The following is a 60948-nucleotide window of genomic DNA, read 5'->3' on the forward strand; positions in this document are numbered from 1 at the left end:
GACACTCTTTAGACTGGGCAGCACTCTCTCCAGCCTCCCCAACCCAGCAGTACCCTCCATGCTCACAAAAAAAAAAAACCAACACACAAATCCGGGCACACCCCAACACCTGCCCACATAACCCAAGTCAAATAGCCCCCTCAGCCGCGGAAGCACGCCTCTCCAAACCGTACCACACTCCCGTGTACAGGCGGCAACCCCGAGCCCCCCCTATCCGACCATCAACAACGCGGAAGCAGAAACGACCCCCAGGCTGGGTCCAGCAGGGGTCCCACACTGCCGGGGCCAGGTACGAAGGAGCCCAGGACGGCCCAGGCCCGGCAGCCGCAGAACTCACCAGCAGCCCCGCCACACCGCCGCCACCACCGCGCTACGGCGAGCCGGGAGGGCCATCCCGGGCCGGCGGGCGCGGCCTGCGTTGCCTGGAGACAGGTGGAGACGCCGCGCGAACCACGCGGCAGGACCCACTCCGCGCTCAGGACGCGCAGGGACACACCGCGATCCCGGGGCAAGGACAGGGAGTCTCGGTCCGGGTCTGTGTGTGAAATTCGCAGGCTGCGGGGCCAGCGAGGCCTGAAGCACCCGGCCATGGTGCTGGGCAGCCGCCCGAGGGCAGCCGTCAAGGAGAGACGTGTGAGGATGGTTCTCCAGCCTCCTTGGAGAAGAGCACACTCTAGACCAAGCCCCTAATCCTGCCCCCCGTCCCTCGAGAAAGGACGAGGAGGTAGCTGAAAAAATAGGCTCCCACTGCAGAGATAAACAACCGACTTTATTGTACTTGTGGAAGGGTATTGGGGCCATCATTTGGGGATGCCGTACGCTGGTCCTGCAGCATTTTCTGGGCTGGCCATAGGGAGCTTGGGCAGCGATGCTGCAGTCAGGAGGCAGCTTTCACTCACATAGGCCCTGGGGAGCTGGAGTGACTGCTGCCCTGAAGTGCTGGAGAGCCACTTGAGGATGCTGATGCTGCCTGGCTAGCAGTACTGGGGCCAGCAAGCTCTGAGCTGGCACTAGAGGCTGTATAGGGAAGCAGTAGGGTCAAGGGCATGGCCCCACCATAGCCATGGCACGAGAGGCTAGGGTAGTGCCACCAGCCCTTCTGGAGCGGAGAGACTCTGCCAAGCCCAGCTGGGGCACCTGCTGCCATCTCACTGGCCCAGGGGCACCTGGGAGCTTTGCCTCTTACCTCTGATGGGGCCAGCACAGCTGATGCACTCCCAGCTAGCTATGCTGGGCCTCAGGTAGGCACATCGCCTGTGGGTGCCCTCGGCAGCACAGGAGCAACATACGAGCAGTTGCCAGGGCCTGGGGAAGCAAATGCATTCATGGCTGTTGAGGACAAAGTTACCATGGCACAGGACTGTCTGGCAGACCTCTTGTTCCTAGAGCTTTTGCTTCAAGCCCTTCACCAGACAGGGATCGAGTGCAAAGCCCCAGGGTGCAGCTTTGACAAATTACCCTTCTTCCTGTGCCTGCTCCCTGCCTCCTGGACACAGGCACTCTCCAGAGTCACAGCAGCTGTGCCTCCCACTTACTTCTGCATTTGCATGGAGGTTTTCCCATGATAGTGGTCTGATGGAGAAAGGAACATTGATGAGCCCCTGCTGTGCCAGCATAAGGCAGATGCACGGTGTCTTTGCTCTTCCCCCACTACCCTGTTTCCAACTCCTTCATGAAGCTGAAGTCAGCACTCATAGGAGAGCAGGGTGTCAGGACTGCAGGGGCAGTCCCTGGGGTGGCACTCTCTTGGCTTGTAAGCTAGGAAGAGTAAGAACCACCAACCTTCAGGGAACTCAGATCCCCATGGTGAGCATTTCCATTGAAAATTTATATTCATTTTTACAACATGGGCAGCAGAAGCAGCGGGCACCAGTGAAGATAGCCTGATTCTGGATGCAGTCCCTATGGAACCAGGTGTGTTTGCATGCTGGACACATCATGGTCCTATAGGATGTTTGGTTGTCCACAGGCTCCAGGCAGATGAAACAGGTGGTGCCCGCCTTTGGAACAACATCCACTGCCTGCTGTGGGCGGTGCTCCCTGCAGAAGGACCTGGGGGAAACAAGAGTACAGGTGAGATGAAAAGTGTCTGATCTCCTTCTGTACTGGCCACAAGGACGGGAGAGGAGTGGAGGAGATCCAGAGCTTGCTCAGCTGGGACTCTGCCTGTAACTGGCCACTGGGAAGAGTCATAGTGAGTTCCTTTCTTGTTTGCCTGAAGCTGGTAGGGAGGGGACCAAAGGTGGGGAGCCTCCCCTGTGAGGGCCAGCTGCCCTTACCTGTAGAGCCCAAAGTACTGGGTGACACACCCACCCCGTGTGGCACAGGGGAGATGGAAGCTGCGGTCACAGCCCATCCCCGGCAGGTGATGGTGGCCCCACTCTTGTGGCAGACAAAGCAGTCCTGTAAATGGCACAGCAACCTCACTCAGCAGCAGCCTCCACAGCCAGCCTCGTGCCACCAGGCAGGGCACATGGCCACTGCTGGGTCACACCCTGAAGATCTACCTGGCAGGTGAGGCTCCTGTGCTGAAGCCTCTGTGGAGCTGCTGGGAGCAAGACTTTTGTCCCAGTGCTGGAAAGGCGGGAGGCTTCTTTCTTGGTTCTGGGCTGCAAACCTTTCCTGGCACAAGTATCCCTGATCTTCTCATGTTCTCACTTTCTGCACTGCCTCCTCAATCACTTGTCTGAAAAGCCCAAGGTGAACATTTCTTGTCCTCTTCTGGAAACGGCTGTCAGCAAAAAAACGCAGAATAGAAAAGACGGGGAGCTGATGAGGAGGCTGTGGCAGGGACTGCCTGTGGGAAAGCAAAAGGGAGCTCCAAGGAACTCACCAGGCAAAACACATGAGCACAGACCCCATGCTGCTCCACTTTGATCCCACAGGTATCTAGGTCCACCTCTACCTGGTGGCACAACGTGCATGCTGGAGGGGAGGGGGCATGAATGAGGGAAGTGTCCTCAGGAGATTGCACCCAATGGCCTGCTCTGTCCCTGCCTGACTGGCTAGTGAGCAGGGCTGGAGGCCTTGGTGTGGAAGCGGGGCATGGCAGGCATAGGGATGTCCCAGCAGGTGCTCCCCTGCCCAGCCTGAACTGTGCTTGATGCAGAAGGGAGGGGCCCTGCCCTGGGGCAGTTGGAGAGCTCCTGCCTCACCCTGTCACCCCTCTCAGCCCCATGTTTGCCACCCATAACCCCCAGGCCAGGCTGTAGGAAGGGATACTTTGCTCTCACCCTGCTCCATCGAGTTGCAAGTCTTTTCTTTCTTCTTGGACATGGTACACGTCAGTGGTGAATTTTTGGAGGACTTCCTGTCCCAGCAGTGCTGGGCTGTCTCCTCCCAGTGCTCCTCTGCTGACTCTGAGAGAGAAGCAAAACATGTGGGTTGGCTTGCAGCACCAGAGTCCCAATGTGTGGGACTCTCTTCCTCCCTTGGCAGCACCATCCCTCCCCTGCCCTTACCTCACTTAGTCACACTGATTCACCAACTGAGTCCATCCTCTCTCTGTTAGGCTTGTCCTGGCAGGTCACAACAACATCTGCACCACTGACCTGCAGGCACCCAAAATATAGTCAAGGATGGTCTCAGCTACCTGCCACCCTCTATGACATGATCACCACCTCACAGGGGATGGTGTGAAGTTCTGAAGCAGGGGCCCAAGCCCTCGTCACCCACATAAGTGGGGCAGCTTCTCCTGCAGCAAGCAGAGTTGAATGCCGAGAGGTGATGCTTAGGCAGCACCACTCCAGGACTCCAGCCCTGGCCAAGGCAACTCTCTGCTGCTGCCCCTGGCACAGGAAGCTCTGCTAGCAGTTCAGAGAAGGTGAACCTTCCTCTCTGCACTGCACCAGCAAGGCTGTACCTGCAGCACTGGCTCTGGGATGCCCACTACAGGGGACACAAGCAACCTTTGAACCTCCCAGACCCCAAAGCCCCTCAATCAACCACAAGGGGCAAAGTGCCAAGCTCTCCACATCCCAAACAATTCTTCCGACAATGTTGAGCCATATATATAATGATTTCTGGTCCCTTACAACATCCCATCCACTCAAACACACTGGATGGCTGGGTCACAGCACAGGACCTCAGGATGGCACCTAAATGTGGCAGGTGGCCCAACATCTGTGTCCTGAACTCCATAGCACTTTGGTGATGTGCTGCCTCCACCACAAAAAGCAGTGGGAGTGCAAGCTGAGGAGTCACAATGGAAATGGCCTTTCTGCATGGCAATGAACTGCCTTTCAGAGGCCATCGTGAGCATTTCTTTGCTGGGGTAAGAAGCTGCAAGTGGCTGTGGGGCAGCTTCAGAGGCACTGGGTGGGAGCACTGCCCTATTTTGAGAGTAGAAAGGCTCCAGAGAGGCACCTACACAGGATGGATCTATGGGCTGAGGGTGTCAAGCACTTGGAACAGGCTTCCCAAAGCACAATGATGGAGTCATCATCCCTGGAGGTATTGAAAAGAGTTTACAGTGCTTAGAAACATGGTTTAGGAGGTGGACTTGGCAGTGTTCATTGGGCTCAATGATCTTTCCTGAAAGCTCTCTTCCAACCAAAACAATTCTATGAGTCTTGCTACCATCTAATTGTTGCTTGATCACTATTTCATTGCCATTGAACTTTCATTCAATTTTGATTACCATCTGACCATCTCTTAATCACGAATAAACCCATTGAGTTAACCACATAAGGATAACTTATCCTAGAATCATAGAATCACACAGGTTGGAAGGGACCTCTAACAGTCATCTAGTCCAGCTCTCTTGCAGAGAGCAGGGACATCCTCAACTATACCAGGTTGCCCAGAGCCCTGTCAAGCCTCTCCTTGAATATCTCCAGGGATGGGGCCTCAACCACCTCTCTGGGAAACCTGTTCCAGTGCTCAGCCACTCTCCATGTAAAGAATTTTTTCCTAACATCCAATCTAAATCTACTCTTCTCTAATTTAAAACCACTGCCCCTTGTCCTATCACCACAGGCCTTCGTAAACAGTCCCTCTGCAGCCTTCTTGCAGGCTCCCTTCAGGTACTGGAAGGTGGTGATTAGGTCTCCCTGGAGCTTTCTCTTCTCCAGGCTGAACAACCCCAGCTCCCTCAGCCTGTCCTTGTAGCAGAGGTGTTCCAAGCCCCTGATCATTTTCATGGCTCTCCCCTGGACCTGCTTTATCAGGTCCATGTCCTTCCTGTATTGAGGACTCCAGATCTGGACAGAGTACTCCGTATGAGAAAAGTGGCAGAATTACATCTCTCCATCACTGGCAATGCCTCTTTTGATGCAGCCTGGGAAGCGACTGGCCTTCTGTTCTGCAAGTACACACTGTCTGCTCATGTCCAGTTTGTCTCCACTGGCACCCTCAAGTCCTTTTTCTCAGCACTGCTTTCTATCACCTCCTCCCTCAGCCTGTATTGATAGCGAGGGTTGTGATACCAGGATAAAAACCAGATGGTGTCTCAGGCACAACCAGAGTAGTAGATGAGGAATGCAAAATCCCATATTGGAGAATCCAGGCCTGAAATGCAATTCAGGACCACGAGAGAAACCTGAAACCCCCAGAAGCCCTTCTACAAGTCCAGCTGGCTGACGCCGAGAGTGACTAGAGGTTTTTCAGAGGCTGCCTCCTGCAGCTCCTGCTGTTGAGAGTGTTCTCAGCCATTCTCTTCTAGCAGCCACCTTCCACCTGGCCTTCAAAAGATTCGCTGCGTCCCAAAACCAGGGCATGGCAGAGGTCCGTTAGATGGCGGCAGCGGTGAAGGGAGCCAGGGCACAAGCACCTCGGTTCAGAGCACAGCGCTTTGGGCAGCTCCGCCTCTCGGGAGCACCTCGAAGCTCGCGTCGCAAGCGCTGTGAAAAGCGGGACCTGTTCTGACCGTGGCTAGACCTCGCACCTTTCCAGTCACAGTAGTCGAGAAGGACAAGGAACGCCACCTGCCTCACCGCTTCCCACTCCTTTCTGTGCCTCGGTCGCCACCCCGCCCGCGGCTGTTCACGCGGCTCTGCCCGCCGCGCGGCGGCGCCCGGGGGTGCCGGAGCAGTGCCGATCGCCCGGCCCTTGCCCGTCGGAATCGGAGAAGCGGCAGGGCGCAAGGGATGTGGCGCGGCGCTCTCGGCCTCCTCTGGCTGCTGGCGGCGGTCGGTGAGTGCGGGGCGGCAGCTGAGTGCGGCGAGGTGCCGGGTACTGCGAGTTGAGAGGAGGCGGTCTGTGCCCTCCTGGAGGGCTGGTGGGCTCCAGCGTCTCTTTCTGAGGCAGACTCTAAAGGCTTCTGCCGGCCTCCTTCGCGGGTGGGGCTGCGTTCCCAGAGGAGGCCCTCCCGAAGCCCCCAGCTTGGGGGAGCCCCCGGCTTCGAACAGAGGCTTGTCAGCTGAGCTGCCCAAGCGGTGGCGGACAGGTCCTGCCCACGTCGCAGCCGAGGTCCCCCAAAACCACAAGCTCCGACCGCCACCACTGGCCCCGTGGTGGAGGGGATACCCACACCTCAGTGGTTGTGGTGCAAACTGGGGTCACCGAGAAAGAGAGAAGTTATGCTGAAAGTGAGCTAAGTTTGTGTCGAATTCGGAGTGTGTTGTTATCAGCAATTAGTGCCCTAGTAACGGCTGCATAGACCCACTTAATGAGTACTGTCCGTAAACCTAAGGTAGGACTGCTGGGGGAGTAGCGACGTGCCACGAAGCGGCTGCTGGTCGCTCTTGAATCCCATTCCACCTTTTCACCCCTGTTACGGTAGGGGATGAAAATATAAGTACTTAGGTGTTGGGTGATGATATAAACAGCAGTGCTAATGTAAATAATTTGATAACTGCGTTGATACATAGCTATCAGATGCTTACATTGATAATTTTTCAACAGCACTGTTTGTAGCTATCATATTAGTGTGCTTAAAGGGTGGAGTATGTGGCCTTCTCCAACTTTGTCATGTGATGAAAAAAGCAGATGTGATCATAGGCCTTATCAGATGAAGTCTCAGAAAAAGAGAACTGCTCTTGATACTGTATGCATCAGTGGCATCACTGTGATAGATCAAATTCTGCACAGACATGTGCAAGAAAGGTGATCATGATCTTCAAGGCATATGCAAGAGGTCATTTACCTTGGTCAGAGTGCTGAGCATGGCTGAAATGGTCAGTTTTATCTGTAAGTACTTTGAAGAATGCACACCAGAAAAATGGTTATTTAAGCTGAGTCATAGTGCCACAGCAGCAGCTGTACTAGCTAGCCTTGAATAAATGGGGTTGGAAGTTAGAAGTTTTCTTCTTGGAATGGCGTGGGACTTTCATTGGGAATAGTATAGCAGACCAGCTCTTAAAGTGGAACTTGATCAGGTCAAAATGGTTTTGTTTTACTGGTTGTCTGAAATTGTGAGGGTGCTGTCCTGTAGGATAGGATAAACACCTCAGCAGCAGGTGTACCAAAACAGAAGGGTATTTCACAAGATCACAGGATGTTAGGGGTTGGAAGGGACCTCTGAAGATCTTCGAGTCCACCCCCCCCTGCCAGAGCAGGACCACATAACTGTATAATCTAGTGCAAGTCACACAGGAATGCATCCAGACAGGTCTTGAAAGTCCAGAGAGACTTTCTTAGCCGTAGCCCTTGATTTGTGGTGCCTTGGGTATACTCTGGACCTCTTCTGAAGTGGTTCAAATCATTAACCTGTTGGAAAACCGTCTGAGGAAAAAGTCTCACAAGACCTACTTGATTTACCGATCAGTTGGTGAATTGAATCAGTTGAGGAAGAGTGTCATGGGTGCCACAGGTAATGGAATAAGACAGGAGCAAAGTAGAAGAGCCAGATTCTTCCCCTTTGATGTACTTAGCCCTTGTTGGCTCAACTCAGCCATAGGAGAACTTGTCTAAGCCTTTAGTTTCGATTCATACTGTGCTGCAGCAGTGAGATTGCAAGACACAGGAAGTAATTCTGTGGTTGCCTTGTTTTGCTAGTAATTTCACAAGGTATTTTGGAATTGTTTTAGCTACCTATCATTTCCATATTGGTGATACAGGAAGGAGAGACTTCTTAGGTGATGTTAATGTGTCTGCAGGGGAAAATCTTTAACCAGGCATAAGTATGCATAAACACATTAGTAGAAGTACTTTGGTATTGGTACAGGAGTTCCTTGTTTCGCTTGTGTATAATGAACTTATACATTTAACCTTTTAGAACATTTATTTAGTTTTTATTAATGTTGGCTGAAGTATTTGTGTGTGTCTTGGTGTCAGAGAGTCAAGACTGAGTTCTCAAATGTTGAAATCAATTTAAATACTCCAGGAAATACCTCTTACTGAAAGAACATTTTTTGTTGTCTTTGCCTCTTGTTTGCTTTCTCTGAACAACTACACTTGAAGTAATTTGAGCTTCTTGGATGGTGTGTGGTGTTGGAGCAAAGTATCAGGGTGTGTCTTCATAGTGTGATATGTGATAAGGTGATAGAAAGGAAAATGAGGAATAGAAACTATCTGACTGCAGCATTTATCACTGAAAACAGTCTTGCTAAAGATTCTTCTTGGGAAATGCTTTTTGCTTAAGCTTTGAGAAGTGTTTTTATTTTGGAGGCTTTTAATGTGACATTCTTAAAATGCAGTCATTCAGGCTTCAGAGGGCAAAGAGTTGAGAATACAGCCAGTACATTAAGAAACGTATCAGCCCAATGCAGTGCTGAAAAGCATCGAGTGAGTGTCCCCCAAGAAATCCATCCTAGGGCATGAACATCTCCATTATCTTACCATTGTAGCTACACCAGTTGATTCTTGGAGTGGAAAGATACCACTTAACCAAGGAATCTCTGGTTTATGACATCTCTTTTTTTTGTGCCATAGACTAATAGGGTAAGGATTTTCCATGAAGTAAAGCAACAGGGAGAAGCAACCAGGTCCCATGGAAATCCAAATCTATGACAAATGTGGTTGTGTTGCATCTTTTGCATCAAGTCAAATATCCAGGAAAATTTTAACATTTTATTCTAACTGATTTTAGGGCTTCTGTGGGATTTGTAACTCATTTGGCTAGTGATGTTGCTCCTTGAGCCTTTGCAGTAATTTGGTATCCTCTAGCAGACATAGTGAAGAGCATTCAGTTTAATCCTTTATGTACGTATAAGAGTTGGAAAGAGCTACTGGATGAAGCCAAGATACTTTGTGTGTGAGGAGTAAGTATTTGCTATACTCTAAAGGAAATAATCCATTTGTTGGACCTAAACAAAATACCTGAAGCATGCTTAAATGTTAGTGGAGTGAGCTGGTCAGTATGAGAAAGAAACTTGATATAATTGCTTCTGTAGTTGCTAAAAATTGGATTTTATCTTCTTTCCAGTTTGGGGTGAAGACTGTGAGGCGTACACTGATTTGCATGGCAATGCATATCCTGCACAATCCTGTCCCTACTTCTGCTGTGGATATTGCATGGTTCGATATTGTTGCTCTAATCCTGTCTTAAGATACGACTCCTGGAAATCTTCTTGTGATCTGCTGAAGGCAGGGTACGTGGTAAACTGAATGTATACAGCTGGTCATAGTTCTATCATCAAATGACAAAACGCACAGTTTAATGGTTAAGACTTGCAAAGGGACCTTTTAGCTCTCTGTCTGCCTCTGTCAGGGATCCATGTTAACGCATAGCTGTAAAATGGAAATTAGGAGGTGGACAGATTGAGGCATGAACTCCTGGGCAACCTGCTCAAGTATGTCTGCTTGAGCATTTTCAAATACTCTTACCCTTTGATGATGGCAAAATAAATCTCTCTCTAGTATATGTTACCTTTCATAAGCATCTGATACTTAGCCAGGTGCTTGAATAAGTGTAAATTCCATTTCTGAAATTAATTCTCTTACTGCAGGGCCCTTGGCTCGAGCAGTTTCAGTGACATGCAGTTGTTCTCAGACCCTGATATTTACATTTCCTCTGACCCCAGGTAAGCCATGCCAAGTCTGAGCTTTTAAAATATTTCCTTAAGTGTTCTTCATTGTGTAATCAGTGCATGCTAGTAGAATATGAAAATAGAAATGTTTATTTCTGTGTTAAGAATGTGGAAAACTCAAACCCCATGCACATATTGGAATATCTGAAGAAGTGGAGACAAAAAGAAGAGGAGAGATCATGATATTTAGACCATAACAACCACTGGTCCATACTCTTATTACTGAATGGGAGGGTGTCCTCTAAAGCATTGACAACCTTTCTCTGTGCTCTTAAATGCTGACAGATTACATTTATAGTGGCTCAGTTAGATAAACTGCTTTTGTTTGAGCTATCTTCTTGATTTTTAGCATCTTTTGCATTTATTTTAAAGCAATATTTGGCACTGCTGACCTTTAGAAGTCCCTTCCAACTCAAACCATTTTGTAATATTTCTTGTCCTATTTTGGTGTCAGGCAAAATAAATCTTTGGACTATATTGGTGATTACAAGAGTCCAGACAGTTCTATTTTATATAGCATGGGAGGCTACAAAGAGAGATGGGAAACTACTGGAGAGTCTAGGGAAAGCTACAAAGATGCTGAGGGGACTGGAACATCTCTGAGAGACGTGGGGCTGCTTAGCCTGGAGAAGTGCAGGCTGAGAGAGGATGTCATCAGTGATTATTACCGTCTAAAGGACAATGGCAAGAGGATGGAGTCAGACTCTTTTTTCGGTGGTGCCCAGTGACAGAACAAGGGGCACCAACTGGAACCCAGGAGGTTCCATCGGAACAGGAGAAACTTCTTTACTGTGAGGGTGCTGGAGCCGTGGAGCAGGCTGCCCAGAGAGGTTGTGGAGTTTCCTTTCTTGAAGATTCCAAACCCACCTTGGACGTGATCCTGGGCAACCTGTTCTGGGTGCGGAAGTTGAACTGGTTGATCTCCAGAGGTCCCTTCCAACCCCTACCGTGCTGGGGTTGTGTGAGAGACCAGGGCTGAGCTCTGCGCGGTGAGTTCCGGTGTCCCTGGCGCTCGGGCGGGAGGCAGAAGAGGGGCACTGGGCGCCGCTCGTCACGCCCCGGCAGGAGGCGCGCGGAGGGTCCCAGAGCCTTTAAGGGGCGGGGCGTGCCATGTGACGCATGTAGGCGTGGCCGGGCGCGGTGGCGGCAGCGGCAGCGACAAGCGGTAGCGTTATCGGCATCGGCGAGCATGGGGTAAGCGGGCGCGGTGGGGCGGCAACCAGCCGGGGCGGCAGTCTGCCTTCTGCCCGGCAGTCGCGGCGGGGCAGTCCGTGTGCCGGGCGTGACCGGAGACGCGCAGGCGGCATCCCCCCGCCGCCGGGGAACGGCGCGGCGGGTGCGTGGGGCCGTGCTTGTCCTCCGGCAGCCACGTCGTGTCACCTATCGATGCGGCTTTCTGCACGCCGTAGGAAGGCAGGCTGGGGGCACCTCATGGTAGCGCTGCTCTGGTGTACGCCGGGGCACCAGTATGAAGAGAGTAAGTGGTAGAATCTGTTCGGTGGGAAGAGACCTTTAAGATCATCGAGTCCAACCGTTAACCCAGCACTGCCAAGAGCACCGCCAAAGCGTGTTCCTCAGCACCACGTATACACGGCTTTTAAATATCTCCAGGAATGGGGACCCTACCCCTGCCTTGGGCGACCTCTTCCAGGGCTTGACAGTCCTTTAAGGAAAGAAACTGTGCCTTGTATCCAATTTAAACCTCGCCCCAGGCACAACCTGAGGCCATTTCCCCTTGTCCTATGGCATGTTACTTGAGAGAAGACACCAAGCCCCATCTCGATTCAGCCTCCCATGAGGTAGGTGTAGAGAGTGATAAGGTCACCGCTATTGGGTCCTTGGTCTCTTTTGGTGCAATAGTTTTCCACACAAAAAGGATTGATGTAACATACTTATGAGGAGGGATAGCCTTTCTCCTCTACTAGGCTTGAGGGAGCCGTCTTCTATATTTTCACATGGTTCCCGTGCAGTGTGAGCCTCATCTTGCAATTAGTGTTCACTCTTAATGCATTTTTAGTTAAAAGGCTGGAAAACTTGTGAATCTTGGCAGCTGTAGAGATACTGAATCTGCTCCAATAATAAAGATTAAATATAAAGAATTAATGAATTCTTTCCATGCTGACAGGCGCAGTTAGTAAAAAGCACAGAAAATTAAAGTATGTAGTCTAAAAACAAAAAATGCAAACAAAATGACAAAAACCTGCACAATTTCTAAAGGAACTCAGGCCCGCAGTCCACAAAGGTGTGTTTGTAAATGACAGGAAACATTTAGGAAGTAGCAGCTAAGTGGCTTTAATTAATCTTTGTTTTCAACTATGGAATGTCTAAAAAGAGAATCCTTGGTGTCTCACCTTGAGAAAATGGGTCATTAGTGATTTCCTTTTTTCCTTTGGGTTACATTACAGCATTCAAAAGTGTATGTGTTCTTGAAAAGGCTTAGCAGTAACATCAAACTCTTTCTAGTCAGGCCATTTTAATAGAAAGGTGGCAATTATTCACCAAAATATCACCATTGATAAGCCACATGGACGTAACTCCAGAGTAAGGGGAAAAAAAGGGCACTTTCCAAAGTGACTAATGACTTTGGGTGTCCTATTTACAGTGTTTCAACGTGGAGAATGAAAGTGAGTAGGAATTCCTGTGATTTCAGTCAGTGGCACATGAAGTAGGTTTCTGTTTCACAGACTTAGCCCAGACTTTTGTGTGCTATTACTGGCTTTGGGTTGTTTTTTTGTTTGGGTTTTTTCAAACCAAGCAGTAAGCTGTATTCCTGTAAGAGTTATCCTTTTTTTTTGCCTGCTAGGTGTACTCCACCCTGTCATTCCTTGCTGATTTCTTTTGAAAGAAGTTTTGCATTGTTTCTTGATGACTGTGTTTACTTTGCTGTGTGAGAGGAGCTCTGATGTGAGTGGAGATAACTCTTTGTATCTCCAGCAAGATGAGCATAGTCTTTGAAGAGTTTATAATCCAAGGAGAGGCTCTGTTCTTTCTCAAGATTTGCAAATACTACTTTTGACACTGCCCTTCCAAAGTGGGAGGTATGGTTTCCTGACATTAGTATCAGAACACGTTTAGTTCCTCATTTGTGCATCTGCCTGTTCCTAGATCAAGTTACCACTTTGGCACATGGGTCATAAAAAGCCAAGATTTAAGAGGATTTCTCCTTTCTGAGGACTTGTCACAAAGTGCATGTGGACTTGTGTGGTGGGTTGAAATTTCCCTCCCATATCAAACACACCAGACTAGCTCAGTTCAGAAGCAAATGAAGCTGTATTTACAAAGAGAAACTACAGTCTACAATGGACTGCAATGAATATATACAGAATATACAGTATTTACAATATTTACAGATATGTACAATTAACAAAAACAGCACAAAACCCTCCTGGCCAAAGCCAGGAAAGCTGTCTCTCTGCCTCCCCCTTCCTTGCCTTCCCCAGACTCCCCTGGCCAAAGGAAAGAGAGAGAAGAAGCAGAAATTTATGTTAGACTTAGCTTTCAAGGTCAGCGTGCTATCTTCTTCAGTGAAGAAAGCAAGAAGAGAAACGCAGCAGCACTCTGTTAGACTGCCCAGCAGAAACACACACCAGCCAGACTGAATTTTGTTTTGAGTACTAAATCTTAAAGGGTGCTGTCTCTCCAATGGAATCGTTTAAAATAATCATTATTTTCCTTTTTTACACCCAATAGTGACTTATTTACATTCTTACTACTTTCTGCTCAAGATCTGTGAAAAGTTTTAAAGGCATAGCTCTGAAATTATCACAACTTGCCACTAGGCTGAATGACTTGGAGCATCACTTCTCCCTGCTTGGAAAACTTGCCACAGTTATGCTCTGAATCTGTGGAAGGGTTAGTGGTGGTGTGTGTGTTTTTTCTTGTCTTGTCTAGCTGAGGGGCTTTTAGTTTGTGCTTTTGCCTTTTTTTCTTCTGTTTTGTGTTTTTTTGTGAGGTCTTCTTGCAGAAGTGCAAGCAAAGCAGCAGGTTTTTAGTAGCTTATTTTTATTAGTACCCTTTAATGTTAATACATGTCAGTGCTTGAATACCAAGTGCTGTTGAGGCAGGGGTGCAAGGCACTTTGGGCAACCCTATTAAGTGCAGTTCACAGTTCAAGCAGTTCATGTCTCATAATCTTCTTTTGGACATTTTAAAGACAATAAATTTCATTCATTTGGAATGTCTTCATAATGTCCTTTCAAGTATTTGAGAGAATTCTCTTCTCAAAACACTGTATTTGGAAGTAAATGTTAGGAAACATAAAGTGTTAATTCACATCCAAGCTTTTCCCATTGTTGATCAATCCTTAAAGATCATTTGAAGCTTTTGGGTCAGAGTGTAGCCACTGGTTTTGTGTGTTTAAACTTGCCAACATATTTTCCTTAACATGTGAGGTGACCATGCACGATTTCTACAGTTTCTGCTGCTGGTGTGAATGCACTGTGCCCAGAGCTTTACTACTAGAAGGCATTCCACTGTTTTTTGTTGGTTTGTGTGTGTGTTTGGGTTTTTTTCCTTTAATTACTGAAATTTTCCCTGCTGTGCTCTGGTTTCAAAGATGGATTGGGAATAGTAAAGTTAATTTAGTTGTTTTTCCCATCTCATTTTGCAGTCTCTAGTATTATTGCTTTTTAATGAAGTGTGCAGAAAGCAGAGCACTGATTCACTGGAACCACAGCTGCCATCATCTGCGTTGGTAACGTGGTTATTTAGCCTTGGTGTGCCAGTTTTCCTTCCTTACTGGAAGAGGAAATTAGATGACTCATATCCACAGTTCAACTAATTGTGAAGTATTTGAGTGTTTAAGGAGGTGGAGTGATTCAGAACATCTGTATCAGAGTTAGAGAAGTAAATAATGTAGTTCAGGCAGCTGTCGGTCTTTCTAAATGGAAACAGAACATCAAATAGACTTGGTACACAGTTAATCAGACTCTTTCTGAATTAATTTCTGCCATGAAGTTACAGAAGGTTCCGAACAGATACAGAAATGCTTGAGACAAGGCTGTTTGTCCTTATGTGAGAAGAGGGAGGCAGAATGACAGTCTGTCTGGGGAGCCTCAGCTGGCAGAGACAGAGCAGCCTTGTCAGGCTGGGGAATGTGCTCGTTGAGGTTTTGTCCTGGGCTGATCAATGTGTTGTCTTGGGACTTTGTTCCCCTGTGAAATGGGGAAACCCCATGTGGTTCTGCCTGCCTCTGACAGATGCAGTGGCTGCAATAGTCTGGTATGAGCATAATTGGCAAACTCGGTAAGTTTCTGGCTGTGGCAGATGTGATTATCCTAAGTTGCTGTCTCTCAGTTTAGGTTTTGTTGTTGTTTTGTTGTTTGTTTTTTTAAATACAAGTCTTCTCCATAGACAAGTTAAAAAATCATCTGATACTGAACTATACCCCGTTTCTTCTCCCCTATCCCTACCAGGGACTTAAGTTTACACTTTGTGGTGTGTTTGGATGCTCCAGCATCTGTAATAGGTTACCCATAACAAGAATATAAATTTAAATTATTAATTGGAAAAGAACTTGTAGAAATGTAAGCAGTCTGTTTCCTAAGTGGAGGATTTCTTTCCCAGTACTGATCCTTCATATTTTCTGTAACGAGTTAAATTGCATACAGAGCCTGTTCTGTGAGGCTTATGTTCAGTCATAGGCTAATCTCCCTCAGGAATGTAAGCTTCTTGTCTAGAAACAATTGAGATTTGAGGCTATATTTAAAAAAAAACAAAAACAAAAACCAAACCAACCCAAACATTTCTATGCTTTTTACTAGCCTGAAAAGTAAGTAAAAGCTAGCACAGTTAGTAGTCAGAACTTGCATTACTGAGCATTTGGGTTTGCGTTCTTGTATTCTCAGTGAAGAAGCTACTTAAAGCTGACACAAAACAGTTGTGAGTTGCCTTTAATGGCTTCTCAGCTGCCTGCTTCAGACTTAATGCTTGTGCAGGTTCATTTGCTCTGAAACCAAGATGAAAGAAGTGATTGAAAAATGCTGTTCTGGCTCAAGGGGCAGGTGTGTGTGGTTGGGTTAGCATGCTCTTCTAACTGCAGAAGGCTGTGTCATGGCAAATATCGAAACAACCTGGGCTAAACATGCAAAGACACAGTAAGACTAATCACTTAGATTATATTCAGGGGTTCACTCCTGTAGGTGTGTACTTTGCTGTCTGCATGTACCTACTAGGGTAGAGGGATACCTCTTCTAACTCTGTGGGCTTTGCTGTGCCTCTGCACCTGTAACTCTGAAAACAGATTTTCTTAGCATGCTGGTTAACTCTCTGGAGAGAGCTTGTTAAAGCAGCCACAGGCAGGGTAGGAGAGACCCTGCAGAGAAGAGTCCAGCAGCCCAAGAAACAATCTTTCCTTCACAATGTGGTTAAAAGGCCGTAATTGTTACTTAATAGCATCTCTGAAAGTGGGAACACATGGGTTCCAAAGCTAGCTCCAAATTTGCCATTTCATTTACATCCATAAAATAGCCACGGCCTGAGGTGTAGCCAGATGTGTTTGCCTTAGGTTGTGTTGTAGAAATATAATGGGAGGAGGAGAATGTCTTTAAATTGCCTAGTCGTTTAGAGCTGCAATGGTAAGGTCTTCTGTGAAATGAACAAGTTTGTTTAATTTGAGGAAATTAGCACTCGTGCAATTTGATAACGTTTTTATTTAAAATGTTTTATACCATTTTTAATGTGATATTGCTCTGTTTACTAATATGATCTCTGGCTCTCAGCTCTACTGAGAGGTAAACATGAAAACCTTTTTTGTTTGTTTGCTTTTTTATGCTATGAAAGGACTCAGTTATCAAAGTCACTTCTGTGACTTCTTTTGTGAAGGTCTCATTACTGATGAATCATTTTAAAAGAAGTAGTGGTCAGCCAGATGTGACCTTAACTGCAGAGGTCTGTTCTTACTTTTGCAGTGTTAGATTTTTCCTTGGTGATCCCCATTGTGCTGGGTGAGTAATGCTTTTGAAGAGGAGGAGAGGCAGCATGCCAATTCTCAGTAGTATAGGAGAATTAATCTAATGTAAGCTTTGTTCCTACCTGAACAAAGTGTTTCTAGCTTTTATGTGTGTGATGGTGTATGAGTGGTGTGGGTAAAGAAAAAGGTTTGTGTCATATAAGAGGTGGTTTATATGGTAAGCAAGGCTGGTGGGTGTAACCCAGTCTGAACTTCCTTTGATTGCATTTCAGTGTGTTTCACAACTCCTATGCTGGGTTGCAATTTGCGAGAAAAAGTGTTGTGTTGGGGTTTTTTTGTTGTTTTGTTTTTTTTTTTAATTATTTTTCTGTAACCAAATTCTTCTCTAATTAGTGGCTTTAAATCTGCTTTTAGAATTACTGTGGTATCAGCAATAGCAAATTGTTGGCATTGCAGTTGTTTAGGTGGGGAAAATTTTTGATGGCAGTTAATTTTTTTTTTTTCAGTTAAACTTGTTCTATGAATTCAGTTAACCGTTTTGGAGAAATCCTTCCCATTGCCTTTATGTTGATCCCAAATTTTAATTAGGGTGAGAATAACATCCTACATTGTTGAACTGGCATCCTAGCAGTAGGACTACTTTGTTTGCCTTAAATATCTGTGCCTATAATCACTCTACATTCTTCTTTTGCCACTAAAGGGGCATTGTACATTATTTATTGTCTGTAGAAGCAAATGCCTTATGTTGTTTGAGGACAGGTTTTATGCTCAGGGTCCAGTGGACTTGTCTGAAATGGTCTTGTGACGTGTATGAAGCTGTAGTGTTAATTCTTAATGCTGTTGATGAAGTCTTTTAGTCCATCTGAATGCAGCTCTGACTTTTGCCTTTGTTCTGGGCATATTTGTAATATACCTTTTACCTATAGCAGTTATGCTCAACTGTCTACAAAGTGTACAATAGGAGATTTCCTGGGGAACTTCTTTGGAACACTGTAGTTTTTAGTATGCATTACAAAGGGATTTGTGTAAATAGACACATTTAGTACATGTGAACTGTTTATAGACCAAGGAGAGATGCTTGTACACATCTTCTGTAATAACCTGTTGGATCTGGGTGTTGGATGTCTGGGTAAACCACAGACTACAGGAAGTTCCCTCCCTGCCACTTTCTCTTGTAGGCTGTTTAAGAATTTGTGCTAAACCTGCTACTTGAAAAACTTGAAGCTTGCGTCTTTGGGAGAAGAAAAAAAAAAAGTAGTAATTAGCTTTACTTCCAGTAGGTCTTTATGTGTGAAATTAAAGTTTATTATTTGGGGCTTAAAGTAACCCACATTGGCTTCCTACCTGGACAAACAGAAAAAGTACCCATTCAGCACACACTGAGTAAATTTTCTGTGAAGACACTTGCATTCTTCTATAACACCTCTGCAGCTGCAAGGCTTGTTGGCTTACCATGGCCTTATTGTTGCATTAGTATTGGTTCTCCCACCAGAGCTTGCTTAGCTCATGCTGGGGGTTTCTGGGCTGTGCTCAGCTGCTGACATTGGGGTTGTAGCTCAGGGTTATTCAGGCTGTAGGTAAAGAGGTGTCCCAGGGGTTGTTTTGGAGGCTTCCTACTGTGAACTCTTCTGAGTACCCCCAAAAAAGAACAGCTATGGAAAGTTGTGATAAGTTGTACTGCTTTCCAGTGGTAGTTAATCTGTGTCTATGCTAGAGCAGTTGAGGAGGTGACAATAAGTGGTGACTTGAGCTGATACTATGCTGATGGTTTAGCCAAAATTGGCTAAAACCATTTTCTTCATGTTAAGGAACTGCAATGTGGGCAGGATCCTAGGAGGGATGCTCAGGTGCTGACTTCAGTTAACATTTATCTGATAGCCCAAGGCAGATATCATGGTTCCAGTCCATGCTCCACTGCACTATAGTTTATCAAATGACTTAGCAGTGACTCAAACATGCCAGTGTGATGAACTTACCAAGATTTCACAATTCTTGAAACCACACTATTCACTCTGAGTCTTAAGCTACCTGTTACCTGCCTCTGGAATCACTGAAGCCTCATTTCTTAGACATTTCTTGATCATGTGGCCAGCAGGGCAATGGAGAGGATTCTGCTGCTCCACTCTGCTCTTGTGAGACCTTGCCTGGATTACCTTGTCTAGCTCTGAAGCCCTCAGCACAGGAAGAACATGAACCTGTTGGAGCAAGTCCAGAGGAGCCCACAAAAGTGTTCAGAGGGCTGCAGCTCCTCTGCTTTGAGGAAGGTTAGGCTGAGAGAGCTGGGGTTGTTCAGCTTGGAGAGGAGAAGGCTCTGGGAAAACGTTCTTGTAGCTCTTCAGTTGTTAAAGGGGCACATAAGGTTGGAGACTTTGATCTGCTGTGACAAGACAAGGGATGATGGTCTTAAACTAAAAGAGGGAGATTTATACTATAGAGAAGAAAGGTTTTTTTTTTGTTTTTTTTGTTTTTTTTTTTTTACAATAAGGGTGGTGAGACAATGGCACAGGTTGCTGAGAGGTGGCAAAACTCCATCCCTGGGAACATTGTGGGTCATGTTGGACAGGGCTCTGAGCAACATGATCTAGTTGAAGGTGTCCCTGCTCACTGCAGGGGGAGGTTTGACTAGATGACCCTTGTACCTTCCAACTCAAAGCATTCTGTTATTCTCTATGATTCTATATAGGGATCTTGTTTTGGGGAGGTGGCCCCTGGGTAAAGTGACTGGTGCAGTCAGTGTCATTACACTCAGATCATGAAGCTGAACTCTGTGTTGTCTGTTTTGATTGTCAGCATGTGCTGAAGTTCTTGTGGCCCAAAATCCAGCCATGCTAAAACAGGCTGGTTAGTCTATTCAGTGTTAGAAGTCATACTACTGTTTTCTTGTGAGTGTTAACCTCAGGGGAGTTTGCTTTCTTTGTAATAGTAAATGTCTTCTTTGAGTCTCTAGCAAAGTGGCTCTTATGTTTTGAATCTTCATGCTAAAATATTAAACTGAGGAAGTATGTTGTTTATAAGGCTGAAAAGAAAATAATCCTTCTGAAAGACTCCTGGGAAGTCATACTGCTTTTTCTTTAAGAAAAGTTTATCCTTTGCTTTCTTGCTAAGCTTTAGAGGCAGACTGGGGACTTGTTTGGTCATGTCCTACACCTGAGTCAGGACAAGCGTAGACCATTCTGACACATTTCTGGGAACTGTGTCCTTTTCTGGAGCAGTAAAGAGCAAGATGTGTCTACTCCCATTTATTTAGACTTTTAGGAATAGTCTGTTGTTCTGAGGTCTTTCCAGGCCACCCTGTGTTACAGCCACAACTCACTGTAAATATTTGGTTTTAAAAGCAGCCATGCTTTTGGAAAGGCCCCTGCCAACATGTAGCTTGGAACAAATCTTGGAGCAGGTTGAAACTTGCAAACCAAATAGGCTGCTTAAACTATTTTTTTCAGAACTAAGTGGCCTCCTTGTTGTTCATTTGGATATTTTTTGCTTTTTTTGAAGACAAAGTCTGCAGTGTGTCCTATTGTCATAAGTGCACAGGTAGACAAAACTTCCTTTCCAGCAGGGCTTACAAAATGTCGCCAACTTCAGTGATGCAAACCACTAAGGAGGTTTAAAAATGTGTTGCTGGTATTGAATCTTGGGTATTCTAAAAGGCATTAAATACACTCAAAGCATTTCACACTTTGCTTGACAGTGTTTGAGATTAACTTCTACAAACAGTACTATTTAGATCCTGGGTTTGATTGTGCTGTTTTAATATGACCATCATGCCTCATTTGGTACCAAAAGGGGTAAAACTGGCAGTAATCACTTAACTCCCTTTCTGTGGACACATATTTTTGAATAAGTGGATGATTTTGGAGGTAAAGTGAGTCTCTGAGGTGTGCTCATTTCCATATACAAGTTGGTGCTTTGCAAAGGTGAGAGAAGAGGGGTAGGAGCAGGGCAAGGTAGGAGAAGAAGGGGTGGTTGGAAATGTCAAGGAGTGTCTCTTCATATTTACTTTCCTATGGATTTTTTTAAGTAGCTGTTTATGGTTGCAGCTTGATTTTTGTTTTCTGTTAAATTATTGGCACAAGTCAGCTTTTTTGTGAAAAGGGAGAAGCAGGAAATGGCAGTGAATAAACTCAGGCTGCTTATAGCATTGTGTGCTTTATTTAGGGACTGTCATATATATAATGTGGGAATCTGGAAAGTTGTGTTCAAACTGACGTCAGCAGAGCCTTCTGCTTTGGTGCTGTGGCCACCCTGACTTCTGCACTCTGACATTTGTTTGCAGAATTCAGGGGGTTTGGGTTGGGTTTTGTTTGGTTGGGTTTTTTTTATTGCTTGGTTAACCATTCAGTGGAAAAAAAACTTGAGGCTACATTCTCTCATGTCTGTCCTTTTCCTTTATGTATAAAGCTAATAGTTGGTCATTAAGTTATAATTTAATGTGGAATTATTCAGAAAAAAAAGTATGTTCAGAGTCCCTTTAGACAGATTCATCAAGTGGAAGCAATTAAATGAGGCAATAGTTTTGGTCAAGAAAGGAGGATAGGCTTTCTGGAGTGGCAACTGCAGGAGAGTCTTTATGCAGTATCTAGAACATTTTATTTCTTGAGGCTTAGACAGTTCACTGAATCAAGTGTGCTGAGCACCATTTTGGCCTTGCTTAACATCTAGTACTGGTGGCCTTCCTGCACTTTTTTCAGTAGTTTGACTCGAGAGATTTTTTTTTGTCAGTTTTACTAGTGGGATGTTGCTGAGTGTTCAGGAAGAAGTGCTCAGGGTAGTACTTGTTCAGCAGTAAAAGAAGGTAATGCCTGAGCATTCAGTTATTCCAAAAGAGTATTGCTAGGTTTGCTTATTGACAGAAATTGTTAGAAAACAAATATTTTAAAAACAGAGCTTTTCAAAACAGAGTGTGTTGACGCTGCAAGCTGATAGCACACAGTGCTTTATTTTCACTCAGTGTCAGGCTGCTTTCTGTTGTTGCAAGACGTTAGTCTGCGTGAGCTCAAGCACTGGCAGGAAAATGGTGCTTCTGATGTCAAACAGGTGATAAAAATGCCTACAATAATCTAGTTGTGTACTCTCCATAGCAAACTCTGGGAAGAACTAACTGCTCTCTGGTTTTTTTCACTCCCCTGGGCTATTTCCGAAGGTTTATGGTTGTGGTCTGTATTAACTCAGTATTTCAGCAGGTAGAGCTGAACCACAGTCTTTGCACAGACAAACACAGAACTGTGCTCTAAGGGCTGTACACCTGGCACACCTGTACTTTAAATATGGCTCTCCATTTGGCTCTTAAAAAGATGTACATCAAATGTCACCATGCTGTGGTTGTGGCATTTGAGCAAAGACACAGACACATAATGAGAATGCACAGGCTGTCTGTAACAGCTTGGTGGAAATAAGGATATAGTAGTTTGTTGGGTTTGCTTTTGTCGCTTTCCTAGTTAGAGATAGTAAATATGCACTGAGATACCTGCTTCAGTGAGCAGGAAACTTGCTATTACAAGTAAGCAAATGGAGCCCAAGCTTCTAGCTGCCCAAAGTTTATCTGGTGGTGGTGGTGGCCAGCTTGGCTGCAGATGTGCTCTCTTATCTTTCACAACCAAATTCAATTCTGATAAGGGCTCCCTGCCACTTCCTGCTGTGGTAGTTCATTTATGATGAGTAGGCATTTCTTTACTTTGTTTTCTCTACTTCTTAGGTTGGTTTGATTTTTGCCCAGCCTTGCTGAAGTTCAAAGAGGTTCATTGTAGAAGTGAAGAATTCTAGTTTTTGTCAGGCCTAATCCCTTCCCTTGACACAATTTCTTTCCTTGTTTACTAGCAATTCCACCACCCTACCCCCCAACTTTTTTACTGAGGAAAAAAGCCCAGAAGAAGAACTTAGGCTTTTCCTTTGTTGTCTCTGCTAATGTTGCTTGGTAATAATTGTGTATAATGGAAACATCAACTTCCCTAGTGGGAGCTTTGTGAGCATTGATAGACAAGCAGGAAAAAGAGCAAGGAAAATGCCCTTGGCACTCCAAAAGTAGCAGTAATTGTAGGTAACATTTGGGATCATGCATGTTTTATGTTTCTAGGGGTGTCCATAGTTTGTCACAGGCATTCATGCTGTTTCTTGTAAACACTGTAATCAAGATGGTTGTCTAATGTATGAATCTAGTTCTTTTTCTTTCCCAAGTGCACACTTTCTTGTCTGTGTGTATTTATGAATTTATATGAGTGTAGTAAGAACCCTGTATAATTAATCTGAGTTCTACAAGGCACTCTTGCATCTCATCCGTTTCCACGTACAGAGGGGTTCAGCTTGTGTTGTCATGTTAACATGATCTATGTTTGTTGTTGCTGTCATGGACAGGAGGCAGCCAGTGTTTCAGGATGTGGTATCATTGTGCACATTTATCTCTCTTCCACCACCATCCCCTTCCCCTGAAATTCTGTTTGTGGCTTCCTTTTTATACCAGGCTTGTAAGAAATTGGATTTTTGGATGGAAATTAGTTGCCTTGTGGACTGTGATGAAATGAAATTAATGCTAGTAAGGACAGGGGTAGCACTGGAAAGCAGCATGATTAGGAGTGTGTTTGCTTGTGCAGTCAGCACAACATCCCGCAAAGGTGCAAATAGCAGTGACAAAGCATACATACCTCTTTACATTCTGCAATCATCTGTTGGCTTTCTTAACCATATTTCTCAGATGGCTTCTGTAACTTCAGGAGGCTTCAGCAGTTCCTGCTTCCTGTTTTACATGCAAAGGCTTAGATGCAGTCGCTATAGGCAATTCACAGTATTAGATATAGTAATCAAGGAGTAACTCTGTAGTGTCATGTTAAGTGCACATGTTAGATAAAATGGTTGCTCAGATTCTTGAAAGATTTGACCCAAGATTTTTCTTCTAGGTGTTGCAGAAACAGAATAAAAAATGAGGGAAGCTCTCTTAGAAGGGAAAAAGAAAAAAAGGCATTTTAAATTGAAGATGTTCCATGCTTAGGTTCACGTGTCCAGCTTACTGAGGGTCAAGTTGCTCTAAATGACTGAGGTGAAGTCTTCTGAATTTAGGCTAGGGGTAGAGCATTTTGCAGTGATTTAACCTTTCAGTGTCATTAATACTCAATTTTCACATTCCATGGCAGTTTGGTAGCCAAGTGAGAATTGCTGGAGGTTTTGGAGATGTGTCATTGTTTAAACCTGTTAACAGGAGCTGAGCAGGAGGGGGAGAAAAAAAAGAAAATTCTGTAGTCAAAAATCTTTGAAGAAGCAAAAACAGGATGGATATAAACCCAGCTCTCTTGTTATTTTAGAGCTTGTTACTTATTAAAACTGACTTCCTGCAATTGTTCCCCAAACTGATGCATGGTACATTTTACAAGAAATAAAAATGCTGGAGACTTTGGCTTCTAGGGCAGATGGGCTTCATTGATTTCAGACTGTAAGGAACAAATCAAGGAAAGTAAGGCCTAAAAGGGAATTGTCATTGGGCACTGAATGCTTTACAGAGCAACTTCTTTCCTGTGAGGTAAAGCTGAAGGGGACCTACAAGAAAGCTGGGAAGGGACTGTTTACAAAGGCCTGTAGCACTAGGACAAGGGACAATGGTTTTCAACTAGGGAAAGGTAGATTTCGATTGGATGTTAGAAAGAAACTCTTTAGTATGAGGGTGGTGGAACACTTGGAACAGACTGCCCAAGGAGGTGGTGGAGGCCCCATCCCTGGAGAGACGTTCATGGTCAAGCTTGATGGGGCTCTGAGCAACCTGACTGGGGGATGTCCCTGCAGAGGGTTTGGATTAGATGGCCTCTAGAGATCTCTTCCAACCGAGTGCATTCTATGATTCTACGATGAATTTGTGTGAAAGTGTCTTACTACTTCTGGTGGTGTCTCTTTATCAGCTTTGGAACTCTGATTGCAATTGGAGTGACCGTTTGTGCAGTGATTATCGTCACTATTGTCCTGTGCCTCACCTGCTCCTGCTGCTGCTTGTATAAAGCATGTCGGAGACCACGGCGTAAGTAGCTCTCCAGCTGTTTTATTTTTCACATCTCTTAACAAGACTTCCCCTTCCCAGAAGATGGTGTTCCTATGAAAGGGGAAAAAATAACCTTACCTTACCTTGCCTCTCTGCTGCAGAAGCTGCAATAGTTAAACGTAAAAAGATAATCATTTAAGCTGCTTCAGAATGTGAAGTTGCAGAGGCATGTTTTGGAATGTTTTCTAAGCATTTAGAAGGTTTCTTTCTCTACTCCCTCATTATGTGGATTTGGGGTGAGGGGGTTGGGGGCTATTTGTGTAGCTTAGGGGTAAGCAGGGGATAGGATGACATTTTAAATTTTCCTTAATGTAAATACACCAAGGCCCAGGACTGCAAAAGTGCAGCCTTGAGCAAAGTCTAATGGTAGCATAAAGGGAAGGAGATCTGAAAAACGAAAACGTTGCCATTTATTATAAAGTGTTAATGCTTCCTCATTCAAAAAAAATGTGTTCCAACATCTGCTCCTAGGAAATTCAATGTCTTGATGCGTATTTGCATTTCTGACTGCTGTTCAGAGGGAGACACATGGGTGTACTAGTGTCTGGATTACATACAAAAGGAAAACCATGTGGGCAATCATGGTAGGAAGCTCTGTACCTAATAAAGGTGATCTCTATAACCTTCATCTGTAAAAGAGAATGACATTTTCAGAAGAGCATTTTTTCAGTCTCATACCAAATGACAGATAATGTGGCTGCAGGGTTGAGTTCCTGCTTTCTGAAGAGGCCACGAAAAAAAAATTCCTTTGCTCTTTGTGGTTGAAAGACAGGGAGATGAGTTGGCTGCTGTCCCAGTGTGTGGAGGTTCTCACTGAGATCAATGGGAAGGGTATTTGGAGGCATACATTTCAAAAGCTTTTGTGGAACTTTGAAAGTGAAATGACCCAGAGTTTGAAGAGTGACACTGATCACAAGAGAGAAGGTTTTTTCACAGTACTGCTTTAGGCTCTCCCAGGGGATCTCCTAGAACCACCAGCACTAACCATGTTCCTTTTGCTTGCTTGCAGCTGTTGTGGCCACCACGACTGCCACTACAGTGGTTCACACTCCCTATCCCCAACAGCAGGGGGTGGCACCCACCTACCCAGTAGCTCCATATCAAGGCTATCAGCCTGTGGCTATCCAGCCACAGCCCGGGATGCCAGTAGCACCATACCCTGCACAGTACCCTCCCCCTTACCCCATGCAGCCATCAGGACCTCCAGCTTACCATGAAACCGTGGCAGGTAAGGCAGCCCTGAGTGTTCCTTCATCTCTTAAATAGCTAGAGGCAGTAGCTTTGGAGGCAGTCTTGTGAAATTTCCATGTATTTTCTCTGACGTTTATCAAGTTACAGTGGATGCTGTAATTCACCCTTGCTGAAATTTCTCTATCACCGTTTCTAAGTTGTGTTGCCAAAGGAGAGGTAGCTGGAGCTGTGTAGCAAAGTTTGGTGGTAAGTGGGACTGTCAGCGGATCCAGTAGAATGTTCTACTAATTCAGTTGGAATTTCATGTTAAAATGAGAATCCAGTTAACATCTGGTATAGTAGTTGGGTGTTTCTGCATGCTCCTTCTAATCTAGTATTCACTAATTTTTTTCAATCTGTATACTGGTGGCATTTTCTAGTGTTTCTTGTCTGGAATGTTTCTAGAATTCAGTCTGATCAACCTCAGACAAATTTTCCTAATGACTAGCAGTTAAAATTAGCAGAATCTTTTTTTTCCTTCTGCCATGACACTGTTTTCATTCAGCTTCGTTGTTGTCACTAACATCTGCTTCTGCTGGTGATAGCCATTCTCTGAACAGTTGCTCCCTGGCTTTCCAGAGAGCCCAAAACTAGGCTGTTACCTTGTCCTAAGATCTTGAAGCCCTCTTATAAAGCACTCTGTTTATCCTTTTAACTAAAAAGCAAAGCATAGTCATGAATAGTAGATAATGCCTGTAGAAAATAACTCTTCTGTGACAACTGTTATATGAATATAAAGTGGCTGTTCATGGTCTCAGGCATTTGTAAACCAGTCAGAAATTGTATGTTAACTGTGCAAACCAGCCTGTGTGTAAAGACACAGACTTGGCTGGCCTGTTGACTTTTATGTTGCTGTTGCAAACTCTAAAGAAGCTCTGAAGAGTTGTATGGGATTAGCCTAGAGTGCTTTGGTTTTATTATCATGTGGTGGAGCCAATAAACTGATCCTTCTGCTTCTCTTGCTCTCTGGTTTCTCAAACTGTTGCTGGTTTATGAGTTCTTAAAATATTTTTATTTCTTCTTGGGAAATGGTAAAACACTTAATCACATTGCCAGCTGAGAATGCCTCAACGTGAGAGCTCTTTACTTCATTGCTCTTGGCTATTGACCAAAGGGCAGCCTCTTAAGTAGGTCACAGGCAAGGGAACGAATACTTGCTGGTCACACAGGAGCTAAAGCCACTCCCTTCAACAGATCAGCCAGGGATAACCACACACACCCTCCAGGCATCTGATCAGGTGCTGCATTATATGAACTAACCTGTGCTGTTTTACACTCCTGAAAACTAAGATGCCCTTTGAGAGCAGTTTATCTCAGACTACTAGAAAATAAGGCTATCTTCTGAGTGATGCACATCTAGTCTATAAGTCAAACTCTTGGATGTGCTCAGGAGTGATGAGATACTTATTTTTTTTTTCCTTTAACTTTTTTAATGAACTCTCTGACATTTACCAAGAAAATGTTTCTCCTGGAGGAATCCTAAGATGCTTTCTCCAGTCCTCTTTCTTTTGTCTGGTGCTTTATTTTCACTTTTCTGCATACTGTCAGATATATCCTAGCTTTGTACATCTCTGACTTCCACTGACTGGTTTTTTGGATCCAAGCTGTTCCTTTTTGGTTGTATTATTTTAGACTATGTTATCCCCTGAATGCTAACCATGTGCCTGTGGCTGCCATAGTAGACACGCACACTTAAGCATCAAAAAAACCACCCCAAACACAAGAACAAAGGTTTTTGTGATCTTTGGAAATGCAGATACTTTCTGGGTTAGCACAAACTATTCTCAGGTCCAGCTAAGGTGCATAGTAAGTTGAACCTCTTAACCGTGTGCTCAAAATGGAAGTTGCCATTCTAGCTACAGAATTCATTTAGAGTGTAGATTTTACCAACCTGTGTTTTCTTGTTTTGCTTTTGCAGCTGGTGCTGGAGCACCTTACCCAGTCAGCCAGCCCCCTTACAACCCTGCTTACATGGATCCTCAGAAGCCCACCTATTGAAAAGATCCACTGTGCTTCTCCATGTTTTAAGTATAATTTGTGCTGTTTACACTGTGCAACTCTAGTAGACTTCTCTGGAAGACAGCAAACTTTTGTCTAAATTGAAGTTAATCCAGTATCTTTTCTTCTGTAATGCTTTGAGTATGAGGAAGGAGTCTTTTTCTTGCAGAAGTTGTTAAATTTATACCTCAAGCAAATACAAAGAGAGATTTTGCTCTATATAGAATGAGAAAAGCATGCAGAAAGAGTATTCCAGAAAAAAAAAGAACCACAAGAACATTTGCTGTGCAATAATTTTGAGCATTCTCAAACACCCAAAGCTGCAGCAATCTTTTGCACAGTATTTAAACATAACTTAGTCTCTATAAAATCTACCTGATCGATGTTATGTGTGTTCTGCCTGTTACTGTGGTTAGGTAAGAGACTATGTAATACATTGCATTTACCATTCAAAGGGAATTTTCCTTTTTTGAAACACGTTTGCCTTCAGTAAGGGGTACAGCAAACCATATTTAGCTGTCTTTGGAGTAGTTGCATTTTTCTGTGCTGAGTAGCATGAGTTGATAATTTCCTTGTGTTCTTCCCTGGGGTTTTAGGGTTTGGGATTTTTTAAAATTTTGGTGATTTGTTTGTTTTGGTTGATTAGTCATTTTGGTTTGTTTTTCTTTTTTAATAATTGTGCCTTCATTGAGTGTTTTCTCAGGCCATTTTAATTTATAACCAGAAATTAACAACAAACCAAACTCTCTGCCACTTAGCAGAACAAATAAATCAAAAGGTGAAAACCTGTGAGTTCTTTATAAAATGGTTGGACAAGTATTTGTTGACCAAGTAGTTCTGGACAAGCTTACAGAATTCATGTGTTGTTGGTGAGTTTGGAAATAAAACCAGCACCTTAATCTTATGTTGAACAGAAGTACCTGCCAGTGTTTAGTCCTGCCTCATCACGGGGAAGGAATTAGTTTTGCAGGAGAGATGGGATGTCAGAAATAGATGGTGTTATTTAAATGTTTGGAGTTTGTTGTTGCCTGTGTCTAGAGGAAAGTGTAGGTGGCAGGAACCTACGAGTGAGATGTACATAAAATCAATCTGCTTTTGAATAATAGTATTCAGGGGGGGATAAGAAATCCAAGCCCAACAGGCAGTAGAGCTGAAACCTCCTTTTTGTCTTCAGCGTTCCCATAGAGCTGAGCAGAGAAGGAGAAGGCAGGGAAAGGCAGGATTTGGACACATGGAGGCAATGTGTTCTCAGGAAGGTAGTGCTTGCAGTCATGAAACACCTTGAGACTACTACCAGTGTTAGCAAAGCTTTTGGCTCTGTACACCTTGTAATTTTACTTATTTTAATTCCCTCTACAATTCTGTCTTTTCTACCATTGAAATACAGCTCTGCTGAGGAGCACCAAATTGTGCAGTCTGTTGTAGGTATCACTGAGGCATCACTGGTGAAATAATTTTGACATATTGCATACACTGACTTGACTTTTTTTTTTTTTTCAGAGAAGCCATTAAGCCATTTGTGCTCCTGTTCCACCTTTGGGGTGTACTAACTGTTTGAAAACATTAGTGGTGGAATTGTTTTACCTCATAATGATGGATAGAAACTGCAGCTGTCAAAGGCAGCCTTATTTATCTTCCTGAGTTTTGAGTTTAGTTCTGGGTTATTCCAGTTGCTTTTTCAAGAAAGTCTTCAGGGCATTTCAGAAGAAACTTGCAGGAAGTTTTTTATCATTCTGATTCATGCCAACCTGTGCCACTCTGTGTTACACCTTTGTGTCAAAATCAGTAGCATGAAACGGTGCCAGGAGGCACTCAGAGCATGCACACCCTGTATCTGTGTGTTCCTCCTCCTTCCTGCCTTGTCAGCTCAGAAACTGGGCAATGCTTCATTACACTGCTAGCAGTTATGTGAGAGAATCAAAAATAGACCTCCTCCTGTACAGAGGATGAGGTGGTTTTCTAGAAATGTGGAATTTTTGGGTGGGAGGGCAGTGAGTAACTGCAGAAATAATGCCCTTGCTATAGATCCTACCCCTATACATTTATTGACAGAAATAATCCAGCAGCTGCCCGGGTGGAGCCTGGCCAGTGCTCCATCTCAGAGCACAGGTAACATGTTCTGGTGTTGATGAAGTTTTTACTCTGTACCACTCTTCCTTTCCTCCATCTGATGTGACAATGAGTACAGGTCATGGCAGCGTTAGCAGTGTTGTTTGGCTTATGAAAGGAAAATCTGCACTTTCCTGAGATGTTGGCTCAGTCATCTGCCATCATCCTAAGAAAAAGATAGTAGGAAAGTGAAGTGGTAACAATAACAGAGGCGCTTAAATGTCTGAAGTTTTGGTGTAGATGTTCTACAGACCAAATAAATTGCCCTGAACACCACTGTGTGTGGAGTGGTGAGGGGAGATGAGGGATAGGGTTAAAGAGCTTGGAAATTTAAACCTTTCCTTCAGTCAACAGATGGTTATAATAAATATATAAAGTGAAGAGATGAATCATTAATCTAGAACAACTTGAGTAGCAGTTCAGCTACTTCAGTGACAAAACTCATTGAAAGAAAATGGTCCACTTACCTCACATCATAATTGGAGCAGTTAATCAGATCTTTTCTTATTGTTAGTGTATCAATCATCATTAACAATAAGGTGCAGGACCAAATTTTGCTTTTGTTGTTGCCATGCAACCCATTGATACTTGGTTTTTGTATAGTTCATTATAGAAAAGCTATATAGTGTTAGAAAAGATGGAGAAGCTTCAAACTTTTAGTTGATGGAGTGCTTCAACAGCATTGCTGTTGTGTCAGCCCAAGTAATCACTTTGCCTTCACATCAAACCAGTTACCCACAGTGCTCTAGGGGAGGGGGGATGGAATTAAAACTTCAATGTTGAAAGAGTATGTTATTTTTTTGTTTTGTTTAATTCTGTAAGTGCCTTTGTTTCAGAAATGTTTTGTGAAATTAAAGATAGTAGAATATTCTGTTGTACTGATTTTACTAGATAACCATTGTTGATTTTTATTACATACTGTAACCTAGCTTTGTGTGTTGTTTGTAGTTTAAACCTACATATCCAAAAGAAATGGCATAAACTCTATGCACCTTTGTAATAAATGCTGTGTTTGAAGTACATTCTATCGATTTGTTTCCCTTAGCCCTTAATCTGAGCGTTATTTAAGGGAGTATCTGCAAAAGCACATTTTACTTCAACGTGTTTGACAGCCAGTGCTACCAAGTGTACTTTTAAGTCATCCTGTGGCATGAATATCACTTTTGGTAATGGAGACTGAAGCCTAATCAAATATAGGTCACAGCATAAAGCAAGGACAACACAAGCTCTTGCATGATATTCTGATGATTCAAAGCTAATCTAAAAGGATTGCTTCTGAGGCCTTGTCAAGCCTAAGGAGTAAAAGATGCATGAAGTTTGAATGCATTAGCTAACAAATCCCAAGACATTTCAAAAGTCTAGTGCAAAGTGGTAGACTTCAAAGAAGTCGGTAGTTTGATTCAAGTTTAATATCTTCTCAATATGTATTTTGACTTTGAGTAGCATACTTCATTTATCAGCTTGACAATTCACTTGTCAGCTTGACCATTTCACAGGATCACAGGATGTTAGGGGTTGGAAGGGACCTCAGGAGATCAAGTCCAACCCCCCTGCCAGAGCAAGACCATAGAATCTAGCACAGGTTGCACAGGAATGCATCCAGATGGGTCTTGAAAGTCTCCACAGAAGGAGACTCCACAACCTCTCTGGGCAAGTCTGTTCCAGTGCTCTGTGACCCTCACGGTGAAGAAGTTCCTCCTCATGTTGAGGTGGAACCTCTTGTGCTATAGTTGATATGCATTATCCCTTGTCCTATCACTGGACTGAGAAGAGTCTGTCCCCTCCCTCTTGAGACCCAGCCCTCAGATATTTATAAACATTTATTAAATCCCTTCTCAGTCTTCTCCAGACTAAACAGCCCCAGGGCTCTCATCCTCTCCTCAGGAGCTCAACAAGTGGTAAGTGATGCTTTCCACTCCATGTAAAAACATTTATGCTGATGGTTTAGTTTACTTTCCATAGCTTTCAGGAAAAAAACAACAAAACTTTCAAAAGGTTGTGTTCATATCCTTGTCTCATTAGTCTTTCACCTGAAAATATTTTCTTTGAGCATGTCAAGAATGCTTTTTTTATGATACCAAGTAGTGTTGAATTGGTTGAGGGTGCTCAGTGTATAGTAATGACCTTGAATTGCCAGTTAAGTTTCCAATGTAGGATTTAAAGGAAAAGGAGGAACACAAGAGTTGTTTATCACAGAATAATCAGGTAGTTTTGTAATGTTCCTTGTTGAACTGAATGCAATTGCAAGGCATTTCAGTTGCAGGCTGACAGTGTGTTGCAGGTGAAACATAGGTTGTTTCCCTTCCATTTTTCTCTCATTTTCTCAGAGTTTCTACTAGAAAACTTGGGGCAGCAGACAATGTATGCTCCTGGAAAACAAACAATTAGTACTTGGGCTAGAAATTACACTAGGAAATTGCAGTTACTTCTGAAGTTTTTGTTGTCACTACTACTTAGTTCATCTGTTTTTCTTTTCCCATGACTTTTTAGCAGGCACATTTGTGCTGAATTTGAGAAGTGGTACACAGAGAAGCCTCTTTCTGTTCAAAGAAGAGCTGTGTGCCTTCCCTTCTCTCTGCATATAGATCTGAGGAACAGGAGCTAGTGTTCTGTTTGAAACCTTCAGATTTCCTTCAGCAAGTGCTCAGTGTTTCAAAGGTACCTTGGTTCTCTAAAACTGCAGCAAAATGTATAATAGAGAAACCTACTTAACTAAAAAGTTAAGAGCCTGGGTTAGCTGAGTAATACTGCTGGTTATATGTTCACGAAGTTAATCAGCTGTTCATGATATTGTGAATTTTTCCAGAACAAAACTTGGCAGGTACCTTAAAACCCGTGGCAGGGCTCCATGGAGGAGCTGGACACAAAGGAGGGAAAAAATTTAGTAATTACTCCCAGACAAACAATTCTCTCCGATTTTATTTTCAAGCACAGAAACTTAGTATCCTATCTAGGCATGTAGAATAACTTGCCAGGTTTGCTTTAGCCAGTGGTTTGGGTCTTGTTTTTCCCCTCTGGTTACCATTTGACCTCTTGTTGGTATGGCCTGCATCACAGGAGCCTGGTCAGATTTGCAGCTTTTATTTAAGGTGTGTATGCAGGGTGCGGGTGGTGGGAAGTAACTATGTTAAACTTGAAAGAGGTGAGATAAAGCTGAAGAAAATTAGTAACTTTATGCTTTCAAGAGCTCAGGCATCTGTATTGAAAGTCTCCTCTGCTTCACCTTTTTGATGACAGTCTCCACTAAGGGTGAATTAGCCATGTGACAAAAGATATCCTTCTGTTGTAAAGTGATTTGTTTAGGCTTGAGACACAGCTCAAGTACTCTTGTCAGTAACGGATAACAAGGAGGCTCTGGCTGGCATGGTGAGGCACAGGTCCTCCCTGGCTTCCCCAGGGCTGCATTGGGAGCAGTGGCATTTCCATTTCAGTGCTGTCTCTCCGCTCCTGCAAGCCCACAAGTCCTGTGGCTGTTTCACTGGAGTGAAGAACAGTTCAAGGTATGCATAAATTAACCTCTGATATCCCATTTTCCTTACTGCAGTCAAAACAACTTTTAAGCCTGTTACTGGAGACTTCACTGTGACATTTCTTGCTCTTGCAGTTGGTTCCTGTGGAAGGTTAGTTCAAGGTGAACTAACCTGCTGCAGAGACACTCTGCTCAGCATATCAAGAATCAAGAATCAAGAAGGTTGGAAGAGACATCAAGGATCATCGAGTCCAACCTGTCACCCTACACCTCATGCCTATCTAAACCATGGCACCAAGTGCCACGTCCAATCCCCTCTTGAACACCTCCAGGGATGGTGACTCCACCACCTCCCTGGGCAGCACATTCCAATGGCCAACCACTCTCTCTGTGAAGAACTTTCTCCTCACCTCCAGCCTAAACCTCCCCTGGCGCAGCTTGAGGCTGTTTTGCTCCTTGTTTGAGACATATTGCTCCTTGTTTGCAGTTAAGCTTTGTACTGAGTGTTGGCCCTTGCTCTTGGAAGCATTTTCATACATGCAGGCACGGTAGGTTTGTGTGCCTTCATAAAGCTCGCAGACCACCTGTTCTTATCAGTCTGCTAAATGTTAATCAGTGATACATAGTTTTTAACAGCTTACACCACAAATGTGTTTGCATTTGCTGTTAAATTCACAGCAGATAATAGTTTTCACACAGGCAGATAAGAACTGCTACATTTGACCCCAATACATATAACCATAAATAATAATTCTGCCTGCAATATAAACCCCTAATTCAGTGCTTAAAGTTACTGTTCTAAGAGCTCAGCACAGCTCAACCTTCTTAAGCAGCACACGCTTGTGGGATTAATACGAGTAGAGCCAAGTTGTGTCAGGTGTGGCATGCTATGTGATGAGAGATTCTGTATTTGCATCTTCACCTACTACAGCTTGCTTTATAAAAATGTGTTTTGAGGCCTAACATGACCACAAGACAGTTGCTTGTCTGTGGAAGTTTGCTTTGATTTGGGGCAGCACTAGACTTAGAGGCCCCCTCCATCCTCAACTGGTCGATGATTTTTATGAACTGTAGAAAATAAAAAGTGTTACCTGGGCAAATTTACTCAGTATTTAAGTCAGTGCAGCATCATGTACTTACCTCTGTACACAGCTCCAGCAGAAATAAATGCTGTGTGTTTGAATCCATCCAGTACCTCAGGTCCTCGAATTGCCTTGGCAGTGCAGAAAGAGCTCCTCCTGTGCTGTTCAGGGGGAGTAGATCATCCTCCTCCTTTTTGCAAACAGCTGCTCAAGTACTGGGTGAGCTAGTTGAGATGGTTGCTTTCTTCAGCTCTAGCCTAGCTTTGGTCTTACCTACTCCACTCCATGTGGTTAATTGGAAAAAGCCAGCTATACTTAGCTCAGCTTTCAGCCAAGGGGAAACTCTAGTTGCCATCCCTATGAGCAAAAATACTGCTGGATGGCTGCTGCTGCTTGAGGAATGTGATGATTGTCTAGAACATGACTAGGGGCTTCTGTTGTTGCTCAGTGCTTTACTAGTCAGTCCTGTGACTGTGCTTGATGCCAAAGTAAATTCCTTTTCTCATTTAATACAGAGGCACATTATCTGTAATGTGTGTGGAAAACGCAAACTGGCCTTGAAATAGAAGCTGCTATGCTGTGAATTCTTCAGGGAGTATCTGATAAGCATAGTCTGAGTTCTGTTATTTCTAGGTCATGAAGGTAGGAAACCATTTTTTTTCAGGGCGATGATGAGCTACTGCATACATGCTTGGATGTCTTTAATCTCAAGTGAATGTAAAGGAAAGAATGACTGCAGGTCAGTACAATCCAGCAATAACCTTTAGAAAACATGGTCAAGGTAATCAACAGATAATGAGTTATGGTAGTTGTCTGCCTTTTCTCTTCAGGAGAGCAGCCTCATTCTCCTTAGGAGCATGAACTACTTTTTCACTTACAGAAAATGCCTTCATTTCTAAAAGCTATGGTTTAATTTTCAAATACTGTGATGCTACTATCATTTCTACTGGCAAAAGTGTTAAGGGTCTGGGTTGGTTTGTGTGTAGCCTGGGCTATACCACTTTGAAGTCAAAACTGGGAATCTTCAGAGGGTAGCTGTCCATGTTAGGGTGTTGTCTGTCAGAGTGGGTGGATGGGAGGAGATGCAGTGCCAGGAGGGAGCAGTTAGAGCTGTTGTAGCATTTTTTCCCACAGATAACACTTCTGTTTATATGAACAGTCATACATTTTTCCCTTTTACCAAGCTGCCACACACACGCCCTTTAGATGAGGCCAGGCATTCTTTAACCAAGTTTTTGTAACTGAATTGCTTCACAAATTTGATTCCTTAACTGCTTTCATCCAAACTCTTAACACTTTGTTTGTTTACCCAGAGGAGGAGTTTAATGCATTTTATTCCTATAAACCAATTGTTTAGAGAAATTACGAGGTGACAACAGCATGGAGCAGTTGATAAGTGATGGCAGGTCACAGCATTATGACTATCATGTCGTTGTTAGGACAGCTGTAAGTCTGCCACTCACAGCAGGCTTACTGCCAGGTGCTGCCTCACCACTGCTCCTGCACATAGGACTATTTATAAGGAGTTATCTTAGTCTTTCAGTTTTGATTAAGGAATAGGCTTCTACCTGACATTCTCAAGCTCCCCTCTTTTATCCTGAGGGCTAGAAATGCTGTGGGTTCGGTTTTAAAAGTGGACAACTGAAACGTTTTGTCATGCTGACGCTTCTGTAGCGTGCTTTGTGCAGTGCCCTGGTTGCAGTCTGGGGCTGCTGCCATGCAAGTATCAATGGACTCAGAAGGCTGTGCTGTTACATGCCTGTGTGTCCTTCCTTGTTGCATTTAAGGAGGAAAATGGCTGAGCTCCAGCTGCTACAAGGCACTTGAAGCCTGTTACTAAGAGGAGCAGTTGGCAGCTTGTGTTTTACAGAAATAAACAGGACATGCCTGGTGCAGCTCAAAGAGGAGGAGGCTTAGCCCCTAGCTGTGTTGTGGGAGGAAGGAATGAAACTTTGTACCTAGGAGCTTTGGCCCCAGGGAGATGCTGGATTATTCTTGTATAGCTATTTCTGGGAAAGTTCTCTTCAAAAGCAAAAGCCAAGAGCTTGTTCAGCACACTGGAGTGGGGCTCTTCACCCAGGCACACCAGAGCAGGATACAACCTCTTTGGGTTATGACCAGCAAACTGGATGTTTCCCAGTTTTCCAGGGACTTTCCTTCCCACTGTAGTACTGTCTTTTCTGGTCCCTGGAGCTAGGCTTGTTCTGAGTCTGCTGGAAAAATGGAGGGGGGGGGGGGGGAAGTTCCATAGCTGTAGGCTCACTATAGTAGCACTCCCCTTGCCCTACTAGGGTTTAAGGTTCTGCTGACACCCATATGACAGCCACGGACATTAGAAGAGGTGCAGCCACAGTTCTTTCTCCAGTCTTCGGTGCAGTACCCTAGGAGTGAGATGCCTGCTCAGCTTCCCTGCAGTGCCTTTCCAGATACTACAACCAAACCCAATCATTCTGCACGCATTTTGATATCCTCTCCTACGAAGAGAGAACACTCTCCTCAACAGCACTATCTTACTCTTCTGAGGTAAGGTTTAAAAAAATTTCTGGTGTATTTTTTTGTTTGTTTTGGCATCTCAATAGTTGCACTTTCAGGAGACTAATGAAGTTGAGGAAAAAATGAGTGAACTCAGGAGGTCATTACAGGGCTTTGAATTTTTTGCTCAAAACTGAGCTGCCAATTAAGGAGTGATTTCTAAAAAGGTTTTTTAAATCACAGCAAAAAGGATTTTAAAAATCACAGGCAACTCTTTACTAACAACAACATGAAAATTTAGGAAGTCAAAAAGTGTTACAGCTACAGACAAAACAAATGTGTTCAAAAGGCTTTCATGTGAACCGTGATCCCCACCACCTCAGCATGTTCAACATCATAGATTCAGCTGCGGTCACAGTAAAATGGAGAACACAGAGTAAGGTTTCCATTCCATTCACAGCAGTCTCATAACGGATGGAATTCCCAAACAGAACCAGTCCTAGGCCATTGAGTGGTTTTGCACAGCAAAACAGGACATCACAGCATCATTCTTACATTGACATTTCCTTGCTTTCAGCTACGGTTAGATAGTGCTGAAAATAACCACAACAAAGGAATGTCTTAGTTGTGCTGCATTTGAGTGCAACCTTTAGATGATCCCCTAATAAAACAGATCTAAATATTGGATTTCCACTGGCAATGATTGTTATTTAGATGAGGAAGGACTGAGATCTTGGCTATGTGTTAGCTAGCTGGAGTCTATTCCATGGTCTTCTGCTTCTGGCTCAGTAGGATATAATTCATCCAAAATCAACTCTGCAACAATAACAAAATTACTTGTTATAGTATCATTATAGCTGGTATCTGTATTTCAAACATAGTGACTTGAGAAGGCTATTGCAACCATCTCCTTTTTCAAGGTCTTTAGCTAGGCATTAAAGGAGAGAATATGTCAGGCAGTCAAATCAAATAAATCTAGGTATTGGGAGAAAACCAGTAAAGAGCACTTCATTTTGCAGATACTTCAGACTATTTACTACATACAAAGTCTCATTTTTGTTAACTTACTTTCCAGAGTCACTAGGACAAAAGCACAGGGGCTTGTTTTAAAGGAAGAACCTGAATGCTGACTGCAGGTTTGCAAGCACATGCATGCACTGCTGTCCCCACTGTCACAAGCTGTCCCCATTCCCAAGCATAACCAGACAAAGTTCAAGAAAGCCTTGGGACACTAAACAATCAGAGCAGCACTGATGCTATTTAGCATCTCCAGGAAAGTCACTGTAACTAATAGTGGCATGCTTGCAAGACCTGCCTTAATGATGCAATAAACAATGAAGGATTTATCACTCTGGCTCTGCGTAAGACCAGATGCCTTGTCTGATATCCTGTAGCAAGCCATGCACTTACGTGAGAGCACAATCTTCCCATCAGCTCTACCAGGTGTATGTAAATAACACCAGGAATGAACAAAGAGATGGCATCCACGTATGAGAAGGAGAAGCAATTTCACAAGATTAGCTCTCTAGGAAAAAAGACACCAGAAGCATGCAAAGGGGAAGTCCTGATGGACATGGGTGACAGAAACTTTTGTGGTAATGAGGAAGACTGGGATGGATGACAAATAAGAGATGCTAAGGATGTAGGGGGAAGAAAAAAGAACCAAGTGCAGAGAGACATAATTCTAGTTAAGAGACTTGGAGCAATGATGTGCTTTGTTTTTAAATGAGGTGACCTATAATTAGTATTATTCTACTAAGGAAAGCTGAAATACAGGATTTCTTTTTTTTTAATCAGGTAACAGGAGCAGAGTTGTATGGTGAGAACAAGATAAAACTATTAAAGAATAGTAGTGATTCAGTATAATGGAGAGCGAGAAGCACTAGACTACGGCCTGCCTTCAGAGGGCAACACCCCTGGTACCTGTTAAATGAGAAAAGGGACAGAAGTGGGATTCATTGTCCTTTGACTCGTTTTACCTTCACAGGCACTCAGTTTGTGAGTCTTTTTGAGAATGGCTCTTATTCCTGGCATGGCTTGGTCATACTGATGGAGAACCTCCAAACAGTGTTCATGAAACAGTTTATCTTTCTGAGATAGGCTGTGTAAGAGTAAAGCAGCATCCCGTAAAAACTGAATTATTTGTTCCTTATGTGCACACAGGCTACTCTCAGATCTTCTAATCTTCATCCACTGTCTATGTAACATTACAATTAGTGCCTTAACCACCTGCAAGAGGAAAAAAAGTATCTCAGTACACAAATTCTAGGAGCAGAAAATGTATTTCATTATGACCTTTACTGACCAATCTCCTCAAGCTTTCAAATATCAGAATATTTTCTAGCAAGTAAAAACAAATTTCAGAGGTAGCATCTTTTAAAAGATGATATCCTTCTGTTTTGTTGTAGCTAAAAAAAAGAAAGTGGGGGACAAAAAGCCATTTAAAGCATTGATACCTTCAAATTGCCACTAGCCTGAACTTTGTGACATACCTCAAGATTACACTGGCAGTCTGAACCAGGTAGTAAAACTGCTGGTCTGGAACACTGCATGCACCTGCTCAGGAGCCTCACTGTCTGTTATAAAACACACAGATTGCATTATCAAACAATTAAGCTGCACATAAAGGGAGGCAGAAGTGGTATTTCACTACCAGTTTCAAACCACCTTGTTATTTTCTTAACAGTTGGATCCCCCCCAAAAAATCATTGAAGTTTTTTTCCTGTAAAACTTTACAGACAGAGTTTTCCCTGCACAGAAATATCATCAGCTTCCTGACAAAAAAGACTAACAAGGTGCATGGGGCTTTAATTCACTGCATGCAAATGTTTCCACTTAACAGAACAGTGTAGGGAAGGGGGATAATAAAAATGGTTCAGAGTTCTTTCAAATGAGAGTAGAAGTGGAGCAAACAACCTCAAACAAGTCACCACTGTCAATAAAAATGCATATGAAGTTCAAAAGCTTCTTCCTGTCTATAATCATGACTACTACACAGCAAGCCAGCACTGCCACTGAATGCAGTGAGTAGAATCTTAAGTCACTAGAAGCTGCCTTTTATATGTAACAATTCAGAACATACAGTTCAGAAGTAATTTCTACAACCCTCTCGCTGGAGGCGTTGAAAGACAGGTTGGACAAGGCCTTGAGCAACCTGGTCTAGTGGAAGGTGTCCCTGCCCATGGCAGGGAGTTTGGAACCAGATGATCTTTAAGGTCCCTTCTAGCCTAACCCCTTCTATGACTCTATGAAAAGCCAGAATGAATCATAGATATTGCTTCTTTTTACTCCTTCATTGATTTAGAAGCAAAATAAACATTAGGGTTGAGCACTTAGCACTATCTGGAATCTTTCTTGCTTTTTCAGTGACTTAACTCTGGCCATTCTGACTGTTGTTCTCTTTAATAGTTTCATGTCAAGCAGATTCTTAATGTAATGCCTTATTGCAGCCAATACTTGCAGTTTCTATTTCAGCTGGAGAGAGAACTTCCTCTCAGGCACTTTGTATAGTGCCCTGCTCCTCCCACTCCCCCAACTGGAAACAGCAGGAAAAAGCACAGGAGCAAACAGCTGCAGTTACCTCTTGTTCCAGCTGAAGCCAAAGCATTTCAGATGCTGATTTATCTGGTCTTGATGTAATGTACATGTACAGTGCAAGAAGGCGGCAGGTGTCTGAAATTGAGAGAGCTTTGGTCTTTTTCCAACTGATTGTTAACAGCAACAAAATAATTTTCTCTCACAAGAAAACATTTCAGAAAATCCAGAGTGCTGTCCTGGGACTCATGATCCAGACTCAGCTTCTTCCTTCAGACATCTTGGGCACATGCTGAAGAAACTCACATCCCTAAACTTTGTAGTAATACTGTCCTACATCCTTCTAAGGAACTGGGCAAAGACTATTTGGCAGGCAGAGTACTGGAAACTCTAAACTCAGTGTCATGAGTGCAGATAAATTACACTTCAGAACTCCTCAAATGCCCTTTTTTCCTCATCATCAATACAATCAACATTAATATGGGAAGTAGTTTTGAAAAGCCACACAAGCATCAACAGCACTTTATGTAGTCTGATGCCACAAGACAAAAATACTCTTTGAACACTGCACTAGAAGTCAGGTTTTCAGGTACCAGAACAGGCTTGTTGCCTTCTGGGGTTCTAACACCTTGGAGCAAGGCCTGTTTGCATTACGTAGTCATGCCAGTTAACATTCAGCTGATAACAGTCCTCTGCTTTAGGCAGTCTTTTACCTGAGTGAGAACACAGTTGACCAACCAAGGTGTGGTGTTGAGCAAGAATACACAACAGTCTGACAGTTGAAAGGACAGCAGGCAGAGGGGTCTCTGGAGAGAGACACTGCAGCAGCGTTTGGCTACTCAGTAAGTGCTGAAAACTTCAAAAGAAAGCTCAATTAGAAATGGGGAAAACAGTGACAAGTTGAAAATACACTATTTGCTCTACACAGCATTGTAATTTGTGCCTTTTTAGCCATTCAAAGCATACCTGTTCTCAACTTCTGTGTCATAAAGTACACTGAAAAACATAGTTACATTTGGCAGCTTGCAGTTCATAGTGTGGTTGTGTGTATTAGACCATGAGCAGATGAAATGCCTCACTTTCAAGAGACGTTTTACCTGCCAGCACAAGACCCTGTGCCTTCATTCCTTAAGCATCTCCCAGCAATCACAAAAATCCCCAAAAGGAGTGTTAAGAAATTCTGATCAACTTCATGTGGCCATGAGAAATGTTCTCACTTTCATGTGACAACTATGCAATGAGGCAACAGCATCTGCTTCATGTAACCATCACAAGCAAATCTAGTTATGCTGTAGGGTGATGCTCACATTCATTAGCAGCAAAAGCAATAGAAAGATCCACAACTGCTTCTCAAAGGTGATCTGAGAAATGTGAGATTCTCCTGTACATGTCAGAACTGGTACTGCCATCCTTACGAGTTAGTTTCAATGGAGAATGAAAACTGCTAAACAACAGAGTCAAAGAATCCTAAAGCTAATACAGACTTACTTTATTAGCAAGTCCATTGTTGAATTCTCAGCTAATTTCACCAAAACCTTTAGGCTGTGGTTCAGTATACTGTCAGTCTGGGCCCCTCTTGCAGCAGAAAAAGCTAGAACCTGAAGCAGCTTTTTAAACAAAGAATGCTGAGTTCCATCCTTACTGGGAGCATCCTGTGGAGCTACAGGCAGCCCTCCATGTGTCCTGTTATCTTCTTTATTATTAGACTGATTATCACATAACACCTTTGTGTCCATCTTGGAAACCTGTTCATCTCCAGCAGCAGAACCTTCTTCCACTTCAGCAGATAGCAAAGTGTGGACAACATCCCAGCTATAAAATACCAAATAATAAAGAACATCCAAGGATATAAGTGTAGTTTCTTCAAGAGACAACCTGAAGTCCTCCTTACTTGACACGGTATTTGTGTTGGTTCTGGAAGAAACAGCTGAATGGTCTCCACAAGAACCGTTTACTGACTTGTCCACCAACTGTACTGCTTGACAGTAGGCACCAATGTGGTGTTCTACCAAGGGCAAGAGGTGCACGGCCCCTCGGATCTTGCAGCAGGTGAGGTGCAGGATGTCTCTTGGGCTTCCTGTTGGGCTTCCTTCAGATAATCCTTCGTCCAGAGCAATCAAGTTCAATCCTGTTATTGCAAGTTTTTGAGCTTCTTGCAGGGATACAGGAGGAGCAATTTCTTCTGGAGTTGTCCTGCTGCTGGGTGGTTGTGTGGACTTCCTATCCAAATAAAATTAAGGGAAATACTTCAGAAGGCAGAGAACGTAAATGTGACTTAACCATATTCTGAACCAAATAGGAATGCTACAGTAGTAAGAGATGTCTGTTCCCAAAATAAAATGTAAATTGGGAAAAAAAGAATGGAATCCTACTTAGAATCATAGAATCAACCAGGTTGGAAGAGACCTCCAAGATCATCCAGTCCAACCTATCACCCAGCCCTAAGCAATCAACCAGACCATGGCACCAAGTGCCTCATCCAGTTTCCTCTTCAACGTCTCCAGCGATGGTGACTCCACCACCTCCCTGGGCAGCCCATTCCAATGGGCAATCACCCTCTCTGTGAAGAACTTCCTCCTCATATCCAGCCTACACCTGCCCTGGCACAACTTGAGACTGTGTCCTCTTGTTCTGCTACTTCTTGATACCTGTATGGAAAAGAAACTTCAAAGCATAGGTCTTGTGAAGGAAGTCAGAGCTTACCATTGAGTAATTCAGCAACTCACTATAGTGAGATTTTAAACACTGGCTTTGTAATTTAATGCTTTTGATAACATCAGGGGAAGACCAAAAGACAGGTTAATTGGTAGCTTCTGGGAAGAATGAGTATCTGTACATTAGTGATCTGTCAGGTGTAGGAGCCTTTAAAAGAGTACAACAACAGTAAAAACTTACTTTCTTGGCTGGAGAGAGAGAGATTCAGTTATTAATTTTTATTGAAATGTTAATTGTATTTTTTGTTTTAAAATGTATTAAAATAATCTAATTTATCTCTTAGTGTAGTCCTACTCTTTAGTATCTATGATAATCAAAGATTAATACAGAAAGGTGCAGAATGATGTTCCAAATTGTGCATTAAATGGCCTAAGGAGAAGAGCCTTTAACACATGGATTGAGCCATCCTACATGAACAGACACCTCTGAGTACAGAGAATGCCACTGCACTAAGAACACCTCAGATACAGTGAACAAAATAAAACTTACCTTTCCAAATAGTTAGGCTGCAGTACTGCTCCAGGTAGGGGCTCAGAGCTGCTGCTAAGAAGGTGGCAGAGTCCTAATGATGACCCAGGGACAATGGGCAGCTTCATCAGTGCATTGAGTAAAATAGAACCTGAAAGGACACAGAACTGTCTTTGAATTGTTTTACCATCAACAACAAATTAATACTTGGAAATATTTGCCTTGTTTATAATGCTCTCAACTTCAAAATAATTGTTTCATTACAAATAGAATCATAGAATCATGGAATGGTCTGAGTTGGAAGGGACCTTCAAAGGTCATCTAGTCCCACCCCCTCTGCAGTGAGCAGGGGCCTCCTCAACTAGATCAGGCCGCCCAGAGCCCTCTGTTGAGCCTCACTTTAGATATCTCCAGAAGAATGATTTTCAGAAAAAAAAAATTATGATTTAAATATTCATCCAAATGCATTTAGAGATATTTTAATTACAGCCCTCTCTTAGCAACAAGCACTCTGGCCAAATACATCCCAACTATCCAGATGATTTTCTAGTGCAGACATGGAAATTCCATCATGCATGACTCTGTTCTGGACTGGAAATAAAATAATACCCTGAAAACTCCAGCACAGAGCCACACAAATGATTAAGGGAGTGGAACATCTTCCTTATGAGAGACTGAGGGAGTTGGGCCTCTTTCGTTGGGGAGAAGACTGAGGGGTGACTGCTTTCATGTTTATGGAAAGGGTGAGTGCTAAGAGGATGGAGCCAGGCTCTTCTTGGTGATGCCCAATGACAGCACAAGGGGCAATGGGTGGAAATTGAGGCACAAAAGTTCTATGAAAACATGAGGAAAACTTTTTTCACTGTGAGGATGACAGAGCACTGGAACAGGCTGCCCAGGGGGCCTGTGGAGTCTCCCTCTCTGGAGATATTCAATACCTGCCTGGATGTGTTCCTGTGTGATCTGCTCTAGGTGATCCTGCTCTGGCAGGGGGTTGGACTGGATGAGCTTTCAACGTCCCTTCCAGTCCCTGACATTCTGTGATGCTGTGACTTCCTGGTGTTGACTGTTGCAAATGTTGCTTTATGGTTTCTACCTTTACTTTAAAAAGTATGTTTTTCTTGGGTTTATATCAATTTACAATAAAAAGCTTCATATATTAACACTGAAAGAGCCAGCCTTGTAATAAGCAGCCTCCTGAGGCATATCCTTCCATAAAACAAAACCCAGGCAATCCTTTTTTATTAAACAGAATAACAACCTAAGCCTGTTGTTAGGATACAGAAACGTTTTACTGCAGAATCACAGTATTTAAAGCAAAAAGCAAGCAGCTTCACACCATTCTCCTGCACAGTGGCACTGTACCTAGCAGACTCCTCAACCTGACACTGCTCAGCAAAGGCAGTGCCTCAGAAATGCTCTTCCTCCCTGTAGCAACAAGAGAGTTACCTTGTGTGTTTCGTTTAGGCAGAGACTTGTAGGAACCGTTTTTTGCCATTGCTTCGTGCTTCACAGATAAAACTTCAGGGTGGGTTATCTTACTGTCTGAAACAAACAGGAATGATGAGTCCAAGTCAGAACTACACTGCTTGTGTGACTGTTCCTGTCCCTCACACACATTCAGTTAGCCATAGCTGTTAAGCAGCCTGTAAACAGTCAGTAAAAGACATGTCTTGTGTGAAAAAGCAAATAGAAATCTCCCCAAAACAAATTAAAAAATGCATCAAATTTCACCTTTACTGTCAGATGTTCCACTGTTCAGTGCTACTGGTCTCAGCTGTTTTTAGAGAAAACTAATACCTGAAGCTGAACTCCCACTACTAGCAGAGATTTACATGACTACGCTAGTTAAAAATAAACACAAAAAACTTAACAAATAAAAACCTGAGCATTTAATAATCTTTCAGTCATCTCTTTATGTCATAGTTGCCAGCCAAACTGAAGTCAGAAGTTTTGCAGGGTTCAGAGGACAAATAATCAAGTGTGGTTTTCAAACAAATAGGCATATTGAGTGTTGTTACCACAATTAATAGTCAGGAAACTGAAAAAAAAAATAGCAATACTAATGCTTTAAGGCCAGTGTGGTTTTCTGTTGGATGGAGTTCATACTGCCCATACAGGTTCAGACTGAATACTGGAACTGACCATAGTAACATCTCAGTTTTTTTCAGGACTCTTCCTGTAATGGATTTCTTTCATTTGAGTTCCTCTTTGAAATGTTGCAGTCAGCTGCTATGGAAACCCCCCCCACACTTTTTGTTTCATACTACAGCACTCTTCAAATCCTTGCTTGTATTCATTTCATAAGGTTAGCTCAAGGAATTTCAAGACTACAGTTTTGTGACAACTGTTGCCCTACCCAAAAAAGAGGAAACAAGTACACTGTGTCAGTTGCTTCTTTACATATGACTAAATCTGTACCCCTTAAAATAACATTCCCCCAAAAGGTCAACTGTAAAGCCAAACCCACACAATTACAAAGACTGCATTAGCTGACTGGCAGACCAGTTCAAGGAACAGGCAAATTACTTCCTGTTCTTTATTCAATGAGAAAGGCAATTAAAATTTTGGATATTTTAGATCATGACATAATAATGAAAGTTCTTCATGATGGCAAACTGCCACTTCACCACTGACATCTTGGCATCTGGGATATGTGCACTACCAAGGTGTGAGGTAAAATGGTCTTGATGCAAATTTCAGTCCATATTTAATGCCAGTTGATGTAAAATGGGAAGAAGTGCAAGCAGAACAAAAATAAGCCAAATGGTTGTTTTTCTCAACAGTGAGCTCACTGAAACTGTTTGGTCACAGTACAGAAAAATCCCTAAGGCCTTCAGAATGCTCATATGCAGCTAAAAACGTTGCAAGCTGTACAGGGGTTTACCTTCTTTGATCGAAGTAGTTGGGGCAATCACATTTCCTGAAGAACATGATGGTCTAGTGGACATTTCAGAATTGAAGGATTCCTTTGTAGGAAAATATTTTTTCCCAAGCTGTGGAGAAGATCCTTCTGATTTCACTTGTATTGCAGAATTCTTTTTAGGGCTGAAATGAAAATCACTTAGATTAATCAGTACTTCTTCTGTCATTATTTTATTAAATAATAAACAAGGATCTATTTACATTGATATTTTAAAGGCACTTCACTCTGCATTTCTGTCACGCATACACGGAAGGCTTTTTCTGAGTAAACTCCAAAGAGATCAACCAACAGGCTCTTTTGATTGTATTTTTTTTAAAAGACAGTGGAGCTCTTTCAATAGAGCACACCTACTGGGGAAAAGGGAACACAGATCCATTTCCCAAAGCTCCTACCTTCGTGATAAAACCGTCTGAGTAACCTGTTTGTTTCTTTCACAGTTCTGAAGTCGTGCTCTTATCTCATTCATTTCTGCATCTTTGAACTGCAACTCTGACTGCAATGACAGCAACTGCAAGAGGCATGAAAGAGTTTTACTGTTGCTGAATAATTTAGAGGTGTAATAACTGCAGAGCAATTAGAATTACCAAGATTTCAAGATTACCACTGACCTACTGTGAAGTCTGAGTGAGATCTCTGTTTTTAGGTTTGCCAGCCCAGTTAATGCTATCTTAGAACCAAGTGTCAAAATTTCAGGCAAGAAGCATATGGGCTCTTAAGAAGTACCAAGTGCCATGTGGAGCGGAGCATGACTACAGCGAGGCCATAAACAGGACAAAAGCAGCCACTGTCCTCAGGGCTTTCAAGGATGACTGCAGCAGGAATAGCAATCTGGTCAGAGTCACAAAGCATATTCTGTCCCTTTTTTCCCCCTTTTACTATGCATTCCAATCTTAATGTTCTTGCTAAAAAAAGCAAAAAGCAAATGAAAACCTCTACTACTTGTTTTACTCTTTTCTTTTGGCAGAAGAAAACCCTCAGCAAGTTCTCACAAATGCTTCCTTCTAGATATGAAAATAAAAGCATAAAAGTGGAAAAGTGGCAATTTCACACAAATGTTCTTCCTTTGACTGGATGATCTTTGACATTAAGTCATACGATTAGGTCCTGCACTTGATATGCAGGGAATGGACACACAGACAAACCTTTTTGGAGAACTCTTTTTCTTTTTCACTTAAGGTCTGGGATTTTTGCTGTTCCAAGAGCACATATGATCTTTTCTGTTCCTCCATAGCATACTCCATCTGCTGCATTGAGTCACGCAAAATTTTAATTTCTCCATTTTTAGTAAGGATTTCATCCTGCATTTCTTTCAGCTGCAAAGAGATGAATTCCATTAAAGGATGTATGTGATCAAAAGTATGCATTTATGTTGTTACATGGCTGAAAAATAGGTATATTTATTCTTTCTAGGGAGAAAAATGTTCCTGTAGCCCAGTTCTGAAGTTCTGCAATGCTGCTTTTCATCTTCTCTCACTAAATCAGGCTCAGCTACTGTTTTCTCTCACAGAATGATAATATGTTTTCATATAATATCCTAGTATCTGTCAGAGACCATTCTTCTCTTTCCTCTTCTCTGTGATTATGTTCTTATTTTGAAAAAAGACAGTTGCACATCAATAATTTGTTCATTGGATCATAGCAATGATAATTATATTTCATCTAGCATGGCAGTCAGCAAGCACACTGTCCTAAGACAAGCTACCACCTCCAGGCAGTATCTTCACGACATCTCTAACACTTTTTGAACAGCCATCACCCTTTGGAGAGATAATAAATGAATTGTTCAGAAAAACACTGAGAAGAAGCAGATAGACACCTCTATTCTGCTGCATAAAATGTTGGTCTACCCCCATGCTGAACATGGTGCCCAGGCAGGAGCTTTCCCTGTAAAAAAGAATATAACAGCGCTAGGAAAGATTCAGAGAACAGAAGTAAGGGTGGTGAGAGAAAGGTAAATAGAGGAGGACCCTCCATCTGGGAGAAAGCACAACTGTGAGGAAACAAAGGTCTGTTGGAGGCACGAGTGCTGCAAGGATCATCCAGTTCCAACCTCCACTAGAACAGGTTGCCCAGAGCCACACACACCCTGCCCTTAAAAACCTCCAGGGATGAGGCTTCTACCACCTCCCTGGGCAACTTGTTCCAGTGTCTCACCACCCTCATGGTGAATAACTTCTTCCTAACACCTAATCTAAATCTCCCCTCTTCTAGCTTGGATCCATTCCCCCTAGTCCTGTCATTACTCAACACCCTAAAAAGTCCCTCCCCAGCTTTCTTGTAGGCCCCCTTCAGATATTGGAACCCCACAATAAGGTCTCCTCAGAGCCTTCTCCAAACTGAACAACCCCAACTCTCTCAGTCTGTTCTCACAGGAGAGGTGCCCCAGCCCTCTGATCATCCTCATGGCCATTCTCTGGACACATTCCAGCATGACCAGATCTTTCTTGCAATAGAAGTTCCATGGCACAATGTGTTAAGCTGCACACCTCTATCACTAAAAGGTGTCCAAACTCAAATCCAAAAGTGTTCAAAAAATACACTACAGAATATTAAACACACACATAATGTTTCTGTATCAGGCTGACAGACTGTCCAGGTAAACCATCATCATAAACTTGCTCTGCTCTTTTGTTCTTCCTACACTATGTGCCAAAAAAGGATAGCACTGGCTTTTGTATCTTTTCCAGAGGGGTTTCTTCCCCACAGTATCTTTCCATAAGGAATCATCAGAAAGTAAAGCAAGAGAAAAAACATTAGAATTCACTTTACTTTCTGCAATCTTTTATGCTGTACAAACCAACTCTTCCTGACTAGCTGACAACATGAGAATAATCAGTTTGACAGAAAACAAGCACAACTGACAAAATAGCATTTGTTAAGCTGAAATGACTGAGAACTAAAACATTGCTATCACTCTTAATATTATGAGAGCTGTTTCTAGTATGATGCTTTTTTAGACCCATGGATTTCAACAATTACTAATCGACTTGGTTAGAATAAAATACCTGAAACCAAACTTATCCTATCTTTTAGTTTGCCCCACCAAAAAAGAAATTATATTGGAGGGAAGCTCTTGCTAACCTTCTGTTTAATTTCTTCATGCTGTGTTTGCAGTACTTCAAACTGGAAGGCTTCTCTCATCAGATTATCCTCCTGTGCTGCAGAGAAAAGCCAAGATCTGTATGAAGCATGAACATCAATTATGACTTAACATCAACATTTTATTATTTGTTAGTACATAAGTCTGGATACCTGAATGTTTAACCTATCTCTAGAAACAGGTAAAGTGCATCTAATTACCACAGTCACTTTTTTTAGAGCATGTGCATCAATCCTTAAAGAAACATTCCCCCACCAATGTTTCTAACATCTTAAACCAGTAAGGTGACCCATTGTAAGGCAAGCATTTCCATTTCCTCCAGCATCATTTTAGTTAACACACGAGGGGTGAAGGAGAACTTTTTGACCTGGACAAATTACGGATGGGAAAGATTAAGATGATTTAAGCCCTCTGGACTTTTTTAGACCCATGGATTTCAACAATTACTAATCAACTTGGTTAGAATAAAATACCTGAAACCAAGTCAATTTGAAAATCAGCTGTTAATATGAGACACAGTATGCATTTACTAGTGAAAGTTAATAGGGGGAAAAAAGCCTCTGGCAGCCATTGTACACAATACTATAAAGCATACTTAAAGCACGTGAAAGGCTTATGAAACTTGTTTGTTGTGTTGAACACATGTCACAGGCATGTCAGTGTTACAGGTTAAGCGTTCTAAATACTACTAGTTCAACGCTGTGTGACTGCTCGGGACCTTTAAACCTTTAAACACCTGGCGTGCCACCGGGAAGTTCCGATGGCCTGACACGGTAAACGGAAGCAATTCCTTAACGGACAACGAACGTTTTCCCAAGTAGTTTAGTATTGCAGGGCGGCCTCATGAACCCACATGACACCAACACCCACAAGGCCTGTGACCAGAGACCGCATTGGCCGCGAAAAACACACCCCCGCGGTGCCCCCTGGCACACTGACCTTTCGGGCTCCTCCCCGCAGCTGGGACGCAGCCCCGAGCCAGGCCCTGCTGCTTAGCGCTGCTTGCTCCGGAGCCGCCCCACGCCTGTTTCGGAAGGCCCGGACAGGGCGCAGGGGAGCCGGCAGCTTCCTGCGACAGCGCCTGCGAAGCCAAGATATCATCGATCTCCTCCAGGTCGTCCGCTGTAAAGTCGTCGTTGTCACCGAAGGGGTCTCCCGGTGCATCGTCACGCCCAGCCGCCCCCGAGCTCTTAGGGCGCTTCTGGGGCGGGAAGCCGTTCTCCAGGGCTTCCCCGCGGCCCGCCGCTGCCGGAGGGGCGACCCCGGCCCAGCCTGTCCCGCACAGCGCCGAGCCACTCCGCTTCCGCGGCCCGAGCGGGGGCTGCGCCGCCATGGCGGGGCGCACTGGTGGCCTCTCCAGGAGGACACACCAGAACCACTGACAGCCCCACCGGCGGACCCCAGCCGGACCCCTCCGCCTCGGCCAGGCGCCTCCACGGCCCTCCCACGCGCTGCTCCGCGCGCGCCGCTCCACCCACCAATCACCGGCGGCAAGGCAACTCTTCAGACCAATGGGAGAGCCTTCGGCCCTACGGCTGCCTCCGAGGATCAGGGCCAGCGCAGGCGCGCTGCAGCTGGCCGTAAGCGCTCCCGCTCTCCAATCATTAAGACGTTTTTTGGAAGTTCCCTAATTAGCATGCTCGGTTTTACCTTAGAAGTGTGGGGTTTTAGCATTATAATGCTACCCAAGGTTATTTCTTAGGATACTTTTTTGCTTGTCTTTGGTCCAGAAATTAGATATTTTGTTACGCCTAAATTGGCAACAGCAAAAGAACAGATAAGGCACATTGTTTTGTTTCACATCCCCTTCAAGGTTAGGTACTCTCTGATGCCTTAACCATGTTTACTGAAACTTGATAAATTTCTAGCTTTGTTCTTTTGACATCAAAATGAGTCCACCTCTGCTACTTTCATCTGTCTTGGAGACTGGTGGGCAGCGCTCTTACCTCTTGGGCATGGGCTCATGGGGAAACCATAGAGATATTTGGACAAAGATGGATGTTAGCTGTTGTGCTAGCAGGCCATTTGTGATCCTGATCCTTTGTGAGGGCATTCTGTGCTAGCTGCAGAGGAATGTCAGACTACAAATACACAATGGTGGGTTTGCTTGTTCCCCATGAGAATATCCTCAACAAACTTAATACTTGTAAAGACCAGAATGTACTCTCCTTGATTTTCTGCTGCAGGGGTGTTATACCCTCAAAGTTTGTCCTTTTTTCATGAATTATATTAGTTATCTAATAGAAGACCAGTCCTAATCTAATATCTGAGTCTACAGAACAGCCTGTTACCAAAAAAAAAAAGAAAAATGAAAAGGCATTTTGCTCTGGAATATTTGAATATTTGCATCCTTAGCACTGTCTAACAGGTAGTAATCAGAGTTAGTTTCACTTAGTCTTCTAAATCATTGGCAACAGTGTTTTTTACTGGTTAAATGTTTAGTTGCTTTAGCAAGGGGATCCTAACTGGGTGGTTTTCAGGAGGGATTTTTTCCGATCAAGGGAGACCAATAAGAGATAATAGTGTCAGGGAAGTGCAGTATTGGCAAAAATTATGCACTAAATCTCTGTTATTAATCTACTGACATTAAGCTGCTTCTGTAATTATTCCTTAGTATGTTTTTAAAAGCTGTATAAAATGCATTGAAAATTTTATTCCCAGCTGATGCAAGCTCTCTGTAACTTAGGTGGGTCTGAGGTTACAACTGTGTTTAGTGTTGTGTAGACTAGGCAATAATCTTGCAGCACTTCTTAAAATCAGGGTTATAACTATTTTCAGTGCTGTCACTCAGTTTAAAAATCACTTGGTGGTCTTTAAGTGAAAAACACCATGCTGTTAGTGTGACATGTTTCCAGTTCTCTTGGACAATTCTGATTTATCTTGTTAATTTTCTCCATTTCCAGCAAACTTAAAATGTCACTAGGCTGTTACTTGCTGTATTTATGCACTGCTCTGTCATAAGCAGCAAAAGCCTGTGGGCAGTCAGTAAAGACAGAATAAAACTTTGCAGGTCAGTGGTCTCAGCTGTGCTACATCATCCCAGCTTCTCTGCTGAAAGGCAGCAGCTCATCCCTATGAACTTAATCAGGCAGGGCAGCTGCATCCAGTCAGCACAGGTGAGCAGGGCAGGCTCAGAAGAGGACAACACTTGGATTGTGTCAGTTCTGGGGTACTAGCCTAAAATTTCCCTTTTGTTTCTTAGAAAGTTTTGTTTTACTATTTAGTGTGCCCAACCTGGGAAACCATGGAGGGATTTGATACTTCAATTATTGAAGGTACCTTTATTTGTGTTTGGAAATGTTCTTTTTTGCCCTTGTAGTGGGAATGGTAACATGATGCTTGTCTTTGTAGTCTAGTGATAAAGAAAACATAGATCCTGCTTTTAAGAACATTTTTGTTTGATTATGCTTTCAGAGATGCTTCTATAAGACTGAATAAACCCAGAATTGCTTAGTGTATTTAAAATGACTTGCAGGTTCTACTGCTCTGCTTAAGTTATTTGTGTTTGTAGAGGCATGCATTTAGAGCTTAATGGAAACAATCTAAAGGGAGCTTGATTTAGACTTTACTTGGTCTTATTACTGCTTTTTTTGAGGGAGATAATATTATTACCATTTTTTAAAGTTACTATTACTTTTAAATGACATACTGTGTAAACGATATAGCTTCAGGTTTACGTTTTCTCTAGCTGAAGAAAAATGAAATGATAGATTACTTGTACACAGTTTCTTTTTATCAACATAAACCAAGGTAAACCAAGACACTGACTCTGTTTTCCTCTACTTCAGGTGTTCGTGATAAAGAGAAATTACTTGCAGATGAACAGAATAACAGCAAAGTAAGTCTGAATTGATGAGCTAAAAAAGTTATGTGTGAAGGAAGTTTACATGTGTGGTAGTTGTGTTAGGAATTGTGCAGATACCATTAAGCAGATAACACCTCAACAGGGTTTTGCCTTACGGTCCTGCTCAGAGACAAAAAATTGCTAGTCTGCTAAGGGGTTTATTTAGCTGATATGCAGAGCAGCTTAAGCTGGGTGTCTCCAAAGAGGGGCCATAGATCACACATCCTAATTATACCACCCACTACCTGCTGCCCAGGTACAATCACTTAATTCTGGTCAGGTGTCTCTTGATTTACTGGCTTACTTGGTTGCTGAGCTGGCCACCTTCTAAAGTTACCTTGTAAATGTTTCCTCGGTCCTTTTCTTCATTCAGCTTGTATCTGCCAATTTCAGATAATTTTGTATTTGCAATATGAGTTTTATCAAAATGCTTACTTCTGGTCAGAACTTGTGGCCCCAGGCTTCAATGACTTCAGTGTCTATTGCTAAGCAAAGCTATTAATCCTAAAAGTTCTCAATGGTAGTGGTAATTTGCCTGCTTCTGTCTGTGTGATGAAGCTTTCTAACTCTCAAAAGTCATAAAAATATTCCAGCAAATAGAAAATAACCTAGAAGCTTGTGGTTTATTTCCTCTGTAAGTACTTGAATCTTTGTTTTTAATGAAATGTAGTTCAATGGCTACTGCTAAATTTTGCTGGTACACTGTTTCCAAATTGTTTTACTACTGTATTGCTGGAACCTCCCCAACAGTCTCCAAAACATCCTATTTATATAAGTTATTATCTTAACAATTGGTAAATAACTAGTTTCTTGATAAACCCTTCCCAGTTTTAAATATTATTGCTTCTGGCTCCATTTTCTGACAGGGGGATAAAAATAGTTATTATTGATTATTTTTCTGTCTGTGGTTTGCTTACCTTGAGTCTTAAGTGTAAAAGTCACTGAGGAGAACATCAGAAATCAAAGTTTGAGTTCAGCATTATCGGATAACTGTGTTGTTTTTTTTTTTTTTTAATAGCCAGACCTTCTTAGTTTATTTGAATGCTCTACTTAGGACTAATGGATCTGGGTGTCAGACCTCACTCTAGTTAGCATTAATCTGTGCTGGCAGTGTTAGCTTTTTACTCTTGTGGTATTTTTAAACACCTGTAATTTACTTGCTTAGAAAACTTTTACTCTGATCTTCACTGAAATTTCTCTCAAAAGAGTTAAAAATAGATCCCTTAATGTGTTCTGGCTTTAGCAGAACCTTTTTCTGACTTACAGTAAAATCAGCCTGTATATAATTGGGAGTTTGTGTGTGTGTGTATGTGGACACATACAGCCTGGAAGAGGGAAGCTTTTTAGCATAATAGTTACATTTAATAATCTTTGTCTGGATTTGTTCAGTTCTTACTGCTGTTAACAGTAATACTATATTTATTTTCATACTAGAAAGAACTTGATTGCTTACTTCCAAGCAAGTGTTGTTTCTTTGTCTGATGTTTGAAATTGGAAACAAGTGGCTGACTTACTGTGTTTGTGATGGTGCTATCAGGGTGTTTAGAGGTTTGAAGTCATGCAGTGTAGATATGGTAGGGGAAAGATCTATTTCAGAAATTCAAGAGGAGGGCTATGAGTAAGATGTAGGAGTGTTTGGGATAAGTACTTGACAGAGCATGCAGAAAAATCCCAGAGCTTATCTTAAAGCAATCGTGAGGTTTTGTTGCACAGGGATAATGGTTTAGACCAAATAACATAGCCTTACTCTTCTTTTTTCTTCTTATTTTCCTTCACATAACTAGCAAGTGATGATTGTGTCTGCTCAAAAGTGGAGTGATACAGTTGGCATGTACCTGAATAGCTTTACTAGAGAAGTCTCCAAAGCTGGAGAGTTGGGGGTTGTGTTCTGATTCTCAAAACATTTGAGTATAACACGAGCTGGGGTTCTTCAGTCTGGAGGAGGCTGAGGGGAGACCTCATCGCTCATTACAACTACCTGAAAGGAGGTTGGAGTGAGGAGGGGGCAGCCTCTTTGGTGGCAAATGGCAGGAGATGGTTTCAAGCTGCACCAGGGGAAGCTTAGGGCTGTGTATTAGGATTTTTTTCTTCACTGAAAGGCTTCTCAAACATTGGAATGGTCTGCCCAGGGCAGTGGTGGAGTCACCGTCCCTGGAGGTGTTCAAGCCCCGTATGGACCCGGCGCTCAGGAACATGGTTTAGTGCTGGGTCGAGGGCTGGACTTGGAAGATCTTGGAGGTCTCTTCTGTGATTCTGTGAACTGCCGCGCCCCGCCCTGTTTGCCCCAGCTCTCTCTGTGCGGCTCTGACTCGGAGCTGGGCCCCACAGCCCGCGCTAGCCGCGACGCCGGGAGCCGCGTCAGTCTCCTACCGTGCCGGGAGCTGGGGGCCGTGTTGCAGCAGCCGTTTGAGCTGTCCGTTTAACGGCAAAGCCGCCGGCTGGCTGCGGCCTCAGACCGCAGCACTAAACACCGCTGGTCCAGAGATCAGGAGAAAGTCTGGAAGAGCCCGCTGTCCATTCCTCTGATTTTTGTTTTGTGATTTCTGTCTAAAGCTTTGTATGAAGTGAAACGCAATGGCAAATGATAACTAGTGAGGTCCTAAAATGACTCCTGAGGTCTCGAAATGCGGTCACCCTCTTGGACATCCAACCACAAGTGTGAGCTGTTACTGCTTTCAATTTTGTCTTTGCATATATTGGTGGCTGCCTAAACTGACTTTAACAATGTAGGAAAATTCCATGTCTTTACTGATCTTGATGTTTTTAGAGAACAAGGCAGACAGTTTTGGTTTTTTTCATTAGCTAGTTAACAGGCCTCTAATTTCTACCTTCTTGTATGTAAAACTTAATCTGCACCTTGCCATTCAGCTAAACTACCATGTCATTGTTCTACTGAAGCATTTAGAGGCTTCTTGCTATTAGCTTCTTCATTCTGGATCAGAAAAGCAAGCAGCAGATCACTTTTATCTGTTTGGGGATAGTTAAGCATCATAAGTACTTTGAATACACTCTTTTTAGAGATAACTGTGGCTTAAGCTATCTAGACAAAAAATGAAATTAGAAACTAGGCAATGTAAGGATGGTTTTATGTGAAAGACTGCCCTCATTTCTTGAAGCTGCATGTTGAAAAAGCTTAGAAATCAGCTTTTTGTGAACACACTAATGCAGTGAACAGGCGAGCTCTGAGCACAGCAGATTTCCAGTCATCTTGAGCACAGAAAACAGAAGCTGGCATGTTGGCACCATAAGCATATTCCACCTCAGAGAGTGGAGTATGCAGAAACATGAACCACACAAAGCTCTGGGGCTGCTGTTGTGATTGCTGCTAGCATCTCTTGCTGTGGCTGCTCTCCAACATGCTTCCACTAAGAATAGCCTTGCTCCAGCACTGCAGATGGATTTTGAGAGCAGTAGACTTCAATGCTTCTAAGTTGTCTGATGGCATCATGTGCAGTGTCTTTTTCTGGAGTAAGACAAGCTAGATTACATGACTTCCAGCATCTTGGGTGTCTTCAGGTATACTGTAAGAGACAAGGACTGAGGAATACCCACAATAAGTAGGATGAATAAAACATCCTCATACACATTTAATAGTAGTATTTGAAGGTAACAAACTCTGGCCATGGCCAAACTGGCATTTTTTCAACAGCAGGAATAAAAGTGTGCCCAGGTTTCCAGCCTCACTTTTAAAAACAAGTTTAAACCCAGCAACTAGAGGTAGGGCTTCTTGCAGTGCTTATGCAGCTTCTGACAGTGTTGGACCTTTCTGCAGCTCAAGAGGACAGGTAGAGCTCTGGCTTGCCTGACCTCTGGGGAGTAAATTCCTTACCAGGGCTTTGCAATGGTAGTTAAGAAGGGTTTATGTTATGTACTGCAAGAAGGAAGCCTTCCACTTGTGCAGCAGCAATTGCTTTGGGGGAACAGGACCCACAGCTGAGGAAGAGGCAATACCCACTGGCTACTGAAGCCATCATATCACAAAGATGAGATGACATTGAAGTGAATATCCACAGCTGTCAGTAGCCTGAGCAAGGAGGCCAGGAGATCCCTATAGGTTCCAGCCTTGTCTCAAACAAAACCATAGTTGAAGCATGTCAAAGGTGGCTGGGGCGAGTGACTCTTGTGGCCAAGCCAGGACACCTATGGCGGGTGGGCGGTCACAGCTTATGTTGCTGGGAGAGGGACAGCATCACTGACAGGACCATGCTGGGCCACACTCAAAATGGGGAAAAGGAGCAGAGAGTCCAGATCCTGGAGGTGAGTGAATTTGCCAGGCTGCAGGGCCAGATAGGTGAGATGATGGGTGGTGTCACATACACAGCTGTCTTATGCTCCAACAAGCATTGGGGTTGTATTTATTTCTAACAACAAAAATCTTTCCAGACTGGTATTGCGTTTAAAAGATGTAGTTCAGTATTCTAAATACAGGCAAAGGTATGTTTGTCAACAAGTTTAACTGTAGTTCTGCACTGAGCAAGCAGAATTTGGTGTACTTCAACTCTGTTCTTAATCTTGTTCAAGTGTGCCAAATTCCCCACTACTTCAGGGAAGGAGGCTTTCAAAAGAAAACTGATGCTTCCTGTACCACCTCTGCCTGAAGATAACCTGTAGTTTCTGGCATTGCTCTCACTGAAAATGTTTTGTGCTTGGCTAAAGGAGGGGTTGTTGCTTGAGCTGCCCTGCTGTTTGTCATGTAAGAGCATCTTGGCCTTGATGCTGTGTCCAAGAGATGGTGATGACGTGTTCTTAGAGTTTGCTCATACTGGGTCTTGAGAAATGAGTGAAAAGGGTATGAGGCGAGGTAACTGCTGTGTCTGCCTGGGGTATTGTTGGTGATGGATGTCCCATGGTGGTCAGGACTGAAAGGACATGGGTGAAGGGAGCTGGGGTAGCCTGGGGTAGGGATCTGGTGCTCCAACAGAGCAGGTAGAGGAACTCAAGAGAACAATGTGGTCAGACTGTAAACGGTGAACAGGAATGTGTACATAAGCTGTTATTTCAGTTGGACTGCAAGTAAGAACTGAAAGGGGGGAAAGGGAGAGAAACAAGGGGAAGGGTAGGCTGGACTAGATGATTTTCAGAGGTCCATTCCAGATGGATTCCGTGTGGGAGTGCCCGCGGCCAGGGTTGTATACCGGGCAGGGTCGGCCGCTGGCTCTGTGTGATCTCGCAAAGCGGCAGAGGGAAGCCCGAGCGTGACTCCATGCTGCAGAGTCTCAACTCGCTCTCGCGTCTTGCTTTTCGACGCGGCACTGCCGATCGCCCCGTTACTTTTCAGCGGCCCAATGGTCGCGCCCCGCGGGGCGGGCACCAGGACCCGACCCGACCCGACCCGACCCGGTCCGCCTCTCGGCGCCAGACGCCGCCCCTCCGCCAACAAAACAAACACGGCCCGGCCCGTGCGCGGCCCAATGGCTGCGCGCAGCCGCCGAGGCCGCCCCGCCCTGCGCCCGCTGCCGCCAATGGGGCCTCGGCCTGGCAGCCGGGGCGGTGTGCCGGGCCGCGATGCGGCTGTTGCGGGGAGCCGCCATTGGCCGGAGGCGCGGGGGGCGGCCCCGGGGCGGGCGAGGTGGCGCTGGCAGTGGGCCGGGGCGGTGGCAGCGGCAGCGACGGGGAGGTGCGCTCCGGTCGGGGCGGCCATGAGGACCGAGATCTCCACGGCGGCGGCGTTCGTCACCCGCCTCCTGCGGGCCGCCGGCGGTATAGGCGAAGAGCAGCTGCGGTGCTTCCGGGAGTGCCTGCAGGAGGCGCTACGCGGTGAGCGGGGGCGGGGGTTGGGGGGCTCTTCCTTCCCGGCCAGTGGCCCCTGCCTCTGCCCGCGGTGGGGTGTCCGGCGCAGCGCAGGCTCCGCGGGGCTGAAGGGCAGTGGGGCTTCGGGCCCGCGGTAAAGCTGCTCTTTGTTCCCTCCCGCAGAGCACTACAAGCACCACTGGTTCCCCCTGGTGCCCTCCAAGGGCTCCGGGTACCGGTGCATTAGGATCAACCATAAGATGGACCCCTTGATAGGAAAGGCAGCGGGGATGATTGGACTGAGCCACGAAAGACTCTTCCAGCTCTTGCCCAGCGAATTAACTCTGTGGGTCGACCCTTTCGAAGTGTCTTATCGCATAGGTGAAGATGGATCTATCTGTGTCCTTTACGAAAGCCCCCAGCCTGGTGGGAAGGCAACCAAGCCGGTGGAGAGCAGGACCAGCTGTAAGGAGGAGTGGAGAATTGGCAGATCCAGCCCTTCCAAGAATTACAACATGATGACAGTTTCTAGTTAAAAATTACCATTCTATGTATAATGATGTATGTATCCCATTCTAATGGTAAACTTAGATGTTACTGAGATTCTTGGGTTTTTAATTATATTTTTTCCCCCCTATAGTCATTCAAGTTGTAGTAGCGCTGCCAAGTTCTTTGTGGCCAAGGGCTAATGTATAAAGCAGTTCTTCACACTGCATGGATACACTTTCTGGATTGTGTACTGTAAATGCACTGTACAGTCAGTTGATTGTTTTACACATTTCTATTTTAAAAAAAATGTTTTGGCTCTTTGTAATAAAAAGCAATATTGTAGCACTCTTTATGATGGATTTTAGTCAAGATTTAACACTTGCTAAAACATTCCTCAGTTTGCAGAGCAATAACACAAAGCGGGGGGGAGTGTGGGAAACAGCTCTAACAAGCTGCACATACAACTTCCCAGTGATTTGTCTGCATGGACTTCTCTCAGGGTCATTCAGGTTTGGTGGTGAGGCACAAACAAAAATAACTCTTGTTTTTTCCTTTCTTCAAAGCATGTGTTTGTTTGAGGGTTGGATTCCATCATGACACAAAGGAATTGGGGAATTAGTTTGTCTTGTTATTTCTAGTTCTTGGAGTAGAACAATAAAGACTTGTTTAAATTGCTTTTGAGTTGATGGTGATTTTTGTGTTTTTCAGTGTTGGTTTTGGTTGTTTTTTTTTTTTTTTTTTTTGTCTCAAGGCTTTTTACACTGCTCTCAGAGCTCACTTTAGCTAATCCTGATCATCTCGGGTATCTTCACATAGGAAGGTGTGTAGCTCTGGACACTCATCTTTAAGCTTTCTGGCTGAGAGTCTGAGTAGAGCTAAGTAGTCTGTGTGAAGCTGTGTTGTTTTTCTTCAGTGCATTTTGTATCTGAATGGAAGCAAAAGGACTCTTC

General features: G+C 43.8%; 3 protein-coding genes across 5 annotated transcripts; 2 read left to right on the forward strand and 1 right to left on the reverse strand.

The window, feature by feature from the left end:
• The first annotated feature begins 6086 nt into the window (after window positions 1-6086).
• On the forward strand, window positions 6087-31168 carry SHISA5 (shisa family member 5). Of its 3 annotated transcripts, none has more exons than XM_054387251.1 (6): window positions 6087-6132; window positions 9305-9470; window positions 9828-9902; window positions 24696-24811; window positions 25842-26060; window positions 27981-31168. In XM_054387251.1, exons 1-6 carry the CDS (start codon window positions 6087-6089, stop codon window positions 28058-28060), a joined length of 702 nt encoding a protein of 233 aa, XP_054243226.1. In that variant the 3' UTR covers window positions 28061-31168. The 3 variants fall into 3 exon arrangements, with proteins under 3 accessions (XP_054243226.1, XP_054243225.1, XP_054243227.1); XM_054387250.1 differs by lacking the exon at window positions 6087-6132 and adding an exon at window positions 7006-7128; XM_054387252.1 differs by lacking the exon at window positions 6087-6132 and adding an exon at window positions 9125-9140.
• Window positions 31169-37642: 6474 nt separating this feature from the next.
• Window positions 37643-51268, reverse strand: ATRIP (ATR interacting protein). Its single transcript, XM_054387242.1, has 13 exons — window positions 50958-51268; window positions 49917-50013; window positions 47978-48148; window positions 47228-47343; window positions 46797-46957; window positions 45359-45454; window positions 43931-44060; window positions 42215-42946; window positions 41440-41582; window positions 40773-40864; window positions 39685-39768; window positions 39172-39421; window positions 37643-38008 (listed from the first exon to the last, which is right to left on the reverse strand). The coding sequence occupies exons 1-13, from the start codon at window positions 51266-51268 to the stop codon at window positions 37941-37943; spliced, it is 2451 nt and encodes an 816-aa protein (XP_054243217.1). The 3' UTR covers window positions 37643-37940.
• An 8150-nt stretch (window positions 51269-59418) lies between these two features.
• LOC128971717 (protein BTG1-like) lies at window positions 59419-60605 on the forward strand. Its single transcript, XM_054387347.1, has 2 exons — window positions 59419-59536; window positions 59693-60605. Exons 1-2 carry the CDS (start codon window positions 59419-59421, stop codon window positions 60043-60045), a joined length of 471 nt encoding a protein of 156 aa, XP_054243322.1. The 3' UTR covers window positions 60046-60605.
• The last annotated feature ends 343 nt before the right edge of the window (window positions 60606-60948 follow it).

Source organism: Indicator indicator, chromosome 15 (assembly GCF_027791375.1).
Source record: "Indicator indicator isolate 239-I01 chromosome 15, UM_Iind_1.1, whole genome shotgun sequence".
In the NCBI taxonomy this organism is placed as follows: Eukaryota; Metazoa; Chordata; class Aves; order Piciformes; family Indicatoridae; genus Indicator; species Indicator indicator.

Coding starts and splice junctions, on each gene's coding strand:
- SHISA5 (XM_054387250.1), top strand. CDS start 7,032: ATGTGCAAGAAAGGTGATCATGATCTTCAAGGCATATGCAAGAGGTCA. Junction 24,812..25,841: donor AGCATGTCGGAGACCACGGC/GTAAGTAGCTCT, acceptor GCTTGCTTGCAG/CTGTTGTGGCCACCACGACT. Junction 26,061..27,980: donor TTACCATGAAACCGTGGCAG/GTAAGGCAGCCC, acceptor TTGCTTTTGCAG/CTGGTGCTGGAGCACCTTAC.
- ATRIP (XM_054387242.1), bottom strand. CDS start 51,268: ATGGCGGCGCAGCCCCCGCTCGGGCCGCGGAAGCGGAGTGGCTCGGCG. Junction 41,583..42,214: donor ACAATGGACTTGCTAATAAA/GTAAGTCTGTAT, acceptor TTTCTTTTGAAG/TTTTCAGCACTTACTGAGTA. Junction 40,865..41,439: donor TCAACTGTGTTCTCACTCAG/GTAAAAGACTGC, acceptor TCTCAATTTCAG/ACACCTGCCGCCTTCTTGCA.
- LOC128971717 (XM_054387347.1), top strand. CDS start 59,419: ATGAGGACCGAGATCTCCACGGCGGCGGCGTTCGTCACCCGCCTCCTG. Junction 59,537..59,692: donor CCTGCAGGAGGCGCTACGCG/GTGAGCGGGGGC, acceptor TCCCTCCCGCAG/AGCACTACAAGCACCACTGG.